The following is a 72,089-nucleotide window of genomic DNA, read 5'->3' on the forward strand; positions in this document are numbered from 1 at the left end:
AGCTGCATCTGCAACCTACACCACAGCTCATGGCAATGCCGGATCCTTAATCCACTGAGCAAGGGCAGGGACTGAACCTGCAACCTCATGGTTCCTAGTCGGATTCATTAACCACTGAGCCACAACGGGAACTCCAAATAGCGTTTTGTTTAGTCTCCATGTAGTTAGTGTTTTCTCATTTCTTTTCCTGTGGTTTATTTCTAGTTTCAACTCATTACTGTTAGAGGAGATACTTGAAATAATTTCTACACACTTAAATTTGTTGAGGTTAGTTTTGTGCCCCAGTGTGTGGCCAATCCTTGAGAATATTCTATGTGCACTTAAGAAGAATGTACATTCTGATTTTTGGGGATGTAATATCCTTAAAATGTCAATGAGGTCTAACTTTTCTATTGCGTCATTTAGGATCTCTGTTGCCTTATTGATTTTCTGTCTAGAGAATCTGTCCATTCATGTGAGTGGGGTGTTAAAGTCTCCTACTATTATTGTTTTCTCATCTATGTCTCTTTTTTGTCTGCTAGTATCTGTTGTATATATTTGGGTGCTGCTATATTAGGGGCATATATATTGACTATTGTAATAACCTCTTCTTGAATTGATCCTTTTACCATTAAATAGTGTCCTTATTTGTCTTTCTTAATGGCCTTCATTTTAGTCTGTTTTTGTCTGATAGGAGTATTGCAACTCCTGCTTTCCTGTCTTGTTCACTGGCGTGAAATATCTTTTCCCATCCCCTCACTTTCAGTCTGTACGTGTCCTTTGCCCTAAGGTGAGTCTCTTGTAGACAGCTTATTGTAGGTTCTTGCTTTTTCATCCAATCTGCCACTCTGTGTCTTTTGATTAGAGCATTCAGTCCATTGACATTTAATTAATCATTGTTAAATATGTATTTATTGCCATTTTAAACCTTGTTTTCCAATTGATTCTATATTGCTCTTTTGTTCCTTTCTGGTTTTGGTTGGATGATATTTTATTTTATGCTTGCATCCCTTTCTTTTTAGTTTTTATGAATGTAATGTTTTTAGTTTTGATTTGCGGTTGCCCTGTTTTTTAAGTATGTTAACCCCTTCCTATATTTGCTGGATTTAGCCTGATAGTCATATAGGATCAAACACATTATTTAAAAAAAAAAGAATCTAGATTTTCTTACTTTCCTTTCCCACATTCTATGATTTTGAAGTCCTTTTTAACCTCTTCATGTTTGTCCTTTTGCTGTTCCTTGTGTTTACTGTCACTTTTACAATAGGTTTTTTTCTCTTGATCTGTATATTAGCTTATTTCAGTGATTGCTCTCCCATTGTGATTTCCTCCATCCCATTTCTTCGTACTTCTTTTTTATTTAGATAGGCCCTTTCAGCGTGTCTTTTAGAATGGGTTTAGTATTGCAGTACTCTTGTAACTTTTGTTTGTTGGAGAAATTCTTTATTTCTCCTTCTATTTTAAATGATATTCTTTCTGGGTAGAGTATTCTAGGCTGAAAATTTTCGCTTTTATAACTTGAATATATATTGCCACTCTTTTCTGGCCTGTAGTGTTTCTGTAGAGAAATCAGCTGATAGCCTTATGGGGGTTCCCTTATAATTAATGCTTTGTGTTTCTCATGCTACCTTTAGAATCCTCTCTTTAGCTTTTGCCATTTTTGTTATAATATGTCTTGGTGTGGGCCTGTTTGGGTTCAACTTGTTCGGGGCCCTCTGTACTTCCTCTATCTTGATATCTGTTTTCTTCAGATTCAGAAAGTTTTCAGACATAATTTCTTCAAATATATTTTCAATGCCCTTTTATTTTTCTTCTCCTTCTGTAATGCCTATTATGCATAGATTGGCCCACTTTGTATGATCCCATAGATCTTTTATATTCCTTTCATGTTTTTTCATTTGGTTCTGTCTGCTGTCCTGATTGGGTGATTTCCATTATTCTATCTTCCAAGTCACTAATTCATTCTTCTGCATTATTCATTCTGCTAGTGCCTTTAGCTCAGGTTGTGTCTCTGCAGATGAATTTTCTAATTTTTCTATGTTCCTCCTTGTATTTTTTAGTTCCTTTCTAAAGGAATCTGCATTACTGTTTCTATCTGCTCTTAATTCCTTCATATTCACCCTGAAGTGCTTCAGTATTTTCACTATCTGCCTTTTGAACTCAGTGTCTATCAGATTGCAGAGGTCTGTTTCATTGTTTGCTACTTCAGGTAAATTCTCCTCTTCTTTTAAACTGGCTATAGTTCCTGAGCTTCATCATATTGCTTATGTTTTCTTTTTCTGTGAGTTTGGAGAAACCAAACTGTAGTCTTGAAGGGCTATTTCTATGCAAGAGCAGCCCTCTGTATTTTGTGGGGGATTACTATTTATTTTTGGTGTGGGAGTTTGGAATTTTGCTGTCTCTTTCTTTGGTGCAAGCAGGCTTTTATCCCCAGGGTGCTGAGTGTATTTCTAGGGAGAGGGAGGCAATGGGTAGGGCTAGTAGTCAGTGTCTGGTAACTGGGCACTTGACAGTAGCAAGGACTCGGAGGAAGGTGGCTCAAGCTACTCCTAGTTGCAGGGCCCTAGGAAGTGTTAATGAGCCTTAGTCAGATTGAGGAGTTGCCCAGAGCATTTTGCAGTGAGAGAGGCAAGGTGTGTGGTTCCCAGGGGAGTGAGAACAACAGGTGGTGTTCGGTCACAGTGCCCTCTTCTGTGGTGCCCTCTGAGGTGATTGGGGCCTCAAGTGGTGTCTGTTCACAGACCCCTAGTGGGGGTGGCCACTCCTACTTCTGGAGTCAGAGATAACTGCAGTGGTTTGCCCCCACAACCTGTCGACCACACAAGAAGCACCCATTCTTCTTAGCCCATGCAGGAGGTGCTGCACAGACTGCTTCTAATTATAGGGTCCTTGGAAGGAACAGTGATCAAGCATGTGGGCCCTGCCCTGTGTGTTTGGCTGTGGCAACAGCAAGGCAGCTGTGTTCCCAGGGAGGTGAAAGCATCAACATGTGGTACTCAGTTGCCATGCCCTCTTTTTTGCTGAACTCTGAGGTGACTGGGCTGCAGGTGGAGCCTGTTCATAGGCCCCTTAGTGGTGGCAAGATACACCTCCCTCTGGTTTCCAAGATGACTGCTGTGGTTTGTCCTGCCACCTGTAGATCATGCAAGAGGCACCATGTTGCGCTTAGCCCCCTGCTGCCCTTAGCCCACGCAAGAGATGCCTGGCCACCCATAGCCAGAAAAAGAAGGGCCTGGTCTCCCATAGTTTGAGCAAATGGCTACTCGCCACCCATAGCCTGTGCCAGAGGCACCCTGCCCTCTGAGAGCCTATGCATGCACAGGGAGATTTCTTTGGCAGTCTACCTTTCCTAACAATGGTGTCTTGCTTCTCCTGTGGGCCTAGACCTCCTCCCGTGTTCCCTCTGCTGTGGCCTTCCACTGCCTAGCCCATGGCACACAGCTTCTTAGCCCTTCAGCCAATCCTAGTCCTCTCCCCGAACTGACCTCTGGAGCCTGAGTCTCAGAGCCCAGTCCCCCCCCAAGTGACTCGGGCTGTGGTGTCCAGGGTGGTGGAACAGATGATCTCTTCAGCTCTCGCTCTGCTTTTCCCCCCTCAGTCCAGCTACTGTGCTTTTCTCAGCAACTTTGAGGTCCTTCCATCTCAGCTGATCTCCCCATGGGTTAGGTGGCTTCCCAGGGTATGGATTCCTTTTCTCTTTCACAGTTCCCTCTCGTGAATGCTAGTCTGGTCCTGATTCCTTTTTTCTCTCTCTGTTTCTCTCTTATTTCTTTTTTTCTACCCAGTTATGTCGAGGATTTCTTGCCCTTTTTGGAGGTTTAAGTTCTTCTGCCAGTTTTCAGTAGATGTTCTGTGAAAATCATTCTACATATAGATGTGTTTGTGGGAGAAGGTGAGCGCCACATCTTACTCCTCCGCTATCTTGACCCTTCCCCTCTCATGGCCATATTTTTTAATCTTCCCTAATGATTCCACTGCCAGCAACTTGCATATCCACAGAACTACTATTTATCCTCATCTTATGAACAAAGACAAAGATCCAAGAGAGTAAAGCCATTTTTCCAAGGTCATAGACCTAGTTTGTCTCCAGGTTTTCAGTGTTTTTTTTTTTTTTTTTTTTTTTGTCTTTTTGCCATTTCTTGGGCCGCTCCCACAGCATATGGAGGTTCCCAGGCTGGGGGTCGAATCGGAGCTGTAGCTGCCAGCCTACGCCAGAGCCACAGCAACGCGGGATCCAAGCCACGTCTGCGACCTACACCACAGCTCACGGCAATGCCAGATCCTTAACCCACTGAGCAAGGCCAGGGATCGAACCTGCAACCTCATGGTTCTTAGTCGGATTCATCAACCACTGTGCCACGGCAGGAACTCCCAGGTTTTCAGTCTTTACTAGTTCGCATTCCCATATGACCTTCAGCTTGGCTGACACACAAGGAACAAGTAACTAAAAAGTAAGCAGTTAGGCTTCTCTCTCTCTCTCTCTCTCTCTTTTTTTTTTTTTTTTTTTTTTTTTGTCTTTTTGCTATTTCTTTGGGCCGCTTCTGCGGCATATGGAGGTTCCCAAGCTAGGGGTCTAATCAGAGCTGTAGCCGCTGGCCTACGCCAGAGCCACAGCAACGCGGGATCCGAGCCGCGTCTGCAACCTACACCACAGCTCACGGCAACGCCGGATCGTTAACCCACTGAGCAAGGGCAGGGACTGAACCCGCAACCTCGTGGTTCCTAGTCGGATTCGTTAACCACTGCACCACGACGGGAACTCCCTAGGCTTCTCATTTTTATGCAGTTCATTTACTGCATCCCAGAACAAAATCCAACACTCTGTAGAGAAGAATAACATAATCCACTATCTCTACATTATATGCACAATTTCCAGCATCATAAAATTAAAAATTACTATAAATACAAAAAAAAAGCCAGGAAAGTATAACTCATAATCAAGAAAAAAAAACATTCAGGAGTTTGTCGTGGCACAGCAGAAGTGAATCCGACTAGGAACCATGAGATTGCAGGTTCAATCCCTGGCCTCGCTCAGTGGATTAAGGATTCAGTGTTGCTGTGAGCTGTGGTGTAGGTTGCAGGTGCTGCTTGGATGCTGTGTTTCTATGGCTGTAATGTAGGCCAGCAGCTACAGCTCCAATTAGGCCCTTAGCCTGGGAACTTCCATATGCCAAGGGTGTGGCCCCAAGAAGACAAAAGACAAAAAAAAAAAAAGCATAAAACATATATATATATACATATGTATATATATATATATTCAATAAAAGCAGATCAACATATGACCTGAATGTTGCAATTAGCAAAGAATTTACATTATAATCATTTATTTAACTATTATAATCATTTATTCAAATGTAGATAAAAGAAATGCAAGTTTGATAAATGATGAAAAAATCCAACAGATTTATAAATACAATAAAAATAAAGGAAATTCTCAAAAAATTCAAAACTGAAAAATACAATACTGGAAATAAAGAATTCATTAGGTTGACTTAATAGCATTGTCGGCAGAGCCAAAAAAAGAATTGTTGAAAGCAAAATAGATAAGTAGAAATTATCATACTACAATACAGGTAGGAAAAAAAAACAACATAACATCCAGAATCTTCAGGACAGTGCCAATATATGCATAATTGGAGTTTCAAAGGTGAGTTAAAAAAGTTCCGTTCATGACTCAGCAGTAATGAACCTGACTAGTATCCACGAGGACACGGGTTCAAACCCTGGCCTCACTCAGTGGGTTAAGGATCTAGCATTGCCACAAGCTGAAGCATAGTTCACAGATGCAGCTCGGATCTGGTGCTGCTGTGGCTATGGCATAGGCTGGTGGCAACAGCTCTAATTGGACTGCTAGCCTGGGAACTTCCATATACCTCCAGTGCAGCCCTAAAAAAGACCCAAAAAAATTGCTGTGCTTTGTTTACAGATATCTCCCTTGGGCCGTGATCTGGAAAGTGACTCCAGATAAAGATTCAGGGTGAATAGAGGGCTTACCTGATTTGTTCCTCTTCTGCCTAAGACCATAGTCTAGCATCACTGCTGTCCAATGTCTAAAAACAATAATTGTATCTATTTTGTCCAGTTTTCATTGCTTATGGACAGAACACAATTCAGACCATAGCACATGTCCACAACTGAATGAATATTATTACATTCTATCAAAATCAGCTAAAATACATTTTGAAAATGCTACAAGGAATGAAGGAGCAACAACACTCAGAATTGGAAAAACTCAAATGCTACAAGGAATGAAGGAGCAACAAAACTCAGAATTGGAAAAACTCAATAATTACTAAAACTCAACAACTCAGGAAATTACTATAAATAAAAGAAAAATAATTTATGAAAATAAACTAAAAAGTAAAAAAAAGCTAATAAACACAAAAGATAATATATTAGGAGAAACAGAAGATAAAAAAAGGAAATGAAGAAATGTACGGGAAGTAACATGTAGATACAAGTCAAAGATCTCATCTATGTTAAGCAGGAGCACAAAGAAAAAAGAAAACCAAAGCAAGGGGCAGAACAAATAATGAAAAGTATAATTCAAAGAACTTTTCCCAGTGTTAAATAGATATAAATATGGATATGGAGACACACACACACACACACAAACACACACACACACACACACACACATACACACACACACACACACATACATACATACATACATATCTGTCTTCGGCCCCTCAATGCCTTGTCAATCTGCAGGTGCAGCAGCAAGGTGACAAATTTAGCATTCCTTTTAAATTAACATTCCTTTACTGAAATTATACTCTTGATTTTATTAAAATATTCAAGTCTGGTTTTAAAACCTTTTTAAATAAACATTTTAAGGGTAGTTGATTATGCCCGGTGGTCAATAACTAATGTTGAATGACAACCCTAATGCTAATGACTGATGATGTAGTTGATGGTAAAGATGAAGGTGGTTGTGGTGATGGTTATGGTGATGATGATGGTGGTGATGAGGTTACTGGTCAAAAAAATTGAATGGAGCATTAGAGTCTAAGTTTCCCAACCTGCTAGTTGATTCTCCCGATAAAAGGAAAATTAATACACCTGGGAGACAAAAGCATAATCCACAGCACAGGTTAATTGCTTCTTTTTTCAGAACTCCAGTCTCTAAAGTGACTGCATCCCAGGAGGAGTTCTGCTCATATACATAAACAGGCCCCCAAGTCTCCCAATCTCAGTGAGGCATTTTTTATGACAGTATGGGGCCCTTTGAGTGAATCGAGCCCTAGATGTAAATGTCTATGGTCCTCTCATTGCCTGATACTTATTTCCTGACTCTTGACACCAAAGTTACCGCTAAAATTTTGATACTTTGTTCCAGTTTTTCTCAGAACAGGTGTTTCATTACAGATTTTAAGGTATTGTATGAGAACTGTTCCTTCCACGATGACTGTTTCTAATGTAGGCTGTTTTCAACCAAATATTTGCCTTCACCTTTAAGTGTTCTTCCTTTGTATGCTGTGTTCATATTGATAGCCATCCTGAGTGTCTGATGGTCTCATGGAACAAGAGTTAATAATTGTAGTAACTGATATCAAATATATCAGATACATGGGTCATGCTTTCCCATTTTATATGACTAGATGTTGATGGGAGTAAATTATTAAATCAGTTCTGTCTAGGATTTTCACATGTGCACTGCCTAAGTGAATGGTATTCACACTATACTGCTCTTTAAAACACTTTGATTTCTGGTAATGGTGTATTCAAGGTGGATTTTTTGTGTTTCTTTTTGTTTTAAGAGGTAGAAACTGAGTACAAGGGGGTATGTAAGATATTTTTAACCTAGTCTTGTGACCTAGAAGAATGTTTTTTTTTTCCGTTGTAATAAATGGAAATAATATTCAAAAAATCCTAGCTTCATATAACAGTAGTTATTATGAAGTTAACAATTTAACCACCAATAATTTAACATGTAGAGTTACAGTGCAGCGCAGATTTTCTTGTCTTCACACCGCAACATAAGGATTTTGAGACTTATTACCCCCAGAAAGGGAAATAGAGTTAGTGCTAGAGTTTCTATTACTAGAGGCATCAAATGAGACAGTGTATTTCTTTCTTTTCTTTTTTTTTTTTTTTGTCTTTTTGCCTTTTCTTTTCTTTTTTTTTTTTTTTTTTGTCTTTTTTTTGCTATTTCTTTGGGCCACTCTCACGGCATATGGAGGTTCCCAGGCTAGTGGTCAAATTGGAGCTGTAGCCGGCCTACACCAGAGCCATAGCAACGCGGGATCCGAGTCGCGTCTGCAACCTACACCACAGCTCACGGCAACACCGGATCATTAACCCACTGAGCAAGGGCAGGGACCGAACCCACAACCTCATGGTTCCTAGTTGGATTTGTTAACCACTGCACCATGACGGGAACTCCTCTTTTTGCCTTTTCTAGGGCTGCTCCGGCAGCGTATAGAGGTTCCCAGGCCAGGGGTCTAATTGGAGCTGTAGCCGTCAGCCTACGCCAGAGCTGCAGCAACACAGGATCCAAGCCACGTCTGCAACCTACACCACGGCTCACGGCAATGCCAGATCCTTACCCCACTGAACAAGGCCAGGGATCGAACCTTTAACCTCATGGTTCCTAGTTGAATTCGTTAACCACTGCGCCGTGACGGGAACTCTGAGACAGTGTATTTTAAAGTGCTGCATTTAAAAAAGCAGATTACAGGAGTTCCTGTTGTGGCGCAGTGGTTAACGAACATGACTAGTAACCATGAGGTTTGGGGGTTCAATCCCTGACTTCACTCGGTGGGTTAAGGATCCAGCATTGCCGTGAGCTGTGGTGGAGGTCGCAAATGAGGCTCGGATCCTGCACTGCCGGCAGCTACAGCTCCGATTCACCCCCTTCCCTGGCAAACTCCATATGCCTCTGGTGTGGCCCTAAAAAGACAAAATAAATACAATAAATAAAAAGATTACAAAACTTTTTTTAAATACATATATGGTTACACTCATGTAAATATATTATGCATTGAAAAAAATGTGAAAGGATAGTGAATACTGTTCCTTGCCTCCAAAGAGGAGAAAAATGGTATTTTACTTTTACTTATTTGTATGTCTGATTTTCTACAATGAACATATACTGCCTTGATAAACTTTTTTTTTTTTTTTGTCTTTTTGCCATTTCTTGGGCTGCTCCCACGGCATATGGAGGTTCCCAGGCTAGGGTCTAATCGGAGCTGTAGCTGCCAGCCTACGCCAGAACCACAGCAACGCAGGATCCGAGCCGCGTCTGCAACCTACACCACAGCTCATGGCAACGCCGGATCGTTAACCCACTGAGCAAGGGCAGGGACCGAACCCGCAACCTCATGGTTCCTAGTCGGATTCGTTAACCACTGCGCCACGACGGGAACTCCGATAAACTTTTTTAATGCATCTGAAACTGGCAATAAAATCTAGGTCCAAGAATTCAGTCAGTCAAGTGTGCTACATAGTAATAAACTGCTACACAAAAGATAGTATCCCTCAGCAAAGCAACATAGTTTGGCAAAAACCAAACAGACTGGTGGTCCCAAGTCCTAGAGTGTAGACCCAGTTCTGTGTCTTGGTAGTTTTATGATTTGGATAACCCATTTATCTTTCAGAGCTTCAGTTTCCTAGAGATTAGGAAAATAATATAGTCTTCCTCTTTTTTATATGCTATGCAGAAACTAAGACCTCAAGTGTCAAGCATGTTCAACCACACCATTGCGTAGAGCTATAAGTGTGCAAATTTATAAGGCTACACGTGTGGACCAAGGGAAGAGACGCAAGATCAGAAGGAAGCAGTTGATAAATATTAGGTATTTGGCTAGTCAGCTAGTGTTTGCCACTTCAGTTTTCTCAATGTGTAAAGAATAATTCTACTCTAGACACAATTCTTCTCATATCCAGTATTTTGGGGAGGTGTTAGTGACACTGACCTTTTAAGAGCAGTATACAAAAGTTATAATTATGTAGGAAAGCAATTCAAATAGTGCATAGTCAATGTTTTCAGCTTAAGAAATACATGTCAGGGGAGGGACAGCAATAGGTATCACACCCAGCAATGATGATCCGTGTTTCTTGGGGCCATGGCTATGACTTTAATACTTTGTCATTAGGAAGATAATGGGGCCATGGTTTGATATTATAATCTAAAAATAAAAACAACAACAATAGTAAAAGTAACTATCAAGCACTTACTCTGGACCATACTATGAGCCAGGGCCCAGGCTTCACCACAGTTGGATTAAGCAGAGCCTCTGATTAATTCTCTCATTAACCTCTGTGTGGGTGGAACACAACCATCAATAGTTTTTAAATGCTCCAGGTGATTCTAATATACAAGGAATGTTGAGAACCACTCTCTTAGGAACTGAAGTCCAATAAAAAGCTAAGAACAAATTCGAGATAACTAATGGCAACTCAAATTTTTATAGGAACTGAGTTCTTTTTATAATATGACTAAATATGCATTACTATTTTTTACAATCACTTCTAGGTAGGTATTATTAATTTCTTCATCTTTCAGATATAGAAATTGACTTTTAGGTCAGTGATAAAGCTCTATCATATCACCTTGACACTGCATCAATTTCAGATAGATATTCATAGGATCTCATTCAGTAAATATTTAAGACGTGCATAACTGACAAGGAAATTTCATTTATGAAGCAAAATACATCTCCAAACATAAGATACGAAATATACTACTTCCAAGACCCTTGAAAGACCAGGAATCTGGTCTTCCTCCAAAGCATGCATCAGGATGAGGAAGGAGCCCAGGATCTCTCAGCTGGCTCCAGCAGCTCAAAACTAGATTCACCTACACTCAGCTGGCTCCAAAAGCTCAAAACTATCTTCACCTAGGAGTGCAACATGCAGCCTTTCACAGAGATCCTCTCTCCCATCCCCACAGGGCCCCCAGCCAGAGGAGAATGGCTACAGAAAATCACTCTACAGTCACAGAGTTCATTCTTGGAGGTTTAACCAGTCGGCCAGAGCTCCAGCTCCCCCTCTTCCTCCTCTTTCTTGGGATCTACTCCATCACCATGCTAGGGAACCTGGGCATGATCACACTGATTTGGCTGAGTGCTCAGCTTCACACCCCCATGTATTACTTCCTCAGCAATCTGTCACTCGTGGATCTCTGCTACTCTTCTGTCACTGCTCCAAAGATGCTGGTGAACTTTGTGTCAGAGAAGAACACCATCTCCTACACAGGGTGCATGTGCCAGCTCTACTTCTTCCTTGTGTTTGTCATTGCTGAGTGTTACATGCTGACAGTGATGGCCTATGACCGCTATGTCGCCATCTGCAGACCTCTGTTTTACAACACCATCATGTCTCATCAAGTCTGCTCCCTGCTGGTGGTCACCGTCTATGCCATGGGGCTCATTGGCTCAACCATAGAGACTGGCATGATGTTGAAAGTGCCCTATTGTGAGCCCCTCATCAGTCATTACTTCTGTGACATCCTCCCCCTCATGAAGCTTTCCTGCTCTAACACCTATGATGTTGAGGTGACAGTCTTCTTTTTGGCTGGATTCAACATTGTAGTCACTGGCTTAATGGTCCTCATTTCCTATGCCTTCATCCTGTCCAGTATCCTCCACATCAGCACCACAGAGGGAAGGTCCAAAGCCTTCAGCACCTGCAGCTCCCACCTTATGGCAGTTGGGATGTTCTATGGAACAACAGCATTCATGTACTTGAAACCCTCCACAGCCAGTTCCCTGGCCCAGGAGAACGTGGCCTCTGTGTTCTACACCACAGTCATCCCCATGCTGAACCCCCTCATCTACAGCCTGAGGAATAAGGAAGTAAAGGCTGCCATGCAGAAAACTCTGAGAAGAAAGATTAATTGATGCAAATGTTATTTTTCCTTCTCAATTAAAAATCAACTTAAAAATAAGTTCCCGTGATGGAAACCAGTCCCTTCTCTGCATGGCTGGGTGATTGCCTCCTTCCTCCTTCCCTCTTCCTTCCTTCCCTCTCTCTACTCTCATTTCTGTTTGAAGCTGGCTGATTTCAAGTTGATGCTTTCTTTCATTTTCACTATTCTGAGCCCCTTGGTAAGCCCTACTATCTTAATTATAATTTAACATAAATATTAAGCTTTTACAAACTCACAGATACAGAGACCAACTAGTGGTTAGCAATAGGGAATTGGAAGAGGGGAAGGGCAAGTTAGGTGTAGGGAATTAAGAGAGAGACACTCTATAAAATGAATAGTCAACAAGGATCTATATTGTACAGCACAGGGAAATACAGGCACTTTTGCATAGTAACCTTAAGTGCAGTTAACTATAAAAATAGGGAGTCACCATATTGTACCCCTGAAACTATGTAACTTTGTGAGTCAACAATACTGCATGCAGTTAAAAAATGTAAACTTTCATCAGAGTTGAGCTTGAGAGTCATTCACTGTTTTATTGCCTTCTACGTAGAAAATAATCCTCAACCCAGTTCCTACGTTTTTGCACTTGGTAGTACACAAGGCAGAGAGTGTGGATTTGAAAGTCACCAAGAGATGATACCCAGAGTCTTTCTCATCCAGACTTATTCCTGTCTCCTCTTTTATTCCTCTCTACTGATCCACACCCAAGAACTTCTACCTGGACCTTTTATGTGACTTCCTTAGTGACAGTGATAATAATGCCAGCCTCTAACATGTTTTTGGGTGCTTACTCCGAGCCACACAACTCTTCTAAAGTCTTTGTATGAAATATTTCAATTATAGGTCGCAACAGATAGGGACTGTTGTTGTGGAACTCCCTGTGGAATTTGTCCATTTCCCTGTGGGAACTTGTCCAAATGTGGAATCTCCCCTCTATCCCTGAACTCAAGCAACCACTAACTTATATTCTTTCTTTAGGTGTTGCTTAGTTTGGCCTAATGTCTTAGAATTTCATGTAAATAAAATCCTACAAAAATTACGCTCCTGTGTCTGGTGTCTTTTTCTCAGCCCAGTGCTTTTGATTTTTTTTTTCTGTTGTGTGTATCTGTAATACACTTCTTTTTTATTGATTAGCAGTCACCCATTGCTTGAATACATCTACAGATTGTTTACCTACATATAGATGGACAGTTGGTTGTTTCCATCTGGGGCTGTTATGAATAAAGGAGATTTAGGCATTTGTGTTCAGAACTCTTTGTGAATGTATTTTCCACTTATCTTGGATAAATTTCTAAGAGTAGAATTGTTCGGCCATAGGCAGGTTCATAAGAAATTACCAAATTTTTTACAAAGAGGTGGGCATTCTCCTTGTGTTGAGTTTTTTTTTAACTTTTTACCAAAGTATAGTTGATTTAGAATGTTCTGTCAATGTCTGCTGTACAGCAAAGTGACCCAGTCACACATACATACACATTCTTTTTCTCATACTATCTTCCATTGCGTTCTACCCCAAGAAATTGGACATAGTTCTTTACCTTTCCAACAGCAGTGTATAAAACATTCACTTACCCTACATTCTCAGTAAAACTTGGATTTTCAGGTTTTTAAATTTTAACATCTCTAGTGGCTACATAATGTTAGGTCAGTGTCTTTTTAGTTTGTATTTACCTGATGCCTAAAAATGGTAAGCAGTTTTTCATATGTTTCCTGACTATTTGAATTCCTTCTTTTTTTATTAAGGTATAGTTGACTTACAATGTTGTACCAGTTTCTGCAGTACAGCAAAGTGACTCAGTCATATATATATATATATATACACACATATATATTCTTATATGTATAATACAGATATTCTTTTTACTATTATCTTCCATCGGGGACTATCTCAGGAGATTAGCTATAGTTCTCTGTGCTATACAATAGAACCTTGTTGTTTGTCAGTTCTAAATTGTTCACATCTACTAACGGAATTTGGGGTTATTTGAATTTCTTCTTTTGTGAAGTGTCATTCCAGATTTTTGGTTCAATTTTAACTAGTTACTTACCTTCTTGATTAGTGGGTTGTGGGAACTCTTTCTATGTTCTGCATTCAAGAACATTGAATATCTTTGACATTGAATATCTTCCCCTTCCCAACATCTGTGTCTTGTCTCTTCATTTCTTTAATAGTCTATTGCAAACAATAGAAGTTTGGGGAGTTCCCTTATGGCACAGCAGATTAAGGATCCAGCATTGTCACTGCAGCAGTCTTGGCCACTGCTGTGGCATGAGTTTGATCTCTGGTTCTAGATCTTCCACATGCCATGGGGGTAGCCAAAAAAATAGAATTTTTTTTCTTAAGTCCCATTGTCATCTTTTGTCTTTTACAGTGAGTGCCTTTGTACTTCTTCTAAAATCTCTTAACCTGTACCAACATCATGAAAATTTTGTTTTTTCCTCTAGAACTTTCAAAGTCTTTGCTTTTACTCTTAGATCTATCATCTATTTTAAGTTATAATTTTAATATAAAAACTTTAAATGTATACAAAATAAACAGAATGGTTTGCCAAACCCTCTTGTGCCCAACACCCAGCAAATAGTTATCAACCTTCTGTATTTTTTTTATCATCTCTATCTCTACCTATCAAGAATAAAATGTTTTAGCCATTGTATCTTCAAATATTTGCTTCCTTTCTTCCTCTGGGACTCTAATTACACAGGTGTTAGACTTCTTGGTAATGTTCTACATGTTATTGAGTTTGTCCATTTTTTTCTGTGTGGTTTAGTTTTAATAGGTTCTATTGCTCTATCAGTGATTTTTCTTCTTCCATGTCTAATCTACTATTAAGCAATTTCAGTAAAGTTTTACTTCATATTTTTCATCTCTAGAACTACTATTTCAGATGCAGCCTGTTTCCTTTGGAATGGATTAGCAATGAGATCCCGCTGTGTAGCACTGGGAACTATGTCTATTCACTTATGATGGAGCATGGTAATGTGAAAAAAAAGAGTGTATGCATGTATGTGTAACTGGGTCACCATGCTGTACAGTAGGAAAAAAATGTATTGGGGAAATAACAATTGATTAAAATAAAAAAGTAAAATAAAATAAAACTACTGTTTCATTCTTTTTGAAAAAAATCTTCCATTTTTCTTTTTATTATGTTCATATCTTCATTTAAATTCTTGGGTAAATATATAATACCTGTTTTAAAACTCTTGTCTTAATTTCATCAGATTTGATATTTCTATTTACTCATGTTCATCTTCTTTTCTTTTTTCATTTTTTAAAGTTTTGTTGTATAGTTGATTTACAATATTGATATAATTTCTGCTGTACAATAAAGTGACTCAGTTATATGCATATACACACATCTCTTCCAGCAGAATACTGGGTGGAGTTCTCTGTGCTATCCAGCAGGTTCCCGTTGGCCCATCATTCTATAAACCTCAGTGTGCATATGCCAATCCCAAACCCCCAGTCCATCCCTCCCTCCCCCCGACCTGTCCTCTTTGGTAACCATACCTTTGTCTTCAAAGTCTGTGAATTGGTTTCTGTTCTGCAAATGAGTTCATTTGTATCCATTTTTTAGATTCTACCTACAAGTGGTAGCATATGATGTTTATCTTTCACCATCTGACTGTCTTCACTCAGTATAATAATCTCTAAATCCACCCATGTTGCTGCTAATGGCAGTATTACATTCTGTTTATGTACCACCTTTTCTTTATCCACTCCTCTTGAGGTTGTTTCCATGTTTTGGCTGTTTTAAATAGAGCTTCAAAGAACATCGCATTGTGTGTATCTTTTCAAATTATGGTTTCCTTCAGATGGATACCCAGGAGTGGGATCACTGGATCATAGGGTAGTTGTATTTTCAGTTTGTTGAGGATCCTGCAAACTTGTTTTCCATAGTGGTTATACCAATTTACATTACCACAAATAGTGTAGGCGGGTGCTGTTTTCTTCACACCCTCTCTGACATTTACTCTTTGTATACTTTTTGATGATGATCATTCTGGCTGGCTTAAGGTGGGACCTCATAGTAGTTTTGATTTGCATTTGTCTTATAATTAGCTTTGTTGAACATCTTTTCATGTGGTTTTTATGTGGAAATTTATATGTCTTTGGATAAATGTCTATTTAGATCTTCTGCCTATTTTTTTTTTTTTGAGCTGTAAAAGTTGTTTGTGTATTTTGGAAATTACCCCCTTGTCAATTGCTTCATTTGCAAATATTTCTCACATTCTATGGGTTATGATTCCATCTTATAGTTTCCTTTGCTGTGCAAAAACTTTTACATTTAATTAGGTCCCACTGGTTTTTGTTTTTATTTTCATTACTCTAGGAGGTATATCTGAGAAGATATTGCTGCAGTTTATGTCAGAGAGTATGCTGCCTGTGTTTTCCTCTAAGAGTTTTATAGTGTCCAGTCTTATATTAAGGTCTTTAATCCACTTTGAGTTTATTTTGGGGATGGTTTTAGAGAGTGTTCTAATGTCATTCTTCAACTTGTGGTTGTGGGTTTCCCAGAACCACTTATTAAAAATAGACTGACTTTTCTCCACTGTATGTTCTTGCCTCCTTTGTTGTAAATTAGTTGACTCAAGGCAGGTAGCTTTATTTCTGGGCTGCCTATCATGTCCTGCTTTTCTTGCATATTTCCCTGCTTATCTGAATAATCTGAACATTTATCAACCTCTTAATTGTTTCTTGTTTCTCTAAAATATCTTAAAAACTGTTTTGGCATCCAGTTAAACTACCTGTAGATTTTCTTGATGCTTTTGAGGTTGAATTTAAGTTTTGTTAGTACATACCAAGTATAGCTTTTATTCCAGAACTAACTCAGCCCTAATGTTAAGATATAAACCTTCTTGGTCTCTAGGAAGCACTGCAGGCCTTCAATGAAATCTCCTTCTTGGTTGCTTGTACCACAGACATCACACAGTCCTTTGAGCTCTGACAATTAATTATTTAGCTTACAATTTCCAGATATTTATTCTTTGTCCAGCTTCATGGAGTTTTATCTTAGAGATCATAGCCTAGAGAGTTCCCTTCGTGGCTCAGTGGGCTACAAACCCAACTAGTATCCATGAGGATGCAGGTTCAATCCCTGAGCTCGCTCAGTGGGTTAAGGATACCGAGTTGCTGTGAGCTGTGGTAGGTCACAGACACGGTTTTGATCCCATGTTGTTGCGGTTGTAGTGTAAGCCAGCAGCTGCAGCTCTGATTCTACCCCTAGCCTGGGAATTTCCATATGCCACAGGTGCAGCCCTAAAAAACAAACAAAAAAAAAGACAGAGAGAGAGAAAGGAAGGAAGGAAGGAAGGAAGGAAGGAAGGAAGGAAGGATGGAAGGAAGGAAGGAAGGAAGAAAGAAATTAATAGCCTAGACAAAGCTCAGACAAAGACACAAGGAGACCTGTATGCAGATTCCTACAGTCCTTTCTTCATGGCTTCAATATGCTTCACTATCCATTCCAGCTACTTCAGCCTCCCAACACTTTGGTCTTCTCAACATCAAAATGCTTTGTTTGCATATATCTTCTTTTGGCCATGGGCTAGAAAGTGTCTCCAGACAAAGATTCAGGGTGAATATAGGGCCCCCTTATTTGTTCCTCTCCTGTCTGAGACCATCACTTAGCATCCCTCATTGTCCAATATCTAAAAACAAAAATTTTATATATAATGTCCAGTTTTAATTGCTTTTGCTGGAGAGAACACAGTTCAATTCATAGCACATGCCCACAAATGAATACAAGGTATACAAGGTAGGAAAGAGCAACAAAATTTAGAATTAGAAAAACAATAATTATGAAATAACTCAGGAAATTACTAAAAATAAAAGACAAAATAATTAGGAGATAAACTGAGTTAGAAGTAATAGAAGAAAGAGTTCCTGTTATGGTTTAATGGGTCAAGAACCCAACATAGTGTCCATAAGGATGCAGGTTTGATCCCTGGCCTAGTTCAGTGGGTTAAGGAGCCAGCATTGCCACAAACTGTGGCACTGATTGGAACCCTAGCCCAGGAACTTCCATATGCCACGGCCATTAAAAATTTTTTTTTATTAAAAGAATAGCAAATAAACACAACAGGTAATACTTTAGGAGAAACATAAGGTGAAAAGTGTGAAAAGGAAAAGAAATGAAGAAATCTATGGAAAGTAACAAGTGTAAATACAAGGCAAAAAAGATCTCATCTATGGAGAGTAGGAGCCACAAAGAAAACCAATGCAAGGGACAGAACAAATAATAAAAACAATAATTCAAGCAATTTTTCCCAGTGTTAAATATATATTTTTTAATTTGATATGTCAATAAGAAACATCACACCTAAGACAACTGCTAAAGAATGAATACCAAAATATATCCTATTAAAATTATGAGAACCATGCAATCCACATGTTTGAGTTCTTTTTGAAAAGTCCTAGAAACAATAACTAACCCAGAAGGAGTTATTAATCTCTATAGTGCCTAATTTTTTGCCTTGAAACACTATTTCACCACTAAAAGAAACCAAGATCCTTGGAGAAATGATTGAGTTCTGGTCTAAAGAATGAAACACGTGAGAGGAGCTCAGAACATCTTGTCACATCTGATAGTAAATAATATTAGAAACTAATAGCACTGTGTCCAAAAGTCTCAAGAGACCAGTTGAAGAAAATTCCACAGGCCAAAGACAAAAAATCTTGAGCAGCAGAAGGATAGAAATGGCAATGAATTGAAACCCATAAAATATGATTAAATTAGTGAGCCTGTAAAGATACTGAAGAAAAATAGTGAGTCCTCTTTGGAGGATAAGAAGAAACCAAATTATTATATTGAAAATTAGAAAATGAAGCCAATACAAGTGTTTTTACCTGAACTGTAATGGTGGATACATGAATCTATGCTTGTCCTAAAATTGCACTGAAGTAAATGTACACACACACAAATGAGTATAAATAAACCTTGGAAATTTCAAATAAAACTAGTGGACTGTTTATGACAATATGCAGTATCCTGGGTGTGATACTGTACTATAGTTTTTGCAGAATTTACCACTGGAGGAAACTGCATAAGGGTGCACAGGATCCCGCTATATTATTTCTTTTTTTTCAATATTCTTTTTCTAATTTTTTTCTGGTCTTTTTAGGGCCACACTCGTGGCATATGAAGGTTCCCAGGCTAGGGGTCCAGTCAGAGCCTACGCCAGAGCCACAGCAACATGGGATCCAAGCCATGTCTACAACCTGCACCACAGCTCACAGCAATGCTGGATCCTTAACCCACTGAGCAGGACTAGGGATAAAACCCGCATTCTCATGGATGCTAATTGGGTGTTAACTGCTGAGCAATGATGGGAACTCCCTCCCCCCGACACCAACCTTTTTTTTTTGGTCTTCCCGTGGCATGTGGAGTTCCCAGGCCAGGGATCAGATCCAAGTTGCAGTTGTGACCCACACCACAGCTGTGGCAATGCTGGGCTGGGGATTGAACCTGAATCCCGGCTCTCCAGAGACCCCGCCAATCCCATTGCACCACAGGGGGAACTCCCCTCTATATTATTTCTTATTCCTCCATGTGAATCTACAATTATCTCAAAAGTTTAATGTAAAAATCTTCATTAGCAACTTTACATGATATGTATTACTGAAGGTATTGTTGAAAAGCACATATTCTTATAAACATCTTTCCCTTCTGACTGAGAATATATGAGTAAAGACTTCTTATAAGTCCACCTTCCTCTGTCCTCAACATCCTGCCATTCTGTACTGTCAGTCTACAGGTGCAGGAGCACAGTGACAAATTTAGCATTCCTTTACTGAAATTATACAGTTGGTTTTATTAAAATATTCAAATCTATCTTTAAAACCCTTTAAAATAAGCATTTTAAGCCTCATTGATTATGTGCAGTTGTGATAACTAATGATGAGTAGCAGCCATACTATAGTGATTGATGATTATGTTTATGGTAATGAGGGGAGGTAGTTATGATGGTTACTGGTGATTATGATGGTGGTGGTGATGAGGTTATTGGTCATAAAATATTTGCATGGAGCTTTAGACTCTAAGTTTCCTTATCTGCAAGTTGATTCTCCCAATAAAAGGAAAATTAACACACCTGGGAGACAAAAAAAAAAAAAAAAAAAAAAAAAAACATGATTTGCAGCACAGGTGTAAACCAAGACTCTAATTGCTCCTTTCCTAAGGACTCCAGTCTCTGAAGTGACTGCATCCCAGGGGTTCTGCTCATATATATATAAACAGATCCCCAATCTCAGTGACCTATTTTTATGACACTGCTGACCCATTTGAGTAAATAGAAGACTAGGTATAAATCTATACAGTCCTTTCATTTCCTGATATTTATTTTCCTGATTCTTGAAACCAAAGGAACCCCTAAAATTTTCAGAAGACTCTTTTCCATTTTTTCTCAGCACAGGTATTTGATTACAGATTTAAAGTTATTGTATGAGAAAAAATATTTCTCCCATGAACTTCTTTTTCTAATGCATTTTGTTTTCAACCAAATATTTACCTTCCTCTCTAAGTGTTTTTTCTTAGTGTGCTGTGTCCTTATTGGCAGCAATCCTGAGTCACTGATATAACTAGAGATAATAATTGTAGTAACTGATGACAAATATGTTGGTCATGTTTTCCCATTTTATATTATTAGATGATTGTGGGAGTAAATAATTAAATTAATGCTGTTTAGAATTTTCCTATATGCACCACCTCACTGGATGGTATTCATTCTGTACTGCTCTGTAAAAGGCTTTGATTTCTGGTAATAGTTTATTCAAGGTGGCTCTTCTATGTTTCTTATTGTTTTAAGAGGTAGAACTTGAGGAGTTCCCTTAGTGGCACAGTGATTAACGAATCCGACTAGGAGCCATGAGGTTGTGGGTTCAATCCCTGGCCTTGCTCAGTGGGTTAAGGATCTGCTGTTGCCATGAGCTGTGGTCTGAGTCGCAGATGCGGCTCAGATCCTGCATTGCTGTGGCTGTGGTGTAGGCCGGTGGCTACAGCTCCGATTAGACCCCTAGCCTGGGAACCTCCATATGCCACAGGAGCGGCTCAAGAAAAGGCAAAAAGACAAAAAAAAAAAAAAAAAAAAAGAGGTAGAACTTGAATAAAAGGGGATAGGTAAGATATTTTATCCTATTGTTGAGATCTAGAACATTTTCTCCTTTGTAATAAATGGGAATAATATTCAAAAAATCTTCGTAACCTATGATAGTAGTTATAATGAAGTTAACAATTTAACCACAAATAATTTTACATGCAAAGTTACAAAGCAGTCCTGATTTTCATGTCTTTACTCCACATCCTGAGGATTTCAAGACTCTTACCACTGGAAAGGTAAATATGGTTAGTGCTAGAGTTTCTATTAGTATAGGAATCATATGAGACAAAGTATTCTAAAGTACTACATTTTTAAAAGCAGGTTACAAAAATTCCTTTTGTAGCTCAGCTGGTTAAGGACCCAACCTTGGCTCTGTGAGGATGCAGGTTCACCTCACTCAGTGGATTAAGGAAACTGCATTGACTTAAGCTTTGGTTTAGATTCAGATACAGCTCTGATCGGGTGTTGCTCTGGCTGTGGCACAGGCCCCAGGTATAACTCTGACTTAACCTGTGGGCCAGAGAACTTCCATATACCCCAGGTGCAGCCATAAAAAAAATTTAAAAAAGAGGCAGGTTACAAAAAATTTGAAAATGCGTATTAGCTTATACACATGTACTACATATATGCATTGAAAAAAGTCTAAAAGAATAGTGATTACTATAGCTTGTCTACAAGGAACAATAAAAATGGTATTTTATTTTTGCTTGTCTGTATGTCTGATTTTCTACAAAGCATATATACTGCCTTGATAAATTTCTTAATGCATCTGAAACTGGCAATAAAATCTATCCTATATGTCCAAAATTTCAATAAATTATAATTATTATTTAATAATAAAATGCCAAAGGAAAGATAACATAGTTTGGTGAAAACAAAACAGACTGGTGGTCAGAAGTCCTGGGGTTTACACTCAGTTGTGTGTCTTGCTAGTTTTACGACCTGAGTAAATCCTTTAAGTTTTAGAGCTTCAATTTCCTAAAGATGAGGAAAATAATATTGCCTTCCTCTTTTTTACATGCTGTGCAGAAGCTATCAAATATAAAGCATGTTCAGCCAAAACATTGCTTAGAGCTGTAGGTGTGCAGATTGATAAGGCTACACACTTGGGCCAAGGGAAGAAGCTTATGATCAGAGGAAAGCTGAATTCTAAGTCCCAGGTAATTACTAGGTCTTTGGTGAGTCACTTAGTGTTTGGCACTTCAGTTTTCTCAATGTGAAAATGGGAATAAAAATTCTAATCTACACACATTTTCCTGATACCCACAACATTTAAGAGGAGTTAGTGACACTGACCAAAGAAGAGCATTATACAAAATTAATAATGGTATAAGGGAGCAACTACAACAGTGAATTGTGTTCTATTGGCATCAGGAAAGGGTTGCCAATAGAAATCATATCCAGCAATGATGATCTATGCTTCCTGGGGCCATGTCTATGATTTGAATACTTGGTCACTAGGGAGACCATGGGGCCATGGTTTGATATTAAAATCTGAAAATAAAAATAACAAAATAACAATGACAATAATAAAAGTATCAGTTGAGCACTTACTCTGGACCGTACTATGGCCCAGGGCCCAGGCTTCACCACAAATGCATTAATCAGAACCTCTGTGGGTACAACACAACCATCAATAATTTTAAGTACTCCGGGTGATTATAATATACAGCCACTATCGAGAACCATGGCCTTAGGGTCTGAAATCTGGTGAAAAATAAAGAACAAATTCCAGATACCTAATGACAACTCACGTTATTATAGGAACTGAGTTCTTGAAAACAAAGACTAAATGTGTATTATTATTTTTTACAGTCCCCTATGGAAGTTGTATTACTAACTTCTTCATCTTTCAGATACCTACAGAAATTGTCTTGTAACTCAGTGACACACCTGTAACTAACATATCACCTTGACACTGCATCACCTTGAGAAAAGTATTCATAGGCTCACATTCAGTGAATACTTAGGACTTGCATGGATGACAAGGGAATTTCATTTCTTTTTTTTTTTTGTCTTTTGTCTTTTGTCTTTTTGTCTTTTTGCTGTTGTTGTTGTTGTTGCTAGGGAATTTCATTTCTGAAGCAAAGTACATCCCCAACCATAAGATATGAAATATACTGCTTCTTACCTATAGGGTGAGGGTTCTCAAACTTGAGCATACATCAGCATCACCTGGAGAGAGTGTAAAACACAGATTTCTAGGCCCCATCTTCAGAGTTTCTGAGTTGACAGGTCTAGGGCGAGGCCCAAGAATTTGCATCTCTAACATCTTCAAATGGTGCCAGTGATGCTGGTCCAGGGACTACACTCTAAGAACCGTGGCCTAGGATATTGAGAACCATGAAAGTGGTAAAAGGTCCAGATCTTGCCCCCTTTGTCCTCTCATCTCCATGACCTTTCAAAGACCCCGGATCTGGTCTTCCTCCCAAAGCAAATAGCAGGATTAGGGGAGCATCCATCAGGAAGAAACCTGGGATCGCTTATCTGGCCTCAGCAGCTCAAAACCAGCTTCACCTAGGAGTGCAACATGCAGCCTTTCACAGAGATCCTCTCTCCCATCCCCACAGGGCCCCCAGCCAGAGAATGGCTGCAGAAAATCACTCTACAGTCACAGAGTTCATTCTTGGAGGTTTAACCAGTCGGCCAGAGCTCCAGCTCCCCCTCTTCCTCCTCTTTCTTGGGATCTACTCCATCACCATGCTAGGGAACCTGGGCATGATCACACTGATTTGGCTGAGTGCTCAGCTTCACACCCCCATGTATTACTTCCTCAGCAATCTGTCACTCGTGGATCTCTGCTACTCTTCTGCCATTACCCCAAAGATGCTGGTGAACTTTGTGTCAGAGAAGAACACCATCTCCTACACAGGGTGCATGTGCCAGCTCTACTTCTTCCTTGTGTTTGTCATTGCTGAGTGTTACATGCTGACAGTGATGGCCTATGACCGCTATGTCGCCATCTGCAGACCTCTGTTTTACAACACCATCATGTCTCATCAAGTCTGCTCCCTGCTGGTGGTCACCGTCTATGCCATAGCACTCATTGACTCAACCGTAGAGACTGGCCTCATATTGAAACTGTCCTATTGTGAGCCCCTCATCAGTCATTACTTCTGTGACATTGTTCCCCTCATGAAGCTCTCCTGCTCTAACACCTATGATGTTGAGACGACAACTTTCTTTTTGGCTGGATTCAACATTGTAGTCACTGGCTTAATGGTCCTCATTTCCTATGCCTTCATCCTGTCCAGCATCCTCCACATCAGCACCACAGAGGGAAGGTCCAAAGCCTTCAACACCTGCAGCTCCCACGTTGTGGCAGTTGGGATATTCTATGGAACAATGGCATTCATGTACTTGAAACCCTCCACAGCCAGTTCCCTGGCCCAGGAGAACGTGGCCTCTGTGTTCTACACCACAGTCATCCCCATGCTGAACCCCCTCATCTACAGCCTGAGGAATAAGGAAGTAAAGGCTGCCATGCAGAAAACTCTGAGAGGAAAACTTAATTGATGCAAATGTTATTTTTCCTTCTCAATTAATAATCAACTTAAAAATAAGTTCCCGTGATGGAAACCAGTCCCTTCTCTGCATGGCTGGGTGATTGCCTCCTTCCTCCTTCCCTCTTCCTTCCTTCCTTCCCTCTACTCTCATTTCTGTTTGAAGCTAGCTGATTTCAAGTAGACACTTTCTTTCATTTGGGATCCATTTTCCCCATTCCAAGTCCTTTGCTAAAATCTACTATTTTCAGGGAGATAGGATTAAGATGGCAGAATTGAAAGACTGGAGCTCAACTGCTCTCCTAAAAACAAAAAAAAATTTACAATCAAATGCTAAGCAGTCTTCAACCAAATGGTCTGGAAACTTTCAAAAAGATATCCTACTCCAGAAGACAAAAAGGAGGCCACATCAAGAGTTAGGAGGGGCAGTTATGTGATATAAGCAACCCCATACCTCCTGGGTGGGAAGCCCTACAGACTGGAAAGTAACCGTATCACAGAGACTCACCTACAGGAGTGAGAGTTCTGAGCCCCACATCAAACTCCCACGTGTGGGGATCTGGCAGTGGGAGAAAGAGCCCCCAGAGCAGCTGGCATTGAAGGTCAGTGGGGCTTCTATGCAGGAGCACCACAGGACTTGGGGAAATGGAGACCCCATTCTTAAAAGGTGCACATAGACTTTCACATGCACTGGGTCCCAGGACAAAGCTAATTCTCCATAGGATCCTGGGTCAAACCTGACTGTAGTTCTTGGAGGACCTCCTGGGAAAACAGGGGTGAATGTGGCTTATTGTGGGGGAAGGACACTTGAAGCAAAGCTCTCAGGAATATTCAGGAGCATGCCTTTCTCTGGAGGTGGCCATTTTGGGAAAATCTAGCCCCACCCATCAGCACTGAGAAGCCACAGGGCAAACAACAATCCAGGTGGGATCACAGCCCCAGCCTCAGTAAACAGTCTGCCTGAAGAACCCCCAGGCACACAGCCACCTCTAATCTCACCCAGAGACAAAGCCCCACCCACCAGAGGGATAGCATGATTGGGCAGGCATCAGTCCTTCCAATCAGGAAGCCTACAGCAGGCCCCATACCAACTTCAGCCACAAAGGGGGCAGACACCAGAAGTAAGAGACGCTACAACTCTATTTTCTGTAAAAAGGTCACCACACCAAAAACCTATAAAAATTAAAAGACATAGAACTATAAGTCAGATGAGGGAGAAAGGAAAAAACCCAGAAAAACAGCTAAGTGATCAAGAGATTCTCAGCCTCCAGGAAAGACTTTAGACTGTTGATGCTTAAGATGATGTAAGACATTGGAAATAAACTGGAGGCAAAGATGGATAATTTACAGGAAACAGTGAGCAAAGAGATACAAGATATAAAACATAAGCAGGAAAAGAGGCAAAATACAATAACTGAAACAAAAAAATTCATTATAAGCAGGTAACAGGAGTTCCCGTCATGGCACAGTGGTTAACGAATCCGACAAGTAACCATGAGGTTGCGGGTTCAATCCCTGCCCTTGCTCAGTGGGGTAAGGATCCAGCATTGCCGTGAGCTGTGGTGTGGGTCCCAGAAGTGGCTCGGATCCTGCGTTGCTGTGGCTCTGGTGTAGGCCAGTGGCTACAGCTCCGATTAGACCCCTAGCCTGGGAACCTCTACATGCCATGGAAGCGGCTCAAGAAAAGGCAAAAAGATGGGAAAAAAAGAAGAAGAAGAAGAAGAAGCAGCTAACAGCAGAATACAGGAAGCAGAAGAATGAATAAACCAGGGGGAGGACAGATTAGTGGAAATCGCTGATGTAGAACAGAAAAGAGAAAAAAGATTGAAAACAAATGAAGAGAGTCTCAGAGAACTCTGGGACAATGTTAAATGCACCAACCTCTATATTATAGGGGTGCCAGAAGGAGAAGAGAGAGAGAAAAGGACAGAAAAAAATATTCAAAGAGATAGTAGCCAAAAACTTCCCTAACATGGGAAAGGAACCACTCACTCAAATCCAGGAAGCACAATGAGTACCATATATAAAATAAACCCAAGGAGGAACACCCCGAGACACATATTAATTGAACTAACCAAAATTAAAGACAAAGAGAAAATCTTGAAAGCAGCTAGGGAAAAGAAACAATGTACAAGGGGACCCCGATAAAGTTATCGGCAGATTTTTCAGCAGAAACTCTGCAGGCCAGAAGGGAGTGGCATGATATACTTAACGTGATGAAAAGAAAATACCTCCAACCAAGATTACTTTACCCAGCAAGGCTGTCATTCAGATTTGAAGGAGAAATCAAAAGCTTCACAGATAAGCAAAAGCTAAGAGAATTCAGCTTTACAGCAAATGCTAAAGGAACTTCACTAGGCAGGAAAGAAAAGGCCACAACAAGAAACAAAAATACCACAAATGACAAGGCTCACCAGTAAAGATACATATACAGTAAAGATATGAAATCATCCATGCACAATTATGCCACCAAAATCAGAAATCATGAGAAGAGGAGGGTACAAATGCAGGACACTGGAGATGCACTTGTAATTAAGAGAACAACAACTTAAAACAATCTCATATATATATATGGACCCTTATATCAAAACTTCAGAATAACTGCAAACCAAAAATCCACAATTGATACACAAACAAATAAGAAAAATCAACTCAAATACAACACTAGAGATAGTCATCAAACCACAAGAGTAGAGAAGAAGGAAAGAAAAAAGAGCAACAAAAACAAATCCAAAGCAGTTAATAAAATGGCAATAACAACATACATATCAATAATTACCTTAAATGTTAATGGACTAAACGCCCCAACCAAAAGACATAGACTGGCTGAATGGATACAAAAACTAGACCCATATATATGCTGTCTTCAAGAGACCCACTTCACTTCTAGGGACACATACAAATTGAAAGTGAGAGGATGGAAGAAAATATTCCATGCGAACGGGAATCAAAAGAAAGCTGGAGTAGCAATACTCATATCAGACAAAATAGACTTTAAAATGAAGAATATTTTAAGGGACAAGGAAGGTCACTACCTAATGATCAAAGGATCAATCCAAGAAGAAGATATAACAACTTTAAATATCTATGCACCCAACATAGGTTCATCACAATATATATAAGGCAACTGATAACAACCTTAAAAGGGCAAATCAACAATAACGCAATAATAGTGGGGGACGTTAACACCCCACTTACAGCAATGGACAGATCATCCAGACAGAAAATCAATAAGGAAATATAGGCCCTGAATGAAGCATTAAACCAGATGGACTTAATAGATATTTATAGGACATTTCAACCAAAAGCATCAGGATACACATTCTTCTCAAGCGCACATGGAACATTGTCTAAGATTGATCACATCCTGGGCTACAAATCCAGCGTTGGTAACTTTAAGAAAATCGAAATCATATCAAGCATCTTTTCTGACCACAATGCTGTATGACTGAAAATCAACAAGAAAAAAATTGCAAAAAACACAAACAGGTGGAGACTAAACAACATGCTACTAAACAACCAATGGATCACTGAAGAAATCAAAGAGGAAGTTAAAAAATAACTAGATGCAAATGACAAAGATACAACATTCCAAAACCTATAGGATGAAGCATAGAGGAAAGTTTATAGCAACACAAGCCAACCTCAGAAAACAAGAAAAAGCTCAAATAAACAAGCTAACTTTACATCTAAAGCAGCTCTAATAAACAAGCTAACTTTACATCTAAAGCAGCTCGAGGGAGAACAGACAAGACCTAAAGTTAGTAGAAGGAAAGAAATCGTAAAGATCAGAGCAGAAATCAATGAAATAGAAACAAAGAAAGCCATAGAAAAGATCAATGAAACGAAAAGCTGGTTCTTTAAAAAGATCAACCAAATTGATAAACCCCTAGCCAGACTTATCAAGAAAAAAAGAGAACTCAAATCAATAAAATTAGAAATGAAAAAGAAGTAACAACAGACATCACAGAAATACAAAGGATCATAAGAGACTACTATATGCAACTATATGCCAATAAAATGGAAAACCTAGAAGAAATGGACAAATTCTTAGAAAAGTACAATCTTCCAAGACTAAACCAAGATGAAATAGAAAAGATAAATGGACCAATCACAAGTACTGAAATTGAAACTGTGATGTAAAAACTTCCAACAAACAAAAGTCCAGGACCAAATGGCTTCACAGGCAAGTTCTATCAAACATTTAGAGAAGAGCTAACACCTCTCCTTCTGAAACTATTCCCAAAAATTACAGAGGAAGGGACACTCCCAAACTCATTCTATGAGGCCACCATCACCCTGATACCAAAACCAGACAAAGACCACAAAAAAAGAAAACCACAGGCCATTTTCACTGATGAACATCGATGCAAAAATCTTCAGCAAAATACTAGCAAACCACATCCAACAATACATTAAAAGGATTGTACATCATGATCAAGTGGGGTTTACCCCAGGGATGCAAGGATTCTTCAATATCCACAAATCAATCAATGTGATACACCACATTAACAAACTGAAGAATAAAAACCATATGATCCTCTCAATAGATGCAGAAGAAGCCTTTGACAAAATCCAACACCCATTTCTGATAAAAAACAAAAAAAAACTTCAGAAAATGGGCATGGGGGACTCTACCTCAACATAATAAAGGCCATATATGACAAACCCACAGTGAACATTATTCTCAATGGTGAAAAGCTGAAAGAATTCCCACTGAGATCAGGAACAAGACAAGGATGTCCACTCTCACCACTACTATTCAACATAGTTTGGAAGTCCTAGCCACAGCAATCAGAGAAGTAAAAGAAATAAAAGGAATCCAAATTGGAAAGGAAGAAGTAAAACTATCACTATTTGCAGATGACATGATACTATACCTACAGAATCCTAAAGACTCTGCCAGAAAACTGTTAGAGCTCATCCATGAATTTGGCAAAGTCTCAGAATACAAAATTAATACACAGAAATTGACTGCATTTCTATATACTAACAATGAAAGATCAGAAAGAGAATTAGGGAAGCAATTCCGTTTACCATCGCATCCAAAGAATAAAATACCTAGGAGTAAACCTACCTAAAGAGACCAAAGGCCTGTACTCTGAAAACTATAAGCCACTGATGAAAGAAGTCAATCAAAGATGACATAAATAGATGGAAAGACATACCATGCTCTTGGACTGGAAGAGTCGGTATTATCAAAATGACTGTACTACCCAAGGCAATCTACAGATTCAATGCTATCCCTATCAAATTATCAAGGACATTTTTCACAGCACTTGAACTCAAATTAAAGTTTGTCTGGAAGCACAAAAGACCCAGAATAGCCAAAGACATCCTGAAAAAAAAGATGGAGCTGGAGGAATCAGGCTCCTGGACTTCAGACTATACTAATCTATGCCAAAGGAAGCCAGAATATACAATGAAGGAAAGACAGCCTGTTCAATATGTGGTGCTGGGAAAACTGGACAACAACATGTGAATGAATGAAATTAGTATACTTCCTAATACCATACGCAAAAATAAACTCAAAATGGACTAAAGACCTAGATAGAAGACCAGATTCTATAAAACTCCTAGAGGAAAACATGGGCCAAATATTCTCCGACATAAATGACAGCAACATCTTCTCAGACCCACCTCTTAGAGTAATGACAGTAAAAACAAAAATAAACAAATGGGACCTAATCAAGCTTAAAAGTTTCTGCACAGCAAAGGAAACCCTAAACAAAACGAAAACACAACCCACAGAATGGGAAAAAAAATCTTTGCAAATGAATCGACTGACAAGGGATTAATCTCCAAAATTTATAAACATCTTCTGCAGCTCCATACCAAAAATATAAACAACCCCATCAAAAAATGGGCAGAAGATCTAAACAGACAGTTCTCCAAGGAAGACATACGGATGGCCAAAAAACACATGAAAAGATGTTCAACATCACTCATTATTAGAGAAATGCAAGGCAAAACCACGATGAAGTACCACCTTACACCAGCCAGAATGGCCATCATCAAAAAGTCTACAAATAATTAAGTGCTGGAGAGTGTGTGGAGAAAAAGGAACCCTATCACACTGTTGGTGGGAATGTAAATTGGTGCAACCACTGTGGAAAACAGTATGGAGATTCCTCAGAAAACTAAAAATAGAACTACCATTGGATCCAGCAATCCCACTCCTGGGCATCTGTCCAGAGAAAACCATGACTTGAAAAGACACATGCACTCCAGTGTTCATTGCAGCACTATTTGCAATAGCCAAGACACGGAAACAACCTAAATGTCCATTGATAGAGGAATGGATCAAGAAGATGTGGTACACATACACAATTGGGTATTACTCAGGCATCAAAAGCAAGGAAATACTGGCATTTTTAGCAACATGGATGGACCTAGAAGTTATCATGCTAAGTGAAGTCAGCCATGCAATGAGACACCAATATCAAATGCTTTCACTGACATGTGGAATCTGAAAAAAGGGACACAATGAACTTCTTTGCAGAACAGATACTGACTCATAGTCTTTGAAAAATGTATGGTTTGCAAAGGAGACAAGTTTCAGGGTTAGGGATACACTGGGGGTGTGGAATGGAAATCCTATAAAATTGGACTGTGATGATCACTATACAACTATAAATGTAATAAATTTATTGAGTAATAAAAAATCTACTGTCTTAGTTGAAATTTAACATAAATATTACACTTTCACAGACTCACAGATATAGAGTACAAACTGGTGGTTTTGGGGGGAGACAAGTTATTGCCAGGAGATTAACAGATACAAACTACAATGTATAAAATGGGAGTTCCCATCATGGCACAGTGGTTAACGAATCCGACTAGGAACCATGAGGTTGCGAGTTCAATCTCTGCCCTTGCTCAGTGGGTTAACGATTCGGCGTTGCTGTGAGCTGTGGTGTAGGTTGCAGACGCGGCCCGGATCCCCTGTTGCTGTGGCTCTGGCATAGGCTGGCAGCTACAGCTCCAATTCGACCCCTAGCCTGGGAACCTCCATATGCCATGGGAGCGGCCCAAGAAATGGCAAAAAGACAAAAAAAGACAAAAAAAAAAAAAAAAAAACTACAATGTATAAAATGAATAATCAACAGGATGTATTATACAGAACAGGGAAATGTTGCTATTACTTTATAGTAATTTTAAATGGTGTTAATTATAAAAATATTGACTAACTCTGTTGTACCCTGAAACTAATATAATGTAAATCAGTTATGCTTCCATAAAAAATTTAAATTTTGGCATTGAGTTTGAAAACTCTCACTGTTTTATTATCCTCTATGTAGAAAATATTATTTAACCCAATTCCTACTTTTTTGCACTTGGGAGCACAAAAAGCAGAGAGGTGGATTTGAAAGTCACCAAGAAGTAATAACCAGGGCCTTTCATTTCTAGACTCCTTCCTCTCTTCTCTTTCACTTCTCTCTACTAATTCCTACCCAAGAACTTCTACAAGTCTTTTTATATGATTTCCTTAATGAATTAATAATAATGCCAACCACTAAGTTCTTGGATGCTTGTTCCGAGCCACACAACTCTTCTAAATACTTTATAATCGTTATTTAAATTACACCTCATAACAGGTACTATTGTTTTCCCCTTTTCACTGTGTAAACTTGGTTTAGTAGCTTTCTCGTGGTCACACAGCTAAGTAAACAAAAACACTGGAATTCAATCCTAAGTCTAATTGACTCCTGAGCCCACACTCTTGGCTTTCAAACATCCCTTTACTTTAGGCTGGCACTTCCTTTGAACAGCCTATCAATCCTGACCTAATTGTACTCTCCAGTTTCAAATGCCTTCTGAAATCAATTCCTCAGATAGGCGTTTTATCATCTGCCCTAGCTTCTTCCCATTTATAGGCCATTTCTTCAATATAACTTAGGAAAGATTACACTAGATTAATTGGCTCATTTTTAGCACTGAAAGCTCCACATCCTGGGAAATCCTCAGTCCCAGGCAAAACAGAATGATGGGTCACCCCAGATGACACATTGCTGCAGAGTCTTTTGTCCTGCTTAATTAACTGACACATCTACTACCAACCTGACTCAGTAAATCCAATGGCAATGAAACAAAGTTTTCCCCACTCCTCTTGCTTTATAAAAACATCAAGGATATATGTTTTAAACTCAGCACCCTGATTTAGTGATTTAGTGCAAAGGATTACAAGCATTTTCTTGTAATTTCTAGCTAGTTTTGGTATTCTTTGTATCACTCAGTGGTTTATCATAGGAAACAGGTATAACCCAGAAATGAATTAATACAGAGTATTAATTGAATTACAGTATTTGAATTAATACTCAGAAATTAATTAATACAGAGTATTAATTGAATTACAATATTTGAATTAATACGGAAGGGGTGAGGTACCTCCAAAGTGACCTCGCGATAGATTTGAACTACAGGTCAAAGAAACTCCAGCTGCTACTGTGACAAGTGCCACCATGAAAATTGCCTCTCATATGCACAAAATCGCTAAATAAACAACTAAAGCCTAATATTGATCATCACCTGACATCTGCTAGAAATGCAGATTTGGAGTTCTTGCTCCACACCTACAGAATTACTGGGGGAGGGGGCAGAAATCTTTATTTTATAAACATTCTGGACATTCTAATATATAGTAAAGACTGAGCAACAACTCACGCACATCTTTCATATCTCACACAAAAGCATTTAATTGGTGGAAATTAATTCACATCTATAGCTCTAGTTACAGGGGACTACACGATACATAATTTTTAGCTTTCTAACCTGACCAGAGGAAGTTATAATAGATATCAAGGGAGACATTTCTATGTGTCTATTTTTCCAGAACTTTTTCAAGCCAAAAATAAGACCTCTACCACTACAGATCCCTCTAATTAGAAAAAAAATTCAGAAAAGTATCTTTGTTATCTTAAGGTGAGAAAGTGTAAAGCCAAATAAACTAGTGATTTTGATTCTATCAAAAATTAGGCTTTTTGTACATGAAAGGACACCATGGACAGAGTTAATAGAAATATAGACGATATCTAACTAGCACATATTAGAAACTCAAGACCAACAGAAAAAAAAAATGGGTGATGTATACAGAACAATTGACAGAAGAGAAAGCCTAAAGTGCCACTGAGCATATGAGGATCTGCTCAAAGCAATTACTAATCAGAACAGTGCAAAATAAAACAAGATATCTCTTTACACCCACCTCTGTGCCAGTAAATAGGTCAACTGTAGTGGAAACTTTGCAGCAGTTAGGAGAGGATTGGCTCTAGGCTGTATAGCAGAGAGCTATAGCTCCGTGTGAGCAAAGTAAGAAAGATAATGAGATATAAAACTCAATATCATTTGCGCATATTTGAATTACATGGACACAAACCAGAAAAAAATGCATTTAGAAAAAGAAGGCGTAATTAATAAAGTACACATTAAGCAGGTTAGAAGGATTACCCAGAGAGATGAGATGCATGGAAGGAGGGAGTGAGCAAAAGAGAAACAGAAATAAAAACTTCCTTTTCCAGGGCCCACCCATGAGTGCACACCTGTCAGTCAACTCCCTCAAGAGGTCCTGGATCAGAGCTCCCAGTGAATTGCTGGGTAAGAAGACAGGCCGGCCTGCCCTTAACATTGTGGGGCCTAAGGAAAGACTTTCTAAACATTTAAATTTTTTTTTTTTGGTCTTTTGTCTTTTTAGGGTCACACCTGCAGCATATGGAGGTTCCCAAGCTAGGGGTCTAATCAGAGCTACAGCTGCCAGCCTACGCAAGAGCCACAGCAACACCAGATCTGAGCTGCATCTGTGACCTACACCACAGCCCACAGCAACGCTGGATCCTTAACCCACTGAGCGAGACCAGGGACCAAACCCACAACCACATGGTTCCTAGTTGAATTCGTTTTCACCAAGCAACGACGGGAACTCCAGACTTTCTAAATATTTAGAAGTTAAAAATATCATTAACAAAATGTTAAATACTTCTTCCTACCCTGATGGATATACCTATATTACAAGCTGGAGGGCCAAGTCCAAATGTGAAAGTTCAGGGAGTTCCCTGGTGGCCTAGCAGTTAAGGATTCGGCATTGTCACTGCTGTTGCTCAGGTTCGTCCCTTCCCAGGAACTTGTGCATGCTGCAGATGTGTCAAAGAAAAAAAAAAAAGAAAGAAAGAAATTTCAGAATTCTAAAAATTTCATGCCATAGCACAATCCTAAAGGAAGGCTCTCCATGGTCCCTGTGCCCCTTGCCCACAGCCACAGCTTGCCCCGTCCACTTCTCACTACCCCCATACTGTCCCACTCCACAAGAACTCGGTCCATGTCCCTGCACACAGCCATCCTTCACTCTCAGAGTGAACAACCAGCTGTCTGGTCTCCCTTTAGCAAATGGGGATGGGCCTTGGGAAGAGCATTAGAAGCAGGTACAGACCCTTGGATCTGATCACCCCTTGGGGTTGGGTACTGCCAGAGAAGGGCCGAGGACAGGGACCTCCCACCAAGTCTGAGAAGGTTACTGTGCCTGCTGTGCACAGAGGTGACCCTGTCCCTGTGTTTGCCAGTAGCCGCTTCCCTCCCCAACTGGCAAGTCCCACAGTTGAGATAAGATGTGTGTGTCCCTCATATTACAGTTTTACAAAGCATCTTTTTTTAAAGTGAATTCAAATGTATATGTTGAAGACCATCTTTGTGGGACTTCATATTAAATTCAAGATGAATTTTATTTCAGCTTTCTCAGGGTAGTGTTTTCCCTTATTACGGGTGGCATAGTGTTTTCCTAAAAAGAGGAGAAGGCTGTGTGAATGTGTGTTTCATACTCATTCATTTTTCATATCCTCAGAAACGAAAGAAATAGGTTCTGAGATGTGTCCTCTGAGAAGTCCACACAGCCGAAATCTCAAAGAGTCTCCTTTTTTGCCTATAGATATCAATACTGTATTGTATGCTTAAAATTTTACCAATAGGGTGGATCTTATATTGAATGATCTTATCTAAATAAGTAGATAGATCTATGTTTAGTTTTCTGCTAAGTGAAGTCAGCCATGCAATGAGACACCAATATCAAATGCTTTCACTGACATGTGGAATCTGAAAAAAGGACAGACGGAACTTCTTTGCAGAACAGATGCTGACTCACAGACATTGAAAGACTTATGGTCTCCGGATGAGACAGTTTGGGGGGTAGGGGCATGTGCCTGGGCTGTGGGATGGAAATCCTGTGAAATCAGATTGTTATGATCGTTATACAACTACAGATGTGATAAATTCATTTGAGTAATTTTTAAAAATGGAAAAAATAAATAAAAATAAAAATGGAAGAAGAAAAAAATAAGTAAATAGATTAGATAGATAGGGCAGGAAGAAACTTTTGAAGGTGATGGATGTGTTTATTTATGGCATTTATTGTGGTGATGGTTTCACAAGTGTACACTTATCACCAAACTCATCAACTTGTGTGTATTAAATACACCTTTGGGGTTTTTTTCTAATTTTTATTTTTTCCATTATACTTGATTTACATACAGTGTTCTGTCAGTTTCTACTGTACAGCAAAGTAACCCAGTCTTTTTCTCACACTATCCTCCATCATGTTCCATCACAAGTGACTAGATATAGTTCCCTGTGCTGTACAGCAGGATCTCATTGCTTACTCACTCCGAATGCAATAGTTTGCATCTATTAACCCCAAACTCCCAGTCCATCCCACTCCCTCCCCCTCACCCTTGGGAACCACAAGTCTGTTCTCCATGTCCATGATTTTCTTTTCTGTGGAACTGTTTATTTGTGTCATATATTAGATTCTGGATATAAGTGATATCATATGGTACTTGTCTTTCTCTTTCTGATGTACTTCACTTAGTATAAGAGTCTCTAGATCCAATCATGTTGCTGTAAATGGCATTATTTTGTTCTTTTTTATTGCTGAGTAGTATTCTATTGTGTCTATATACCACATCTTCTTAATCCAATCATCTGTCAATGGACATTTAGGTTGCATGTCTTGGCTATTGTGAATAGTGCTGCAGTGAACATACAGGTGCATGTGACTTTTTCAATGAAAGTTTTGTCCAGATATAAGCCCAAGAGTGGGATTGCTGGGTCACCTGGTAGTTCTCTACTTAGTTTTCTGAGGTACCTCCATACTGTTTTCCATAGTGGTTATACCAATTTATATTCCCACCAACAGTGGAAGAGGGTACTCTTTTCTCCACATCCTCTACAGCGTTTGTTATTTGTTGACTTGTTAATGATGGCCATTCTGACTGGAGTGAGGTGGTACCTCATAGTAGTTTTGATTTTCATTTCTCTAATAATTAATGACGTTGAGCATTTTTTCATGTGCTTTTTGACCATCTGTATATCTTCCTTGGAGAAATGTCTATTAAGGTTTCACCTCCTTCATCAGAATAAACCTTCCCGAGAAGGTGAAAGACTTATATGTTGAGAACTATAAAATATTAATCAAGGAGATTAAAGAGGATTCAAATAAATAGAAAGATATTCCATGCTCCTGGTCTGGAAGAATTACTGTGGTAAAAATGGCTGTACTATCCAAAGCAATCTATAAATTCTTTTTTTTTTCTTTTTTTTTTTTTTTTTTTTTTGCTTTTAAGGGCCACACTTGCAGCATATGGAGATTCCCAGGGTAGGAGTTGAATCGGAGCTGCAGCTACTAGTCTATACCACAGCCACAGTAACACAAGATTCGAGCCACATCTGCGACCTACACTACAGCTCACGGGAACGCCAGATCCTTAACCCACTGTGCAAGGCCGGGGATCGAACCTGCAACCTCATGGTTCCCAGTTGGATGCGTTTCCACTGCACCACAATGGGAATACCAAGAAATCTACAGATTCAATGCAATCCCTATCAAATTCCCCATGACATTTTTCATAGAACTAGAGCAAACAATCCAAAAACTTATATGGACCCATAGAAGACCCAGAATTGCCAAAGCAATCCTGAGGAACAAAAATCAAGAAGGAAGCGTAATTCTCACAACAAAGCCACAGTAATCAAGACAGTGTGGGAGTTCCCATCCTGGCTCAGTGGTTAAGGAACCCAACTAGGAACCATGAGGTTGCAGGTTTGATCCCTGGCTTTGCTCAGTAGGTTAAGGATCTAGCATTGCTGTGAGCTGCAGTGTAGGTTGCAGATGTGGCTCAGATCTTGCATTGCTATGGATGTGGTGTAGGCTGGCAGCTATAGCTCCAATTAGACCCCTAGTGTTGGAACCTCTGTATGCCGTGGGTGCGGCCCTAGAAAAGACAGAAAGACAAAAAAAAAAAAAAAAGAGTGTGATATTGGTACCAAAAAAGACCAATGGAACAGATTAGAGAATCCAGAAATAAACCCCAGACATCCACAGTCAATTAATCTTCAACAAAGGAGGCAAGAATATAAAATGGGAAAAAGACAGTGTTTTCAGCAAATGGTGCTGGGAAACCTGGACAGCTGCATGCAAATCAGTGAAACTGGAACACATCCTCACACCATGCACCAATATAAATTCAAAATGGCTTAAAGACTTAAATGAAGACAAGACACTGTCATACTCCTGGAAGAGATTATAGGCAAAACATTCTGACATCAACCTTAGAAATGTTTTCTCAGGTCAGTCTCCCACAACAACAGAACTAAAAGCAAAAATAAACCAATGGTACCTAATCAAACTGACAAGCTTTTGCACAGCAAAGGAACCTATTTAAAAAACAAAAATAAAAAACAAAAAGACAGTTTACAGAGTGGGAGAAAATAATTTCAAATGATACAACTGACAAGGGCTTAATCTGTAAAGTATACAAAGAACTTAAATACAGCTTTTTGAATGTCAATCTTACCTCAATAAAATGTTGGGGTTTTTTTTAAGAAAAGAGGTGACAGCATCTTAACACTCAACATCAGACAATGCTCGCATTCTTGTGAGGTCATCTATTATTTACAATAAGAGAAATGGGGTTAAGTGAATTATTCAAGTGTAGAATATATCCTTTATCCCTGAACTCAATCAACCACTAACTTATTCTATGTAAATATTGCTTAGCTTGGCCTAATGTCTTAGAATTTCATATAAATAAAATCCTTCAAAAATATACTCTTTTATGTCTGATAAGAATCTTCTGCATAGCACGGTGATTTTGAAGTTTCATATTGTTCTGTGTATCAGTAATATACTTATTTTTATCAATTAATAGTAATCCATTGCCTGTATATATCCACAAATTTTTTTATCCATTTGCTGTGATGGAGAGTGGATTGTTTCCAGCTTGGGCTGTTATGAACAAAAGAAATATAAGCATTCATGTACAGAACTCTTTGTGAACATATGTTTTCATTTATGTTTTGAATAAATATCTAAGAGTGGAATTTTTTGGCCGTAGGCAAGTTTATTAAAAAACTAACAAACAGGTTTACAAAGGGGTGGTAACATCAGTTTATGAGAGGTTCACTTGCTCTACATTCTCAACAAAAACTTGATATTGTCATTTTTTTTCAAATGTTAACAACTCTGGTGGGTACACCGTATTAGGTCACTGCGTTTTCAATTTATATTTACCTGACACCTGATGATAGTGAGCATATTTTCATGTATTTTCTTATTATTTGGAATTCTTTTTTTGTGAAGCATCATTCTTTTTTTTTTTTTTTTTTTTTTTTGTCTTTTTGCCATTTCTTGGGCCGCTCCCATGGCATATGGAGGTTCCCAGGCTAGGGGTCGATTGGAGCTGTAGCTGCCAGCGTACGCCAGAGCCACAGCAATGCGGGATCCGAGCCGGGTCTGCAACCTACACCACAACTCACAGCAACGCCGGATTGTTAACCAGCTGAGCAAGGGCAGGGATCTAACCCGCAACCTCATGGTTCCTAGTCGGATTCGTTAACCACTGCGCCACGACGGGAACTCCTGAAACATCATTCTTAATTTTTTGGTTCAATTTTAAGTTAGTTATTTATCTTCTTGATTAGTGAGTTTTAAAAGTTATTTATGTATTCTGAATACAAGTCCCTTGACATTGACTATCATCACCCAGTGTCTTGTCTTTTCATATCTTTCATAGTCTATTTCAAACAACAGAAGTTGTTTTTTTGTTTGTTTGTTTGTCTTTTTGTCTTTTGAGGCCTGCACCGGCGGCATACAGAGATTCCCAGGCTAGGGGTCCAGTTGGAGCTGTTGCTGCTGGCCTACGCCAGAGTGAGAGCAATGCCAGATCCACTGCTCAGTTCGCGGCAACCCCAGATCCTCAACCCACGGAGCAAGGCCAGGAATCGAACCCAAAAGCTCATGGTTCCTTGTGGGATTCGTTTCCTGGCCACAATGGAAACTCCGAAGTTTTTACTTTCAAGTCGAATTGTCATATTTTGTCTTTTATAATGAGTGCTTTTGTGCTTCTTCTAAAATCTCCTAACCTATACCAACATCATGAAAATTTTTTTCTTCCAGAGGTTTTGAAGTCTTTGCTTTTGCCTTGGATCTATTATCTCTTTTAATTTATAACTTTTTATGTGAAAATATATTTAACAAATACAAAGGAAAGAGAATTGCTTGCTAAACACACATATACCTAACACCCTGCAAATAATTGTCAATATTTTGTACTTTTTTTTTTTTTTTTTGGTCTTTTGTCTTTTTTAGGGCCGCACCCATGGCATATGGAGGTTCCCAGGCTAGGGGTCAAATTGGAGCTGTTGCCACTGGACTATGCCACAGCCACAGCAACGCCAGATCCGAGCCGCATCTGCGACCCACACCACAGCTCACAGCAACGCCGGATCCTTAACCCACTGAGCAAGGCCAGGGATCGAACCCTCAACCTTATGGTTCCTAGTCAGATTCGTTTCCGTTGCACCACTACGGGAACTCCAGTATCTTGTACTTCTTTTATCATCCCTATATCCATCCATCAAGTATAAAATGTTATACCCATTGTGTCTAAAATATTGTTTGTTTCTTCTCTTCCTTCTGGTACTCTAATTACCAAGCTGTAAGACCACTTGATAATGTTCTATAAGTTATTGAGTTTGTTCATTTTTTTGTGTGGTTTCATTTTATTTATTTATTTTGTCTTTTTAGGGCTGCACCCCCAGCACTTGGAAGGTCCCAGGCTGGAGGTTGAATGGGAGCTGTAGCTTCTGGCCTACACCACAGCCACAGCAATGCAGGATCCAAGACAAGTCTGTGACCTATGATACAGCTCATGGCAGCCCCAGATCCTTAACCCACTGAGCAATGCCAGGATCGAACCCACATCCTCATGGATAGTAGTTGGATTTGTTACCACCAAGCCACAACGGGAACTCCTGTGGGTTTCATTTTAATAGTTTAAAAGATCACTGATCTTTTCTTCTTCAGTGGCTAATCCACTATTAAGCCTTTCAGTAAGGTTTTACTTCATATTTTTCATCTTTAAAAGTACTGTTTCAGGGAGTTCCCGTCGTGGCGCAGTGGTTAACGAATCCGACTAGGAACCATGAGGTTGCGGGTTCGGTCCCTGCCCTTGCTCAGTGGGTTAACGATCCGGCGCTGCCGTGAGCTGTGGTGTAGGTTGCAGACGCGGCTCGGATCCCGCGTTGCTGTGTCTCTGGCGTAGGCCGGTGGCTACAGCTCCGATTCAACCCCTAGCCTGGGAACCTCCATATGCCGCGGGAGCGGCCTAAGAAATAGCAACAACAACAACAAAAAAGACAAAAAGACAAAAATAAATAAATAAATAAATAAATAAAAGTACTGTTTCATTCTTTTTTATACCTTCCATTTTTCTTTTCATTATGTTCATATCTTCCTTTAAATCCTTGGGTGAATTTATAAGAGCTGTTTAAAAACTCTTGTCTTAATTTCATTGGATCTGATATTTCTACTGATACATATTTTCTCCTGCTTTTCTTCAAATTTTCCTGCTTACCTGAATATCTAGAAATTTTTCATTGGATCCTGGACATTTGTTGACCTCTACTTGCCTTTTTTTTTTTTCTTTAAAATGTCTTAAAGTTTGTTTTGATATACAATTAAACTACTTGTAGATTATCTTGATGCTTTTGAGGCTTTATTTAAATTTTGTTAGTACAAATCAAACTTTTATTTTAGCAGTGCTTGGCACTAATATCAGGACATAAACCTTCTGGACCCTGTACAAAATGCTAGAGGCATTCAAAGAGATCTCCTTACTGACTGGTTGTAACACAAACATCACAGTCCTGTGCGAGGTCTGATAATTAATTAAATTTTCCAGATATTTGGCTTTGCCCAGCTTCATAAAGTTTTATCTTTGCACAGACCAGACAAAACTGAGACAAAGACTCAAAGGCATATATACAGATTTCTGGGGTTGTTTCTCTTTAGCTTCAATATGCTTCACTACCCATTCCAGCTATTTCAGTCTCCCAGAACTCTCCTCTGCTCCTGATCTTTTCCTGTGTGCTTTGTTTACCAAAAAAATCTTCCTTGGGCCATGATCTAGAATGTGTCTCCAGATAAAGATTCAGGTTGAATAGAGGGCTCACTTTATTTGTTCCTCTTCTGTCTGGGACCATAATTTACCATCACTGTTTTCCAGTGTCTAAAAACAGTAATATTATATATGATGTCCAGTTTTTATTACTTAATGCTGGATGGCTCATGGAGAGAACACAATTCAATCCATAACACATGCCCACAAATGAATGAATACAAGGTAGGGTAGAGCAACAAAATTCATATTTGAAAAACTCCGTAATTATGCAATAACTCAGGAAATTACTAGAAATAAAAGAAAAAATAATTTAGGAAATTAAACTCAGCTAGAAGTAATAGAAGAGCAAATAAACACAATAGATAATACTTCAGGAGAAACAGAAGGTGAAAAAAAAGGTGAAAAGGGAAAAGAAATGAAAAAAAAATGTATGGGAAGTAACAAATGTAGATTCAAAGAACAGACGATCTCATCTGTGGTAAGGAGGAGCCACAAAGGAGATAACCAAAGCAAGATACAGAATAAATAATAAAAACTATAATTCAGGCAACTTTTCTCAGTGTTAAATGTATATATATTTTTTATATTTGACATATTGAGAAGAAACATCACACCTAAGAAAATTGCTGAAGAATGAATATCAAAACATATGTTAGTAAAATTATGAGAATCACGAAGTCCACATGTTCAATATCTTCTCTTTTTTTTTTTTTTTTTTTTGCTTTTTAGGGCTGCGCTCCCGGCATATGGAAGTTCTCAGGCTAGGGGTCAAGTCAGAGCTACAACCTCTGGCCTACACCAGAGCCACAGCAACACCAGATCCCAGCCACATCTGCGACCTACACCGCAGCTCATGGCAACACCAGATCCTTAACCCACTGAATGAGGCCAGGGATTGAACCTGCAACCTCATGGTTCCTAATTGGATTAATTTCCACTGCGCCACGATGGTAATGCCCAAGATCTTTTTTTTTTTTTTTTTTTGCTGTTTCTTGGGCCGCTCCTGCGGGATATGGAGGTTCCCAGGCTAGGGGTCTAATCGGACCTGTGGCCGCCAGCCTACGCCAGAGCCACAGCAACGCAGGATCCGAGCCGCGTCTGCAACCTACACCACAGCTCACAGCAACGCCGGATCGTTAACCCACTGAGCAAGGGCAGGGACCGAACCCGCAACCTCATGGTTCCTAGTCGGATTCGTTAACCACTGCGCCACGACGGGAACTCCCCAAGATCTTTTTGAAAAGACTAAAAACAATAACTAACCCAGAAGCAATTAATCTCTATGGCACCTAATTTTTGGCGTTGAAACACCATTTCACCACTAAAAGAAACCAAGTTCCTGGGGAAAACAGTTGAGTACTGGACTGAAGGATGGATGCATGAGAGGAGCTCAGAACATCTTGTCACATCAGATAGTAAATAATATTAGAAACTAGAAGTACTATGTCCAAAAGTCTCAAGAGACAAACTGAAGGAGTTCCGCAGGCCAAAGTTAGAAAATTTTGAGCAACAAATGGATAATAATGTCAATGGACTGAAACTCATAAAATATGATTAAATTAGTGAGCATATAAAGATACTAAAAGAAAATAATGAGTCCTCTTTGGAGAATAATAAGAAACCAAATTATTATTTTGCAAATTAGAAAGTGAAAGTAATGTGTTTTAACCAAATTGTAGTGGTGGATACACAAATCTATGTATGTCCTAAAATTGCACTGAAGTAAATGTACACACACACGAGTACAAATAAAACTTGGGAATTTTGAATAAGACCAGTAGACTATTTATGACAATATGCAGTACTCTGGGTGTGATATTGTACTATAATTTTGTAAAATTTTTCCAGTGGAAGAAATGGCATAAGGGTACACAGGATCTCTCTATGTAGTTTTCTTACACCTCCTGTGAATCTCCAGTTATCTCAAGAGAACAAAGTTTAATGTAAAAATCTTCATCACCAGAGTTGAAAATCCGGAAACAAATCCGACTAGGAACCATGAGGTTACTCACTCAGTGGGTTAAGGATCTGGCATTTCCATGAGTTGTGGTATAGATCTCAGATGCGGCTCGGATCTGGCATTGCTGTGGCTGTGGTGTAGGCCAGCAGCTGTAGCTCCGATTTGACCCCTAGCCTGGGAACCTCCACATGCCGCGGGTACAGCCCTAAAAAGCAAAAAAATAAAAATCTTCATTAGCAACATTTACATGATATATTACTGAATGTATTCTTGAAAAGCACATATTCCTTTTTTTTTTTTTTTTTTTTTTTTTTTTTTGTCTTTTTGTCTTTTTAGTGCTGCACTGGCAGCATATGGAGGTTCCCAGGCTAGGGGTCGAATGGGAGCTGTAGCCACCGGCCTATGCCAGAGCCACAGCAACGCAGGATCCGAGCCGCGGCTGTAACCTACACCACAGCTCACGGCAACACTGGGTCTTTAACCCACTGAGTGAGGCCAGGGATCAAACCTGCATCCTCATGGGTGCTAGTCAGATTCATTTCCGCTGAGCCACGAGAGGAACTCTGAAAAGCACATATTCTTATAAAAATATTTCCCTTGTGAGAGAGAATATATGAGTGACATGTTCTTGTAAGTTCACCTTATGCCTCTCTAACCTCCTGCCATTCTACACTATCAATCTACAGGTGCAGCAGCAGAGTGACAAATTTAGCATTCTTTTAAAATCAACATTCCCGAAGTTCCCATCGTGGCACAGTGGTTAACGAATCCGACTAGGAACCATGAGGTTGCGGGTTGGATCCCTGCCCTTGCTCAGTGGGTTAATGATCCAGCGTTGCCGTGAGCTGTGGTGTAGGTTGCAGACGCGGCTCGGATCCCGCATTGCTGTGGCTCTAGCATAGGCCGGTGGCTACAGCTCCGATTCGACCCCTAGCCTGGGAACCTCCATATGCCACGGGAGCAGCCGAAGAAATGGCAAAAAGACAAAAAAAAATAATAAAAAAAAATTAAATTAACATTCCGTTACTAAAATTATACAGTTGGTTTTCTTAAAATATTGAAATTTGTTTTTAAACCCCTTTAAAATAAACTTTTTAAGCCTAGTGAGTTGTGCTCCATGGTGAATAACTAATGATGAGTAACAACTGTAATGATAGTAACTGATGATGATGTTGATGATAATGAGGGAGGTGGTTGTAGTGATGGTTACAGTGGTGATGATGGTGGCAGTGTGAGGTTATTGGTCATAAAATATTTGAATGGCGCATTATACTCTAAGTTTGCTAATCTGCAAGTTGACTTTCCCAGTAACAGGAAAATTAACACACCTGGGAGACAAAAAGACATGATTCATAGCACAGGTATAAATCTAGACTCTAATTGCTCCTTTCCTAAGGACTCCAGTCTCTGAAGTGACTGCATCCCAGGAGGAGTTCTGCTCATATGTATATAAACAGACCCCCAAGTCTCCAATCTCAATGACCTATTATTATGACAGTGCTGGCCCCTTTGGGTAAATAGAAGACCTTGATATAAATCTGAATGTTTCTCTCACTTTTAATATTTATATCCTGACTGGTGAAACCAAGGCATCCCCAAAAATTTCCAAGAGGTTCTGTTTCATTTTTATTCAGCACAGGTATTTAATTACATATTTGAAGCAATTGTATGACAAAACTCTTTCTTCCATGGCTCCTGTTTCTACTGCAGGCTATTTTCAACCAAAAGTTTACCTTCTCTCTCAGTATTTTTTCTTAGTGTGCTCTATTCTTCTCAGTAGCAATCCTGAGCCTCAGATGGTCTGGTAGAACTATAGGTAATAATAATAGCAACTGATAGCAAATATGTGGGTCATAGTTTCCCCATTTGATAGTATTAGATGATTGTGGGAGTAAATAATTAAATCACTGCTGTCTAGGATTTTCCCATCTGCACTGCACTAGGTGAATGCTATTCACTCTGTAGTGCTCTGAGAGCCCTTTGATTCTGATAATGGTATATTCAAGATGGATTGTCTGTGTTTGTTATTGTTTTAAGAAGTTCCCATTGTGGTTCAGCAGGCTAATAATCCAACATAATGTCCAAGAGGATGCGGGTTTGATCTCTGGCCTTGCTCAGTGGGTTAAGGATCTGGCATTGCCACAAGCTGCAGCATGGGTCACAGATGCGGCTCAGATCTGCCATTGCTGTGGCTGTGGCATAGGCTTGCAGCTGCAGCTCCAGTTGTACCCCGGTCTGGGAACTTCCATATCCTTCCAGTTCCACCCTAAAAGAAAATAAAAAAGTGAAGATTGAGTAGAAGGGGATATGCAAGATACTTTTAACCTGTTGTTGCTACCTAGAAGATATTTTTCTTTTTCAATAAATGGAAATAATACTCAAAAATCTTAACTACCTCTGATAGAAGTTATTGTGAATTAACAATTTAACCACCAATAATTTAGCATGTGAGGTTAAAAAGCAATGCAGAATTTCTTCTCTTCACACCACTTCCTAGGGATTTAAAGACTCTTACACTTATAAAAACTACAAAGAGTTCCCTGGTGACTCAATGGGTTAAGGATTCGGCATTGTCACCGCTGTAGCATGGGTTCAATCCCTGGCCCAGAAACTTCCACATACTGTGTGTTTAGCCAAAAAAAAAGAAAAGAAAGAAAAAGAAATATAGTTAGTGCCACAGCTATTATTACTATAGGAATTAAATGAGACACTATTTTAGAGTGTTATGTATTAAAAAGCAGGATACAAGATGTTTTTGAAAAAATACATATATGCTTATTATATACATATAATACATATATACCTTGAAAATAATATTTTTTTGCTTTTTTTTTTAGGGCCGCACCGGGGCATATGGAGGGTCCCAGGCTAGGGGTCAAATCGGAGCTACACCACAGCCTATACCACAGCCACAGCAAAGTCAGATCTGAGCCGCATCTGCGACATACACCACAGCTTATGGTAACACCAGATGCTTACCCCACTGAGCAAGGCCATGGATCAAACCCGCAACCTCATGGTTCCTAGTCAGATTCATTTCCACTGCAATGGGAACTCCGAAAATAAGTTTTAACAAGAATGACTGGGAGTTCCCGTCGTGGCGCAGTGGTTAACGAATCCGACTAGGAACCATGAGGTTGCAGGTTCGGTCCCTGCCATGGCTCAGTGGGTTAACGATCCAGCATTGCCGTGAGCTGTGGTGTACGTTGCAGACGCGGCTTGGATCCTGCGTTGCTGTGGCTCTGGCGTAGGCTGGTGGCTACAGCTCTGATTCGACCCCTAGCCTGGGACCCTCCATATGCATGGGAGCGGCCCAAGAAATAGCAAAAAGACAAAAAAAAAAAGGAAACAAGAATGATTGTTGTTGTTAGTCTCCGAGGAGCAGGAAAATGGTATTTTATTTTCACTTATCTGTATGTCTGACTTTCTACAAGGCATATATACTGCCTTGATAAAATTTTTAATGCATCTGAAAAACTGGCAATAAAATCTATGCTATATGTCCAAAAGTTCAATAAATTATATCTATGCTTCCTGGGGCCATGTCTATGATTTGAATACTTGGTCACTAGGGAGACCATGGGGCCATGGTTTGATATTAAAATCTGAAAATAAAAATAACAAAATAACAATGACAATAATAAAAGTATCAGTTGAGCACTTACTCTGGACTGTACTATGGCCCAGGGCCCAGGCTTCACCACAAATGCATTAATCAGAACCTCTGTGGGTACAACACAACCATCAATAATTTTAAGTACTCCGGGTGATTATAATATACAGCCACTATCGAGAACCATGGCCTTAGGGTCTGAAATCTGGTGAAAAATAAAGAACAAATTCCAGATACCTAATGACAACTCACGTTATTATAGGAACTGAGTTCTTGAAAACAAAGACTAAATGTGTATTATTATTTTTTACAGTCCCCTATGGAAGTTGTATTACTAACTTCTTCATCTTTCAGATACCTACAGAAATTGTCTTGTAACTCAGTGACACACCTGTAACTAACATATCACCTTGACACTGCATCACCTTGAGAAAAGTATTCATAGGCTCACATTCAGTGAATACTTAGGACTTGCATGGATGACAAGGGAATTTCATTTCTGAAGCAAAATACATCCCCAACCATAAGATATGAAATATACTGCTTCTTACCTATAGGGTGAGGGTTCTCAAACTTGAGCATACATCAGCATCACCTGGAGAGAGTGTAAAATACAGATTTCTAGGCCCCATCTTCAGAGTTTCTGAGTTGACAGGTCTAGGGCGAGGCCCAAGAATTTGCATCTCTAACATCTTCAAATGGTGCCAGTGATGCTGGTCCAGGGACTACACTCTAAGAACCGTGGCCTAGGATATTGAGAACCATGAAAGTGGTAAAAGGTCCAGATCTTGCCCCCTTTGTCCTCTCATCTCCATGACCTTTCAAAGACCCCGGATCTGGTCTTCCTCCCAAAGCAAATAGCAGGATTAGGGGAGCATCCATCAGGAAGAAACCTGGGATCGCTTATCTGGCCCCAGCAGCTCAAAACCAGCTTCACCTAGGAGTGCAACATGCAGCCTTTCACAGAGATCCTCTCTCCCATCCCCACAGGGTCCCCAACCAGAGGAGAATGGCTACAGAAAATCACTCTACAGTCACAGAGTTCATTCTTGGAGGTTTAACCAGTCGGCCAGAGCTCCAGCTCCCCCTCTTCCTCCTCTTTCTTGGGATCTACTCCATCACCGTGCTAGGGAACCTGGGCATGATCACACTGATTTGGCTGAGTGCTCAGCTTCACACCCCCATGTACTACTTCCTCAGCAATCTGTCACTCGTGGATCTCTGCTACTCTTCTGTCACTACCCCAAAGATGCTAGTGAACTTTGTGTCAGAGAAGAACACCATCTCCTACACAGGGTGCATGTGCCAGCTCTACCTCTTCATTGTGTTTGTCGTTGCTGAGTGTTACATGCTGACAGTGATGGCCTATGACCGCTATGTCGCCATCTGCAGACCTCTGTTTTACAACACCGTCATGTCTCATCAAGTCTGCTCCCTGCTGGTGGTCACCGTCTATGCCATGGGGCTCATTGGCTCAACCATAGAGACTGGCATGATGTTGAAAGTGCCCTATTGTGAGCCCCTCATCAGTCATTACTTCTGTGATATTGTTCCCCTCATGAAGCTCTCCTGCTCTAACACCTATGATGTTGAGACGACAACTTTCTTTTTGGCTGGATTCAACATTGTAGTCACTGGCTTAATGGTCCTCATTTCCTATGCCTTCATCCTGTCCAGCATCCTCCACATCAGCACCACAGAGGGAAGGTCCAAAGCCTTCAGCACCTGCAGCTCCCACCTTATGGCAGTTGGGATGTTCTATGGAACAACAGCATTCATGTACTTGAAACCCTCCACAGCCAGTTCCCTGGCCCAGGAGAACGTGGCCTCTGTGTTCTACACCAGTCATCCCCATGCTGAACCCCCTCATCTACAGCCTGAGGAATAAGGAAGTAAAGGCTGCCATGCAGAAAACTCTGAGAGGAAAACTTAATTGATGCAAATGTTATTTTTCCTTCTCAATTAATAATCAACTTAAAAATAAGTTCCTGTGATGGAAACCAGTCCCTTCTCTGCATGGCTGGGTGATTGCCTCCTTCCTCCTTCCCTCTTCCTTCCTTCCCTCTCTCTACTCTCATTTCTGTTTGAAACTAGCTGATTTCAAGTTGATGCTGTCATTTATTTGGGATCCATTTTCTCTATTCTGAGCCAATTGATAAACTCTGTTTTAACATTAGTTGGACACAAATTTTAAGCTTTTAGTCTCAGAAATAGAAAACAAACTAGTGGTAACTGGGCTGGGGGAGTGCCACGTCCAGCACTGCAGGGCAACAGGGAATCCTGGAAGAGGGATGGCACAGAGTAACAAAATACACAGACTCTTACATTTGGAAAGTGAGGGACCAGGTGACAATCTGGCAATCTGCTCTGCAGAACAAAGATACCTAGGCTTTAGCCCACATGACTTTTATTACAGAAGGTGATGAGATTATTATTAGCGGAATTAAGGAAGGTGACAAGATTAGCGGGCAGGAACAGGCATAGGCAATATCAAGAGGTTATCTTCTTAGTGATATCAAAGGGAATATCCTTAGGACATAGTGCAGCTGTTCATAGAATAACATGATTAATGCATAAGTCCTTCTTTATCTTGTCTTTGAAGGAGACTCTGTCCTTTAGAACTCTGTCCTTTGGAACTCCATAAATACTTGCCTTCTGCAGAATTCAGCTGTTCTGTGGTCTCCAACATCTCCCCCTTTTTTATTTATTTGTTGCATAAGGACAGTCATTATAAATTTTGATTGTAGGGCATTCATTAGGTTTCTAGGGACCAATCCATGATTCTGCAGACCATGTCCACAGCAGGTCTCCAAGGTGAACAGTCACGTTCAGGGGGTGGAGGTCGGTCTCCATCTTCCTGGGAACCTATTAATCCAGCGCTTTTTTTATATGGGATGGGGCGACAGTCCTCTCTTCTGTAGCTACTTCCTGCTGGTTGGGGCGACGAGTACTGAGTGGCTGGACATGGTAGGTTCCTACTATGGATGATGGGAAGAAAAAAATGAGATTAAACAGAGGTTTGGAATTTAGATTGATATGGTACTGTTGAAGGAGGAGTGTAGTTTTAAATAACAGGAACTATTGGTCCTTATACATGTCACCTTTCTGTTGTTATAAGAGGACACCTTTAAAATGTAAGGTTGCAGCTGCCAGCTGATGTTGCTTTGAGAGCAGCTGGTAGCATCAAGTCTGACAGGACACATAAACCTTAAGTTCTTAGCAATATAAAGACTTGTCTAAAATTACTCCCATAATATTTCCTACTATTACCTTGGATGTCTGTCCCACAGCTGCTCCATTCTGCCTTTTATTTCTAATGGCCAGTGCAGATGATGATTTCTGTTTTTCTAGACAAGAGAAGATGCAAGAATTTGGGCCCATGAAATCCTTACCTAAAATCTAATTATCTGAGGGCCTGTTCCGTCAGTTTTCCCAGAGCACAGAGTGCCTCATTCCTGGTTTCCATGCTAAGTTCTACTCAGGGGGTGCTGCAGGTTGGCAGCTGCAGTAGCTCATGTTTTACTCCATGTAGAGGCTGATGCCAAGTGCCAAATTTCAGTTCACAGTGCTCACCCATGGTCATATATTCTACCATAGTTTGGGAAGGCATATCATGACCATTTCATCCCACGGTGCTAGGAATGAATATTCCCAGATCTAGCAAAGATTTCACTGATAAGCAACGCAATATACTGCTACTGGACTAGGCCTTATTAACAGTAGCCAAAAGTCTCTGGACCACCTATCTTCCTAGTCTATTATGGTCCAGGAAAATATTCCCTCTTGTTGCATTTTCCCATATCTAGAGATCACTGACCTCATATGGAACTGTATATCATTTTATCAGAGACTTAGCTACAAATTCAGCAATGTGAGAAATAGCAATTTTGTGAAAACAGTTAATAAAATATAGATAGCAGTATTAGTAAAGTCATAATCAAAATTTTAAGTTAAGAGCTTAACTTAAAATTGCATTAGATGAAAATGTATTTATGGTCTGGGTCAGCCAGGTGAGAGGGTCCCACCTAGTAACATCAATAATAAGAACCTTGGAGGGGAGAAACCCACCAGGGTAAATCAGAAGTAAAACAAATAACCATACAAGTCAGGTGACAGTCTTGGGATAGTGAACTCCTTCTGATGTTGTCTTCTTTTTGTCCATGCATTGGTGTTTTTCTTATTAGAGTCTTGTTTTAGGGTGAGTTAGAAGTTCAGTAGTTCTCTCCATAGACCAGTCCAATACAGAGGCCCTTCTTAAATGAGAAATATAAATTTAAGAGTTAATTTTCTTCACCCCTTCACATGGCACTTAACTCCTGAGAAGAAACTTTTTAATCTAGGCTGGAGACAAGCTTTTAAATGATACTTTTCCAGAATGTATATGTATTCCCCTGGTTATCATGGGACGTCTGATATTTGTCCAGAGACAGATTACACCAATCAGCTTCAGAAACAATCTTAGATTATTTTTCTTAATAATTCAGTTAAAGTTTATAATAATGTAACATAGCGGCAAACAACTATTAGGGAGGTGAGTTTTAAACAGTATAAACAGTAATCTTAATATACAAAACTGGAATATGAATCAAAGCACTCTCTTTACAATTACCCTCATTTTTACCAAATATAGCCAGATTAGGACTGTAGAAAGTCTTCCCCAAATGGAAAAACATGTTTTCTAAGCATTTCTTTTTCATTATTGGGATTGCCAGGGAACTGGGAAGAACCAAGCGGCCCGTCTTGGATTTCCCATAGCCCTAAGAAAACCTTTTTTTAATAGAGCCCATATCCAAATTCAAGTTTTGCACTAGCTTACTTTTAAAATTAGTTTACTGAAATTTTCAACTTAGCCCCAACCATGCACAAAATTCTTTTTTCATTGTCCACTTCCCACAAACCCTCCATCACTTTCTGTATCCCTATTACTCTGTCCCCCATCTTTCCATTCAAAATAACAAGCTATAAGACAGACTCTTCCCTTTTAATAAAATACAGTTACATTCCTTTATTAAACCTAGGTACAATAAGGTATTTTACTTAATGTTGATGACTCTAAAGACATGTCTATATTAATTAGATCAACAAATATTAACATCTAATAATGAATATCAAATACTGAATATTTTCCAGTTCATGTGAACCAAAAATTAATTTATGTTTTTTGAGAATTTATGTAAGTGCTTAATTTCCTTTAAGGCAACTAATTAGAGCTCTTTTATGGATTTATTTTGGCAATGCCATACATATACAACACAAAGAAGCAAAACAAAGACCTCATATTTTCCATTCTGAAGCTTCAGGTATGAATAAGGTACAAATGTGTAAAACAAGACTCTTCCCTGAAACCTTAAAGCCATGTCAAGTAAGACCAGGAATGGAGTTTGTGGGGCCTGTTCTAATTTTTGTAGTTTTTGTCTATTAGGGGAAGCCTGGCTTATAAAATGGACTTCAAAAGTGGCCTGTCCTTTTATAAAGCCAGAATACCTAATGTAGCATTATGTTGACCCTATGCTCCCAGTGTCATTCGTTGGAAGTCGCATGTCAGTTGGTCTTCCTCCATGCCACTGTTTCACACACCTGCCAGGAACCCAAAAAAGTGTAGTAGCCACTGTTTCTGGAAAGACACAAGCATAACCTCTTCCCCAAGTTATTAAAGGATCAGGGCCTTTCCATATATTTTCCTCAGGTGTTTTCCAATATACTAATGGTGAGGTACCAGGAATAAGCTGGCCATAGTGCCTTTCCATGGGCATTATTCCTTGTTCACTACAGGTGAAAAAATTTAAAGCAAGAAAAGCTTGTCTTAACTAATCTTGTGGGAAGGAGCCTTCTTGTTCCCCCTTTTGTTTTTTAAGTTGGAGTTTCAATTTATGATGTGCTCATTCTACTATAGCTTGTCCTTGGGGATTATAAGGGATGCCAGTGACATACCCAATTTGACAAAATTCAGCAAGAGTCTTACTAGCATAAGCAGGACCATTATCAGTTTTAATATGCTGTTAAAGGCCCAAAACAGCAAAAGCTTCCAAACAATGGTTTTTGACATGTCGAAAGGTCTCACCTGCCTGAGCTGAGGCCCATAGCACAGAGGTATATGTGTCAACAATAACATGAACAAATTTCAAATGACCAAAACTATTAATATGAGTAATATCCATTTGCCATAGTTGATTACTTTTTAGTCCTCTAGGATTAACTCCATCATTGGTAGACACTTGGGCTAAACTTTGACGTAATGGACAAGATTTAATAATATCTTGGGCAACAGCATGAGACAGACTAAACTGTCTACGCAGCATTGCTGTGGGCTGATGCAGAAGTGCATGTGAAGCACGAGCAGTTTAAAAGATAGAGGTTATAAGCTGGTCCACCTTTTGATTACCAACATGTAAAGGACCTGGTAAAGAAGTATGAGAACATATATGAGTAATAAGAAATAGTAATGTCCTCTGTCCAATAATTTGTTGTGTGCAAAAAAAGTAGCTGAAATAACTCTTCATTTAGTTCTTTCAATTTTGCTGTTTCTAGTTTTTATACTAATTGTACCACATATTGAGAATCTAAAACAATATTACAAGGATATGAGATTATTTTTAAAACTTGTTGAACAGCCACTAGTTCTGCCTTTTGAGCTGACGTGTAAGAAGTTTGTATAATTTTAGTAATATTTGGACCTGAATACCAGCTTTACCATTTGAAGATCCATCTGTAAAATAAGTAAGAGCTTTAGCAATAGGCCATGATCTGATAACTTTTGGAAATATAAAAGAGGTCTCTTGTAGGAATTTTTTAAGTTTATTTTTGGGTGGATGATTATCAAGTTCTCCTGTATATCCAGCTAAAGCCGTCTGCCATGGCAACAAGGTTTAGAATAAAGTTTCTCTCATGAATTTATCTAGAGGGACATGTATAATATTTGGATCCACTCCAGTCAATTGTTTAAGACGGCATCTGCCTCAGATAATAATCTTAGCTATGAGGTCCACATAAAGTGTTGCCGTTTTTACTTTTTGATTAGAAAGATGGATCCAAATGCCAAACTGTGGCATTTCCTGAACTAGGACTGCTGTAGGTGAATTTATGGAAGGCAACATGATCAGAATAATAGGATTATCATAATCAATAAGTTGCAACTATGCCTCATTTATTTTTTCCTCTACCAGCTGTAATTCTTTGAGGGCTTCAGGAGACAACAGTTAGGTAAGGTCAGGAAGTCAGGATCACCCTTCAATGTTTTGAAAAGATAAGTTAATTGATTTGTAGTAACTCCTAAATAAAGTCATAGCCAATTAATATCTCCCAATAATTTTTGAAAATCATTTAATGTATTCAGTTGTTCCCTGCGAATTTGCATTTTCTGTGGCCGAATAGTGTGGTCTTCTATCAAAGTTCCTAAATATTGAAATGGAGGGGTCTTTTGAATTTTATCTGGGGTTATAATAAGCCCTTTTTTATTAAGATATACTTCAGTATCTAGCAAGATGTTTAAAAACTTGTTTTTTCTTTTGGAGCAGAGAGGAGAATATCATCCATGTAATGAATAATGTAGGCCTTGGGATATTTAAGTCTAACAGGAGTTAAGGCTCTATCCACAAATTTTTGGCAAATGGTAGATCTGTTCTTCATGCCCTGTAGCAATACTTTCCATTGATATGGTTCTTAGGCACTTTGTTATCTAAAGCAGGAACAGAGAAAGCAAATCTACGTTTATCTTGAGGGGCTAATGGTATGGTGAAAAAACAATCTTTTAAATCTATAACAATTAAGGCCCAATCTAAGGGAACTGCAGTAGGAGAAGACCAACCTTGTTGCAAGGCTCCCATAGTGTACATTGTTTTATTAATTTCTCTTAAATCATGTAATAGCCTCCATTTACCTGATTTTTTAGGAATAGTAAAAATAGCAGTATTCCATGGGCTGTTAGTTTCCTCAATATGTCCTGCTTGCAATTGCTGAGCTATTAGCTCATGTATTTTAGTCAGTTTCTCCTGAGTTAGGGGCCACTGATCTACCCAAATTGGATCATCATTAATCCATTGTATAGGATCTGCATGGGCTAGCAAGAATTTTCAATGGTCCCTATTAAAAATCCTCATCAAATCCTATTCCATGTTTATTCAGCTTAATGGGCAAGTTTATTGGTTCTTTTACGCCTTGATTATTGTTTCCTAAACCTGTTTGTTTCTGATATCCTAATTTTTTCATTAGTTTCCATCTTAGGGAAGAATCATTAGAATTGCCACAATAGACATCCTCGGTTGTTAATTTAAGTCTCATAGCAGACAGATCTCTTCCCCATAAAGTGAAGGGTATATCAGCAAACCTAAGGTTTAAAATAACACATTTTTCCTTCTGGCCCCACCCAGGAAAGCATTGCTGACTTTGATGGACAGTAGTTGGAACTCCTAATCCCCTCAACTTCATTTCAGGGGTAATTAAAGGCCATGTTGGATGCCAATCATGACAAATAAGGAAACATTGACTCCAATATCTGTTAATCCCCTTATATTTTTTCCATTAACCTTAATAGTCATTTGTGTATGTTTAGTTGTGACTTCCTGAGTCCAAAAGACCTTAGAAGTCCCTGAACTTCCAAATCCTGATGTTCCCCTTTCTTTCTGGCAACTCTGTCCTATTTTAAGATTTTAACAGTCGAACAATTTTCATTCCAGGTTGCAATGTATGTATGGTTTCAATTTCACCATTACCTTAATCACTCCTTGATAGTTTGCATCTATCACCCCAGGCAAAACTTTCAAGGTTAGGCCATTTCTTCTTATAATAAGGCCTATGGTGTTAGGAGGAAAAAGGCCATAGATTCCAGTTGGAAGAGCCTGAATGCCCTGTTCACATGTTAAAACTGCTGCTGTAGTGCAGAGTAAATCCAACCCTGCACTGACACTGCCAGGAGTAGCCCTTTTAAGGGATTGGATTCCTATTCGGTTTGAGCCATAAATGCCCTCACTGGTTGACGGGCACTGGAGTTGTTAATGGAATGCCGTTTTTGATGAAACAGACTTTGATTAGCCCAGTGATTTCCTTTCTGACAACAAGGACATAAACCAGAGTTATGACTAGGTCCTAGAGATGATCCCATTGCTAGGGATGATTTCTCTTTTAATTGAGCTTGACATTCTCTCTGAAAATGTCCTGTTTTTCCACAATTAAAACATTTCTTTCCTGAGCTGCTAAGCATTCCTTTTAATGCTGCAGCATCTTGATACACCTTAATAAAATCAGAGATGCCTCCCAGATTTCTTACAGGGGCCATTGCCCTTTTACAGTCTTTATTTGCATTTTCGTATGCCAATTGTTTAATTAAAATATCAGCTGCCTGAGAATGTGCTACTTGGTGACATACCCGCGCTCGAGTTAGTCCACAAACTGTGGGTAAGGCTCTGTAGGGCCTTTGAAGGCACTGTACGAAAGATCTTTGTGGATTTCCTTTCTCAGGAATTGTCATCCACACTCTTTGGGCAGCCAGGCTCAGCTGCTCATATGCCCAAGGATCCGTAAGTCAGTTGTTTTGCTAAGTCGAGAAAAGGGCCAGTCCCAACCAACATTTCAAAAGTAATTGGGGAGTTCCCGTCGTGGCGCAGTGGTTAACGAATCCGACTAGGAACCATGAGGTTGCGGGTTCGGTCCCTGCCCTTGCTCAGTGGGTTAAGGATCCGGCGTTGCCGTGAGCTGTGGTGTAGGTTGCAGACGCGGCTCGGATCCCGCGTTGCTGTGGCTCTGGCGTAGGCGGGTGGCTACAGCTCCGATTCAACCCCTAGCCTGGGAACCTCCATATGCTGCGGGAGTGGCCCAAGAACCAAGAAATAGCAACAACAACAACAACAACAAAAAAAGACAAAAGACAAAAAAAAAAAAAAAAAAGTAATTGGAACATTGTTTCTTTGATTTAAGCAAGCCTGTTCCTGACAAAAATCTGAAAGACTAGACTTCCAAATTAAATAGTCCCCACCATCTAGAGTGGTTTTAGCTATCATATGCCAATCCCATGGGGGAAGCTGAAGTGTCCCCATACTTTCTACCATACTCATAGTAAAAGGAGCTGTAACTCCATTCTGTAGTACACTCTCCCAAAGAGCTTTAAGAGCTCTAAAATCAAAAGGGTTATGCATATGGATATTTTGTCCTGGGACTTGAGGATTGGGGGTAGTAGTTTTAGGGCATGCTAAAAAGGTCTGATCTTCTAAACTCACAGATTTTAGGGCTGATTGAGGGGGAGTTAATGTTTCCTCCACAGCTACAGGCTTATTTAAACTCTCATCAAGAAAGGGATCAGTCCGAGGTGGAGCTTTCCCTAATGCTCCTGCAAAGGTTCCAAAGCATGTTTTACTAGTCACCACATAGAAAAAAAAGAAACAGGAAGAGAAGCCCCAGACCGATGGGCACGCTTTAAATTTTCCCCCACAAGATCCCAACATTCTGGGTCCACAGTACCCTCGCTGGAAACCAAGGGTTATATTTGATCACATCTTCTAACAATTCCTGTATCTCAGACTCTGTTACCTGAACCTCTGACTGTCTTAACATACATTTAAGCAATTGAATATAATGTTTAGTTTTCTGTGATTGATTCTGCCCCATTGTTACCTGGTTTAAAGTTTCTACTTGCCTACTCCCAGTGGCAACTCTGTCGAGTGCAAGGCTACCATCTCGCCATCTGTAGTTTCACCTTTTCCTGCTCATGGCAGACCTTCTCTTCCGGCCCCATGTTGGGTGTCACTCTGCTGCATCCAGTGCTTCAGGGCAACAGGGAACCCTGGAAGAGCGATGGCACAGAATAACAAAATACACAAGACTCTTACACTTAGAAACTGGGGGACCAGGGGGCACTCTGTTCCTCAGAACAAAGGCACCTAGGCTTTAGCCCACATGACTTTTATTAAAGAAGGTGATGAGATTATTATTAGTGGGATTAAGGAAGGTGACAAGACTAGGGGGCAGGAACAGGCATAGGCAATATCAAGAGGTTATCTTCTTAGTGATATCAAAGGGGATATCCTTAGGACATAGTGCAGCTGTTCATAGAATAACATGGTTAATGCATAAATCCTTCTTTATCTTGTCTTTGAAGGAGACTCTGTACTTTAGAACTCTGTGTCCATAGATATTTGCCTTCTGCAGAATTCAGCTGTTCCATGGTCTCCAACAGGGGAAGGAGGGAAAAGATAGGGGTGGGAAAGTAAAAGGTACAAACTACTACCTATGAAATAAATAAACTGCAATGATGTATTGAACAGCACAGAGAAATTTACCCATTATTTTACAACAACTTTAAATGGAGTAATTCTAAAAATATTGAATCAATTTTGTGCACAGGAAACTAATATAATATTTTGAATCGATTACACTATAATTTTTATAGTCATTATTTTGATACACCTCACAAATGGTAGGTACTATTGTTTTCCCCCATTTCATTGTGGAAGCTTGGTTTAGTAAATAAACAACTGAAGCCTGGAATTGAGCATCTATCTTCTGGTATTTTGTTAGAAGTGCACATGTGGGGCTCCTGCTTCACAGCTACCAAGTTACTGGGCGGGGCCCAGCAATCTGTGTTTTATTTTTTTGTTTTTTTTTTAGGGCCACACCCAAGGCATATGGAGGTTCCCAGGCTAGGAGTCTAATCAGAGGTACAGCTGCCGGCCTACACCACAGCCACAGAAACACCAGATCCGAGCTATGTCTGTGACCTACACCACAGTGCACAGCAATACTGGATCCTTAACCCACTGAGCAAGGCCAAGGATGGAACCTGCAACCTAATGATTCCTAGGCAGATTCGTTTCCACTGTGCCATGACGGGAACTCCAGTAATCTCTGTTTTAATGGCCCCCCTGATCATTCTGATATACATTAAAGAGTGGAAACACCTCACAAAAATGCTTTAATTAGTGGAAACTAATTCACATCTATGGCTCTAACTATAAGAGGATCTGGGATATGTAATTTTCAGCTTTTTAACCTGATCAGAAGGAGGGTGGAGTGGATATTGAGAGAGCCCTTCCTAAGTGTCTACTATTTTTCCTGACCTTTACTCAGCAAGAGATATGACCTCTACCACTATGGATCCCCTCTAATTAGAAGAATATGCAGAAAAAAATATTTGTTGTCTAAAGGTAAGAAAATGTAAAGCTAAATAAACTGGTGAATTTGACTCTATCAAAAATTAGGATTTGGGAGAGTTCCTGTTGTGGCTTAGCAGATTAAGAACCCAACATATGGAATGGATTTACAATGAGATCCTGCTGTGTAGCATTGAGAACTATGTCTAGATACTTATATTGCAACACAACAATGGGAGGGAAAAGTATGTATATATGTATGTGTAACTTGATCCCCACGCTATACAGTGGAAAGAAAGAAAGAAACAAACCCAACATAGTGTCCATGAGGATGTGGATTCGCTCCCTAGCCTCAATCAGTGGGTTAAGGATCCGGTGTGGTTGCAGGCTGTGGCATAGGTCACAGATGCAGCTTGGATCCAGTGTTGCTGTGGCTGTAGTGTAGGTCTCAGCTGCAGCTCTGATTCGACTCTTAGCCCCAGAACTCCATATGACACAGGTGTGGCCATAAAAAAAAAAAGAAAAAAAGGATTTTTGTTCATCAAAGGATACAACAGATAGATGTTAATTGTAGTATCACAGGATGGAAGAAGAAATCTAACTAGCATGTATTAGAAACTCAACATCAACAGAAAAAAAAAAATGCAGTGTATACAGAACAATTGACAGAAGAGAAAGCCTAAAGTGCCACTGAGCATATGAGGATCTGCTCAAAGCAATTACTAATCAGAACAGTGCAGGAGTTCCCGTCATGGCGCAGTGGTTAACGAATCCGACTAGGAACCATGAGGTCGCGGGTTCGGTCCCTGCCCTTGCTCAGTGGGTTAACGATCCGGCGTTGCCGTGAGCTGTGGTGTAGGTTGCAGATGCGGCTCGGATACTGCGTTGCTGTGGCTCTGGCGTAGGCCTGTGGCTACAGCTCCGATTAGACCCCTAGCCTGGGAACCTCCATATGCCGTGGCAGCGGCCCAAGAAATAGCAAAAAGACAAAAAAAAAAAAAAAAAAAAAAAAAAGAACAGTGCAAAATAAAACAAGATATCTCTTTACACCCACCTCTGTGCCAGTAAATAGGTCAACTGTAGTGGAAACTTTGCAGCAGTTAGGAGAGCTATAGCTCCGTGTGAGCAAAGTAAGAAAGATAATGAGATATAAAACTCAATATCATTTGCGCATATTTGAATTACATGGACACAAACCAGAAAAAAAAAATGCATTTAGAAAAAGAAGGCGTAATTAATAAAGTACACATTAAGCAGGTTAGAGGGATTACCTAGAGAGATGAGATGCATAGAAGGAGGGAGTGAGCAAAAGAGAAACAGAAATAAAAACTTCCTTTTCCAGGGCCCACCCAGGAGTGCACACCTGTCAGTCAACTCCCTCAAGAGGTCCTGGATCAGAGCTCCCAGTGAACTGCTGGGTAAGAAGACAGCCGGCCTGCCCTTAACATTGTGGGGCCTAAGGAAAGACTTTCTAAATATTTAGAAGTTAAAAATATCATTAATAAAATGTTAAATACTTCTTCCTACCCTGATGGATATACCTATATTACAAGCTGGAGGGCCAAGTCCAAATGTGAAAGTTCAGGGAGTTCCCTGGTGGCCTAGCAGTTAAGGATTCGGCATTGTCACTGCTGTTGCTCAGGTTCGTCCCTTCCCAGGAACTTGTGCATGCTGCAGATGTGTCAAAGAAAAAAAAGAAAGAGGGAGTTCCCGTCGTGGCGCAGTGGTTAACGAATCCGACTAGGAACCATGAGGTTGCGGGTTCGGTCCCTGCCCTTGCTCAGTGGGTTAACGATCCGGCGTTGCCATGAGCTGTGGTGTAGGTTGCAGACGCAGCTCGGATCCTGCTTTGTTGCTGTGGCTCTGGCGTAGGCCAGTGGCTACAGCTCCAATTGGACCCCTAGCCTGGGAACCTCCATATGCCATGGGAGTGGCCCAAAGAAATAGCAAAAAGACAAAAAAAAAAAAAAAAGAAAAGAAAAAGAAAGAAATTTCAGAATTCTAAAAATTTCATGCCATAGCACAATTCTAAAGGAAGGCTCTCCATGGTCCCTATGCCCCTTGCCCACAGCCACAGCTTGCCCCGTCCACTTCTCACTACCCCCATACTGTCCCACTCCACAAGAACTCGGTCCATGTCCCTGCACACAGCCATCCTTCACTCTCAGAGTGAACAACCAGCTGTCTGGTCTCCCTTTAGCGAATGGGGATGGGCCTTGGGAAGAGCATTAGAAGCAGGTACAGACCCTTGGATCTGATCACCCCTTGGGGTTGGGTACTGCCAGAGAAGGGCCGAGGACAGGAACCTCCCACCAAGTCTGAGAAGGTTACTGTGGCTGCTGTGCACAGAGGTGACCCTGTCCCTGTGTTTGCCAGTAGCCGCTTCCCTCCCCAACTGGCAAGTCCCACAGTTGAGATAAGATGTGTGTGTCCCTCATATTACAGTTTTACAAAGCATCTTTTTTTTTTTTTTTTGTCTTTTTGTTATTTCTTTGGGCTGCTCCTGCGGCATATGGAGGTTCCTAGGCTAGGGGTCGAATCAGAGCTGCAGCTGCTGACCTACGCCAGAGCCACAGCAACGCGGGATCCGAGCCGCGTCTGCAACCTACACCACAGCTCACGGCAACGCCGGATCGTTAACCCACTGAGCGAGGCCAGGGACCGAACCTGCAACCTCATAGTTCCTAGTCAGATTCGTTAACCACTGCGCCACGATGGGAACTCCTACAAAGCATCTTTTTTTGTTGTTGTTGTTGTTGTTGTTGTTGCTGTTGTTGTTGTTGTTGTTGTTGTTCTTGCTATTTCTTAGGCCGCTTCTGCGGCATATGGAGGTTCCCAGGCTAGGGGTTGAATCGGAGCTGTAGCCACCGGCCTACGCCAGAGCCACAGCAACACGGGATCCGAGCCGCGTCTGCAACCTACACCACAGCTCACGGCAACGCCGGATCCTTAACCCACTGAGCAAGGGCAGGGACCGAACCCGCAACCTCATGGTTCCTAGTCGGATTCGTTAACCACTGCGCCACGACGGGAACTCCAAAGCATCTTTTTTTAAAGTGAATTCAAATGTATATGTTGAAGACCATCTTTGTGGGACTTCATATTAAATTCAAGATGAATTTTATTTCAGCTTTCTCAGGGTAGCGTTTTCCCTTATTACGGGTGGCATAGTGTTTTCCTAAAAAGAGGAGAAGGCTGTGTGAATGTGTGTTTCATACTCATTCATTTTTCATATCCTTAGAAACGAAAGAAATAGGTTCTGAGATGTGTCCTCTGAGAAGTCCACACAGCCGAAACCTCAGAGTCTCCTTTTTTGCCTATAGATATCAATACTGTATTGTATACTTAAAATTTTGAAAATTGGGTGGATATTATGTTAAGTGATCTTACAATAAATAAATAGGACAGGAAGAGACTTTTGAATGTGATAGATGTGTTTATGGCATTGATTGTGGTGATGGCTTCACAGATATATACTTATCTATAAACTCATAAATTTGTATATATTAAATACAACTTTTTGTATATCTCATCCTCAATAAAACGGTTCTTTAAAAAAAAAAAAAGGCATCTTAGAGTTCTGCTGTGTCGCAATGGAAGCAAATCCAGCTAGTATCCTTGAGGACACAGGTCTGATCCCTGGCCTTGCTCAGTGGGTTAAGGATCCGGCTTTGCCATGAGCTGTGGTGTAGGTGGAAGATGCAGTTCGGATCCTGCATTGCTGTGCCTCTGGCATACGCCGGCGGCAGTAGCTCCAATTAGACCCCTAGCCTGGGAACTTCCATATGTAGCAGGTATGTCCCTAAAGAGCAAAAAAAATTTTTTTTAAATTTTAAAAGACATCTTGAGTTCTCGTCACAGCTCAGTGGAATGGAATCTGACAAGAATCCATGAGGACACATGTTCAATCTCTTGCCTCGCTCAATGGGTTAAGGATCTGGTGTCAACATGCTCTGTGTTGTAGGTCACAGAACTGGCTTGGATCTGGCACTTGCTGTGGCTGTGGAGTAGGCCAGTGTCTCCAACTCCGATTCATCCCCTAGCCTGGGAACCTCCATATGTCGTGGGTGTGGCTTTCCTAAGAAGACAAAATTAATTAATTAAATAATTTTAAATAAGGCATCTTAGCACTTGATATCAATCAATGCTTGCAGTCTTGTGAGATCATCTATACTTTGTTTACAGGTAAAAGAAATGGAGCTAAGTGACTTGTCCAAAGTATGGAATATACAAAAGCCACCTAATGATAACAAATTAAGGCTATATATTCAGAACTTGCCCTAGCAAGGGACCCAGCCTCCATCACTCACCTTTGATAGAGACTCAGAAGCAAGTAGAAATGATATAACCGACCTTATAAAACAGAAACAGTCTCAAAGATTTCAAAACCAAACTATGTTTCCCAAAGGAGACAGTGGGGGAGGGTTAAATTAGGGAGTTCGTAGTGATATATACACACTACTATATATAAAATAGATGGATTACAAGCACTTACAGTATAGCACTGGGAAATTCACTCAGTACTGTGTGATAATCTATATGGGAAAAGAATCTGTGTATGCATAGCTGATTTACTTTGCTATATGCCTGAAATTAACAGAACTTTGTAAATTAACCATATTCCAATAAGAGAAATTTAAAAAGGAGGCAGAGTGGGGAAGCTTTATAGTGAAGAAGGGGGAAGCCTTCACATGTGCTCTGATTGGACATTGTTGGCCTGGAGAAACCAGAGGAAGGACATCCCTTTGTGATTGGTTTGGGACCATATTTGGCTTTTCCTGATTGATGCCAAGTTGCAAGCAGGGGTTAAAAATAGAGAAAGAAAGAAGCTGGCAGGCAAGAATCAAGCCCTGCCCTTTCTGGGATGATTATTGTAGAGACTGTGGTTTGGCTTCTTATTCTGGGTGCCGCAGAGGTTGTGGGTAGGGATTCTATTTTTACACATCATCTGGCCATTATGTGTTTGTAAATTCAACTTCTCACATCACACAGTAAATAACTAGTACTACCATCCCTGGTCTTTTGACAGCAGCTTTGAAAGCTCATGCCCTTTCTACTTCTGTACCCAGCCATACATTCCACTGCTTTTCAGAGGATCTAATGTAGTTTAAACTGCTTGGAAAAGGTCTAGGGTGGGGGTGCAGGAAGGGTAGCCTTTGTCATCATTAAATGGATAGCAGTTTGGGAATAGGAATCGCAGCCCTGAATTGGGAAAAAAGGAATATAATGCAGGGGTATCCTGCCAGGGCCAGCTCAGCAGGATGGGGCTGAAGAACGGGTGCTGTGAAACTTAAGGAAAAAAAGTTAACGTAAAACAAGACACAGAGACATTTATCTTAAGTAAAGGTGGGAGCTGGGGACTCAAGGTCTCAGGGACCAAGAGCGCCCTGCCTCAAGAAACCACACTGCTTTTATTGTGCTCTTTAGATGAGATCAAGTGAGGAGTGGCTATGGGTGGATGATACAGGGTTTGTTTACTATTATATAAGTTCTTTTACTATTTAAAAGGCCACTTAGGTGGTAAAGGGTTAAGCTCTTACTCTGACCTCTAGGCACATAACAGTTCTTAAGCTTAAGTCATTTACCAGTACTGCACTGTTTTTCAAAGCGGGAAGATGGGATAAAGTAAGACAAGAAGATGGGATAAAGTAAGACAAGAAGATGGGATAAAGTAAAGAAGGACAAGATGGAGTTTTCAAGGAAACATGTCTTGGACAGTATCCCAAGCAGAGTCTTGGGGCTCCATCCTCATTCAGTACAGTCAAGCAATTTCCACACCAACTACATAGAGTTTCTAGCCCCATAGGCTCTCTTTCCCCATCACCTTACTTAAAAATTCTCATTTGCAAGCACTTCGCACAAAATAATGGGGAACTGCTAGCTCAGAGACAGCTCAGGGTAAGCAGCCTGGCACTAGTCCCAACTGAAGTTGGATCCTCCTTCAGCAAAGACCAGCTCAAAGCCAATGAGGCCAAGCCTCCCTCTAATTACAAGGGGCCTGGCCTGCTCCTGGCATAGATACCTGCACAGAGCCAGCTGCCTCAAATGGTCATGCCCTCGTCCTGCCTGTCCTGGGATTCCTATCCCCCTTCTCTGTCCGAAAATCTGCCATTGTTTGAGTCTTAGTTGAAATCTCCCCACATGGTAGCTAATAAGGCCAGATACTCACTCTTCAGGCCTCTAAAATGTACAGAAGGACACTCAATCTCAGTCATTCAGATGCTCCCACTCAGAACATTACTTCTGCAGCAAGTGGTATTAAGAAGCAATGAGAGGAGTTCCCGTCGTGGCTCAGTGGTTAACGAATCTGACTGGGAACCATGAGGTTGCGGGTTCAATCCCTGGCCTTGCTCAGTGGGTTAAGGATCCGGTGTTGCTGTAAGCTGTGGTGTAGGTTGCAGACACGGCTCGGATCCCGCGTTGCTGTGGCTCTGGCGTAAGCTGGCAGCTACAGCTCTGATTGGACCCCAGCCTGGGAACCTCCATATGCCACGGGAGCAGCCCTAGAAAAGGCAAAAAAAAAAAAAAAAAGACAAAAAAAAATTAAATAAGAAGCAATGAGAATTTTGAGTCCATTATGAAAAGACAGAGGTGACACCCTCTTGCAACCAGCTATGCTACATCAGGTGTTGGTTGTCTCAGTGGGAAGAGTCAGTGGCCAGTGCCACTTAAAGCAATACTTCTCTTACTTATGGCCTTAGTTGTGGTTCTAGCCATCTGGTTTTCCCAGGTAAGGAATTTAATTCTGTAAATTATCCCATATCTTTCCAACAAATTTATTTCCTGCTGAAGTTGAAGTATCAGGTTGTTTTTCTCAGCCAGCAATTGTCCCTGGATATAACAGATGCTAACAAGATAGAGCACCCAAGGGTCGGGAATGGGGAGGAAGGCACTGCAAGCTCGGGGGAGTGTTCTCACTCCTTACAGGGGTCAAAGGGCTCTGTACCATCTTCCTGATAAAATGGAAACAGCCCTTCCTTCTTCTTTCCACACAATACTTATGTTTTAAAACTTGTTATTCCCTTCCACAATCTTTTTGTTGGTGTATTAAGGGGCAGGGGGATGTACAAATAGATCAGATTCCAGGATTATTATTTTTCCAGAGACTAACATCTTCAGGGAAGAAGGGAGGAAGTCTGTAAGCCATTCGTCTCACAAGAGCTACACTTTTTAAATTTTTAGATGAATTTTTATTTTGTATTGAATATAGTTGATTTATAATGTTGTATTACCTTCAGGTGTACAGCAAAGTAAATCAGTTATACATATACATATATCCTTTTTTTTTTTTTTCTTTTCTCTTCAGGGGATGAATTCCTGGCATACAGAGGTTCCCAGGCTAGGGGTCAAGAGCCACAGCCACAGCAATGCCAGGTCTGAACTATGTCTGCAACCTACACCACAGCTCATGGCAATGCTGGATCCTTAACCCATTGAGCAGCAAGGCCAGGAATCAAACCTGAAACCTCATGATTCCTAGTCAGATTCGTTTCCTATTGCAGCATATTGAGTAGAATTCCCTGTGCTATACAAGTAGGTCCTTGTTGATTAGTGGTGTATATATGTTAATCCCAAACTCCTATTTTATCCTTCCATCCAACCTTTCCTCTTTGGTAATCATAGTTTGTTTTTGAAGTCTGTGTCTGTTTCTGTTTTGTCAATAAATTCATTTGTATCATTTTATAAGATTCTACTTACTTCACTTGGTATGATAATCTCTAGGTCCATCCATGTTGCCGCAAAAGGCATTATTTCATTCTTATTTATGGCTGAGTAATATTCCATTCCATATATCACAACTTCTTTATCCATTCCTCCATCTATGGACATTTAGGTTGCCTCTATATCTTGGCTCTTGTAAATAGTGCTGCAATGAATATTGGGGTGCATGTATCTTTTCAAATTATTGTTTTCTACCAACATATACCTAGGAGTGGAATTGCTGGGTCATGTGGTAACTCTACTTTTAGTCTTTTAGGGAACCTCCATATTGTTCTCCATAGTGGCTGCACCAATTTACATTCCCACCAACAATGTAGGAGTGTTCCCTTTTCTCCACACCTCCTCCAGCATTTATTGCTTGTAGACTTTTTCATAATGGCCATTCTGACTGGTGTGAGGTGATATCTAATTGTAGTTTTAGTTGCATTTCTCTAATACTTAGCAGTTTTGAGCATCTTTTCATGTGCATGTTGGACATCTGTATTCTTCTTTGAAGAAATGTCTATTTAGGTCTTGTGTCTATTTTTTGATTGGGTTGTTTGGTTGCTTTGTTTTTGGGGTTTTACATATATATATAAAGAGAGAGGGAGAGGGATCTATGTGACCTGTTTGTGTATCTTGGAGATAAATCCCTTGTCGGTCACATTATTTGCAAATATTTTCTCCCATTTCATAGGTTGTCTTTTCATTGTGCTATGGTTTTCTTTGCTGTGCAAAAGCTTTTAAGTTTAGTTAGGTCCCATTTGTTTATTTTTGTTTGTAATTTTATTACCATAAGAGGTGGATCCAAAAAAATATTGCTGCAGTTTAGGTCAAAGAGTGTTCTGCCTATGTTTTCTTCTAGCTGTTTTATAGTATCCAGTCTTACATTTAGGTCTTTAATCCATTTTGAGTTTATTTTTACGTATGGAGTTAGAGAATATTCTTATTTTCATTCTTTTATATGAAGCTGTCCAGTTTTCCCAGCACCACTTTTCTCTATTATATATTCTTGCCTCTTTTGCTGTAGATTAATTGACCATAGGAGCTACATTTTAAAAAGATAAACCAAACATTAATGCTCTAATGTCAGTAAAGCAACTATAAAAATGTTTATTTAATACATACACATACACACACATATGTATATATAAATCAGCTCAAACTTTACTGGAAAACATCTTAATTTTATACATCCCCAGAATTGTTTCCAAAATCACATAAGCTAATGACATTATTATTGTTTAAATGTTTAATATGTCACATAGTTAGCTTTTGTATTTTAAACACTGCTGTTATAGTAGAGGCCTGTGTTTCATGTAACACACACATGCGCTCACACATACACACACCCTTTGTTGTCTGTTGCGGTACTTTATGTAATCAATACAAGGAGTAGTTCATTGCCCATTTTATAAAGCTTATTTTATGGTTTTGATTTTCAGATTATTATAGCTCATAATGTATGGTATGTCTTCACTTTTATTACAGATAATTGGCCATACCTTTATTTTATACTCAGTTTCTCGGAAACTGTGTCCTATTTTTTAATATCATTTCTATGGGACTACACAATTAATTTTATGATTTGCTGAGAACTCATTGCTCTGAGTCCTGAATGATAAGTAGGTGACCAGCAGAGGATCAGGGAGGCATCCAGGCAGAGATAACAACATAAAATAAGGCATGAAGTTACAAAATACCCAATTATATTGAGGGAAAGGTAGGTGACATTATGATGAAATCACTGAATCTACTGAAGAGTGAAACAGAAGAGCTCTGGGGAAGAGTGGTATAATTGCTCAATTTATGTGTCAGCTTGGCTATATCATGCCAGGTAGAAGTATGGATTTGGTATTGTCCTTATATGGAGATTAAGTGTGGTTCAAGGAGATGTGTATGGATGCCTACCTGGCAAAGGGTAGACCATTTCAGTTAACTTTATGTGTCATCTTGGTTAGGCTATGATATCCACTTTTTTGGTGAAACACTAGTCTAGATGTTGCTGTGAATATATTTTGTAGGTATGACTAGGCTTTATGACCAGTTGACTTTAAGTAAAGCAGATTATCTTCCATACTGTGAGTAAGCCTCATCCAAGTAGGCCTTAAGAGCAAAGAAGTTTCCCTGAGCAGAAGGAATTTTGCCCCAAGACTATAAAATAGAATCCTGCTTGAGTTTTTAGCCTGCCTGCGTGTGGTTTGAAATTCAAAACTAACATCAGCTCTTACCTGAATTTCCAAAATGCTAGCCTGCCCTACAAATTTTAGACTTGCTAAGCTTCACAATTACTTGAGCCAATTGCTTAAAACAAATCTCTATACGGATAGATGCAGAGATAGATACTGGTTAGATGAGGGTTTAGTGCACAGGCTCCATGGAGAAGAAGAAATCTGTGTGTTTGGTGAGGCAGAGATAACGAGGAGTCCTGGCAAATGAGACACAGAAACTAGAAAAGTAAAAGCAGGAAGGAATACTTGAATCTGGGAAGGAGTCATTCTCCTCCTCCTTGGTGATCCTTCCATACGTGGTAAATCCTCAATCAGATTTATTTCCCAGAGAGGGAGCAAGTGAGGTACAAGGTTGGAGTCCAGGTCAAGGAAATTGAGGGTTTGCCCAGAAAACCAAGACAGTATCCCTCAGAGTCCCATAGAAAACAGCACACTCAAATTGGATGATTTACCCTGGACTATAGTTCCAAGAAATCCCTGAAGTACATGAATACTTAAGAGGGGAAGGGTGCGTAAGAGAGAAGGAAGAAGAGGAAGAGAAAGTGACCAGGACCTAATAGAGTCTGCAGGTACTGAACTTTGGGTAAGTCCTCATCAAAGATGAAGCCTAAGGTGGTAAAATGAATGAAAACACAAGCTGATGTTGCTGGGACTGGGAACCATGAAGTTAACACCCATGGCATGAAAGCCACCAGCTGTGACATAGGTGCTAATTCGGGAGACTAGAGGAAGAGAGCTACACGGCACACTCATGAACACTGCTGCTCTTGTAATCACAAAACATGTTCAGTCCATGTCTCTTGGTCAAGTCATGGCTCTAGAAAACATGGCAAAATAGGAACCAAGCATGAACAGGAAAGAATCCTTACAGAACATAGCCTCAGGAGTGACCACAAGCCACTAGTATCAAAACTCTGTGAGGAGTTCCCTGGTGGCCTATTGGGTTAAGGATCCGGCATTGTCACTGCTGTGGTTCAAGTCACTGCTGTGACCCAGGTTCGTTCCCTGGCCCAAGAACTTCTGCATGCCATGGGTGTGGGGAAAAAAATTTTTAATTAAAAAAAAATATGTTAAAAATCAGTGACCATTGATGACAAAGAATGGCGTAAAAGATCTAAGTCTTGCACTTTACATAGTTGACAATGATTTTAAAGTCCTGATATCATTTTGGGTAAATGGAAAGATGAATAAAAGAGATCAATGAAGAAGCTAAAGAAAGAACATGGCTTGTTGAGTGACTCAGCACAGTTAGGGTGGTGAAGCCCTGGCTTCCCTAAGATCAAGAGGAAGTAAAGGGCTACAGCTCTGGCCTATGTGTGAACTCAGCAGGGATCAGCAGTCACAGCTGAGCCACCCCCTTCTGGGAAGTGATCTCTAGGTTTAGAAAAGAAGACCTTTATTAGGTATAGAACTGGTTCCTTACCTCCAGAAGAATTTCTTTCTCTGTATCAAGAGAATGGCTAATCTTTGTGTAGAGGAAGAGGATCAAGGTCTCTTGCCTCCTTGCACACTTAAGTGTGCCCTTCCCTTAAACTCATCTACAGGTATTACTTGACTATAGGTCTTCACCCCCCACTCAGGGCAGATCACCAGTCCAGGCTGGTCTGCTCTAGGCTTTGCACCAGAATCCAGTCCACACAGCATCTCAGAGCGATTCTGTCATTGCCTAGGCTACTCAGAACTTGGCCTTGAACCAGGTTCAAAGACTGAGACATGGGAAGAGATCTAGAGACATTATGATTCCTCCTTCCTCGCTTCAGTGTCCCTTATCCCAGATCAAACAAGGGGAGGGGATAAATCCAAACCAAAATCCAAATCCAAAACCTTCCAATTCATGACTCTAAGTTAAGAAGGGTTTAAAGACTTGTGGGGTGCAGCCATTCTCCCACCAGTATCATCAGTGAGGATCCTGTAGTGCTTTCTTACCTGTTCCCAGAAGGGAAAAGGCTCAGATAAGGGAGGAGGGGACAGCCCTGAGCCTAGAGCACTTCTTTTATCTGTTATAACAGCTGGGAAAAGAAAAGCCTAGTCCCTTTGTTTGCATTATCCTGGCAGGGACTCTGAACTAAAAACCATGATTTTTTTTTTTTTTTTGTCTTTTTAGAGGTGCATCCACAGAATATGGATGTTCCCAGGCTAGGGGTCCAGTTGGAGCTGTAGCCACTGGCCTACCACAGCCACAGCAACACCAGATCTGAGCCTTGTCTACAACCTACACCACAGCTCATGGCAATGCTGGATCCTTAACCCACTGGGTGAGGCCAAGGATCGAACCTGGATCCTCATTAATACTAGTCTGATTCGTTTCCACTGAACCACCACAGGAACTCCTAAAGACCATGATTTCTGATTAAGGCTCTGCCCGGGGTTCTCCAAATGACAGAGGGAAACACCATTTGTCCATGTCATTGTGGCCATAAGATGATATTTTTTAAAGAGTTTTATTTCACATGTAAATATATCAGAGGTCTAAGTAGTAATCAAAAGTCAGTTCCCTCAAATACTCTTCTAGAGTTACTATAGAAAACAAGAAGTTGTGGCCTTTGAGTCCACACCTGAAGCATACTTTAAGTATGACTATGCACAGTTTCACTTCAGCCCTGGCACTGTTAACCC

General features: G+C 40.1%; 2 protein-coding genes and 1 pseudogene across 2 annotated transcripts; all 3 read left to right on the plus strand.

The window, feature by feature from the left end:
• The first annotated feature begins 10,780 nt into the window (after positions 1–10,780).
• On the plus strand, positions 10,781–12,896 carry LOC106504915 (olfactory receptor 8A1-like). Its single transcript, XM_013979524.3, has one exon. The coding sequence runs from the start codon at positions 10,896–10,898 to the stop codon at positions 11,823–11,825; it is 930 nt and encodes a 309-aa protein (XP_013834978.1). The 5' UTR covers positions 10,781–10,895; the 3' UTR covers positions 11,826–12,896.
• A 10,637-nt stretch (positions 12,897–23,533) lies between these two features.
• On the plus strand, positions 23,534–24,463 carry LOC100524268 (olfactory receptor 8A1-like). The gene has a single exon (XM_005667475.4). The coding sequence runs from the start codon at positions 23,534–23,536 to the stop codon at positions 24,461–24,463; it is 930 nt and encodes a 309-aa protein (XP_005667532.1).
• Positions 24,464–48,443: 23,980 nt separating this feature from the next.
• Positions 48,444–49,458, plus strand: LOC100524452 (olfactory receptor 8A1-like; annotated as a pseudogene).
• Positions 49,459–72,089: the final 22,631 nt, after the last annotated feature.

The sequence above is a fragment of the Sus scrofa genome, chromosome 9 (genome assembly GCF_054392235.1).
Source record: "Sus scrofa isolate SSC_HxYL_T2T_F1_AM1 chromosome 9, Sscrofa_HxYL_maternal_Yorkshire_Landrace_v2.0, whole genome shotgun sequence".
NCBI classification, from domain to species: domain Eukaryota; kingdom Metazoa; phylum Chordata; class Mammalia; order Artiodactyla; family Suidae; genus Sus; species Sus scrofa.

Bases quoted from the DNA above. Each gene is read 5' to 3' on its own strand.
- LOC106504915 (XM_013979524.3), top strand. From the start codon at position 10,896: ATGGCTACAGAAAATCACTCTACAGTCACAGAGTTCATTCTTGGAGGT.
- LOC100524268 (XM_005667475.4), top strand. From the start codon at position 23,534: ATGGCTGCAGAAAATCACTCTACAGTCACAGAGTTCATTCTTGGAGGT.